The sequence below is a fragment of the Erythranthe guttata genome, chromosome 2, assembly GCF_056151865.1.
Source record: "Erythranthe guttata isolate IM_541 chromosome 2, IM_541, whole genome shotgun sequence".
NCBI classification, from domain to species: domain Eukaryota; kingdom Viridiplantae; phylum Streptophyta; class Magnoliopsida; order Lamiales; family Phrymaceae; genus Erythranthe; species Erythranthe guttata.
The window spans coordinates 6872170-6933289 of NC_142534.1; the positions used below are offsets into that span (position 1 = coordinate 6872170).

At 33.9% G+C, this 61120-nt stretch overlaps 4 protein-coding genes and 1 long non-coding RNA gene across 5 annotated transcripts; 3 read left to right on the forward strand and 2 right to left on the reverse strand.

The window, feature by feature from the left end:
• Window positions 1–12563: 12563 nt before the first annotated feature.
• LOC148772220 (uncharacterized) lies at window positions 12564–13178 on the reverse strand. Its single transcript, XM_088814940.1, has one exon. It carries the CDS (start codon window positions 13176–13178, stop codon window positions 12564–12566), a length of 615 nt encoding a protein of 204 aa, XP_088671066.1.
• Window positions 13179–26186: 13008 nt separating this feature from the next.
• Window positions 26187–27470, forward strand: LOC148772221 (putative F-box protein At3g52320). The gene has a single exon (XM_088814909.1). The coding sequence runs from the start codon at window positions 26190–26192 to the stop codon at window positions 27408–27410; it is 1221 nt and encodes a 406-aa protein (XP_088671035.1). The 5' UTR covers window positions 26187–26189; the 3' UTR covers window positions 27411–27470.
• Window positions 27471–35604: 8134 nt separating this feature from the next.
• LOC148772222 (F-box protein At3g07870-like) lies at window positions 35605–36831 on the forward strand. Its single transcript, XM_088814941.1, has one exon. The coding sequence runs from the start codon at window positions 35605–35607 to the stop codon at window positions 36829–36831; it is 1227 nt and encodes a 408-aa protein (XP_088671067.1).
• Window positions 36832–45070: 8239 nt separating this feature from the next.
• Window positions 45071–46169, forward strand: LOC148772223 (uncharacterized). Its single transcript, XR_016030065.1, has 2 exons — window positions 45071–45410; window positions 45698–46169. It is a non-coding gene; the product is annotated as an uncharacterized LOC148772223 (long non-coding RNA).
• Window positions 46170–46651: 482 nt separating this feature from the next.
• On the reverse strand, window positions 46652–50359 carry LOC105960735 (homeobox protein knotted-1-like 1). Its single transcript, XM_088826507.1, has 5 exons — window positions 49823–50359; window positions 49496–49609; window positions 49138–49297; window positions 48265–48527; window positions 46652–46991 (listed from the first exon to the last, which is right to left on the reverse strand). Exons 1-5 carry the CDS (start codon window positions 50147–50149, stop codon window positions 46800–46802), a joined length of 1056 nt encoding a protein of 351 aa, XP_088682633.1. The 5' UTR covers window positions 50150–50359; the 3' UTR covers window positions 46652–46799.
• Window positions 50360–61120: the final 10761 nt, after the last annotated feature.

Below are 61120 nucleotides of genomic sequence, written 5' to 3' on the forward strand. Positions count from 1 at the left end.
TCAAGTATAACGAAATCAACAGGGAAGATAAATTTGTTCACTTTTACTAGCACATTCTCTAAAATACCTTTTGGGTAAACAAAAGATCTATCGGCTAATTGAAGAGTTATAGCCGTAGGTTCAATTTCCCCTAACCCAAGATTTTGATAAGTCGAATAAGGCATAAGGTTAATGCTAGCACCTAAATCAATGAGTGACCTAAAATTTTTACCTCCAATAGTGCAAGGGATAGTGAACTTACCTGGATCGCCGAGTTTTTGTGGAAGGGGCCGTACAAGAATTTCACTGCATTGCTCCGTGAGTTGGATGATCTCGTTCCCTTGCAATTTATTCCTCTTTGTTACGAGCTCCTTGAGGAATTTCACCCACTTTGGCATCTTTTGAATGGCTTCGATAAACGGAATATTGATGTGGATTTCCTTCAGCTTGTCCAAGAATCCTTGGTGTTCGGCATCGAGCTTCTTCTTTTTAAGCTTTTGAGGATATGGGACTTGAGGGACTCGTGAGATCACTGTGGGAGATGGCGGTTCCTTGCGAGTTGCTTCTTTTTCCTCAATCACATTCGGCTCTTCGATTACCGTGTTTTGCTTCTCCTTTCGTGGGGCCTCCTCCAATTGTCTCCCGTTCCTTAAACTCACGGCGTTGCACTGCTCGACGTTGTTCTTCCGAGGATCTTCCGTGTTTGATGGCAGTGCTCCCGATGGCCTCGCTGTTAGTTGGGTTGCAAGTTGACCCATCTGTGTTTCTAAATTGCGGATGGAGGCTTGGGTGGTTGTCATGAACTGCGCCAAGATATTTGCGAGATCTCCACCTTGAGGTTGGGCTTGAGGCGGATTTTGGAATCCGGGAGCTGGTCGTAAATAATTAGGCGGTTGACCTTGAGGTGGTGCTTGCCTTGGTCCTTGCTGATTTCCTCCCCACCCAAAGTTAGGGTGATCCTTCCATCCGGGGTTGTACGTGTTGGAGTACGGGTTCCTCTGTTGTCGGTTGGTGTCATGCACATAATTCAGAGACTCCGTTTCTTCTACCCGCTGGTCGGGAACTTGGACTGCATGGACTTGCTGAGTCTGCAAAGCCGCTACTTGCTTCGATAGCTTCTCCAATTGGGCCGTGATTGCAGTGACTCCGTCTAACTCCAAAATTCCTCCCGTCTTGACTGCTCCGCTGTTCGACCGGTCCGATGCCCGCATGTATTTGTTTCGAGCGATTCGTTCCAAGAGCTCGTATGCTTCGTCGTATGTCAAACTCATGAACATACCTCCAGCTGCAGAGTCGAGCACGGTTCTCGAGTTGTCTTGCAATCCATCGTAAAATATTAGCAGTTGGCGCCACTCTTGAAGTCCGTGATTTGGGCACCTCCTCACTAACTGTTTGAACCGCTCCCACGTCTCGAATAATGCTTCACCGGGTTCTTGTATGAAGTTTTGAATTTCTCGCCGGATTCTCTCAGTTTTTGTTGGGGAGTTGTATGTGTTCATAAAGAGTTGTGCTAGCTGGGCCCAAGACGAGATGGAGTGCGGTGCGCGAGTTTGTAACCATTCTCGGGCTGCTCCTTGTAAGGAGTGCTTGAACAGGCGGAGTTGCAGTGCTTCGGGTGCTACTCCGTTCATCTTGTGCGAGTCACATGTTTCGAGGAAGTTGACCAAGTGGAGGTGTGGGTCTTCATGAGCCAATCCGCTGAATAAACCGTTGTTTTGGAGCATCGTGAGGAGTCCCGCTCGAATTTCGAAATTATTGGCTTCAATGGGGGGCTGCTGGATGCTTGATTGAAATCCATTGAGCGTTGGAACGGTGTACTCATGCAGTGCTCGTTGACGAGGTGGTGGATTAATTAGCTGGCGTTGCTCTTGCTCATTGATGATTTCCCCCACCGCATTCGGTAGATGCCCTTGGTCACCTCTCCCACGATTTATCTCTTCTTCCGTCGTTGCCGGAGTGTTTTGGGATAACCTTTGATTTCTCCTGGCTTGCCTAAACGTTCGCTCAATTTCGGGATCAAGAGGTAGCAAGTTCGTGTCGTATCCTCTTCGCATAAAAAGTACCTAAAAATAAAATAATAAAATAATTAAATAAAATAAAATAAAAAATATGGCTGAAGTAAGAAAAATTGCCCAAATTTAATATTAGGATAAATAAATAATTTAGCCATATTCCCCGGCAACGGCGCCAAAAACTTGTTGGGTGCTAAATACCCACACGCAAGTGCACGTATCGCAAACAAGTAGTAAAGTAGACTCGTGAGAGTCGGATGTCGATCCCACAGGGAATACGCAAATTATTTAATCCTAAGTACCAAATCTTAACAATTACGATTTTTATCCAGCCTACGCAGGGTTGTCAAATTAATTAACTAAATAAATTAAACTAATTAAGAAAGCAAGTAATCACGAGAAAATATCAATATAAAACGGATCTAGGATTTTATCTTCCCCTATGCGATAATTCTTCACCCAATTAATCTCCTATTATGCAAGTTACGATTCCCGATTATTAACCCAAGACACGAAATTATTCATAACCAGTTGTCGCTGCGTTATAAGCCTATTATTTATAAAAGATTCACTATATGTCTATGCAAACCTAGTACAAATAAAGCATTAAATAACAAGTCTCGACACGGGCTACCTAAGGTATTATCTGTATGTCTACGATAATACATGCAATCAACACACGCATTCGGTGAATAACTACTCGAAGGCTCTTCTATCCCTGTTCTAATTATTAAAACGATCTGTCAATCAATTCTAACAATAACAAATAGCAACATAAGTTAGCTACGCTCATGCACTAAATACGATCAAGATAGAAGAAATAATCGAAGAATTAAACTTGCATAAAAGTAGAAAAATAGGTTCGAGTTACCACATAGGGTTCCAATAAAATCCTAGAATAAAAACTTAGCTACTCATGTTCGTTACGAAAAGCATAATAAAAATACGAAAATTCATAAAAATCAGAAAAGAAAAGGAAAAAGGAAAACTAGGATGAAGAGTCGTCAAGTCTTCGTCTTCGTTCTCTTGCTCCTTGATTGCGTGTAGAAAAGATAAAAAACTAAAAACTAATAATAACGATAAAAGGTAAAAGATCAAAGATCCCTCTAATTGTGTGATTGTGGCCTTTAAATAGGGTGCAAAAATATAATAGGGCGGGTTTCCTTGTGTAATTAAACTTCCTTCACTGCGCCCCTACGCCCATCCGGACGGCCGTGTGAGATTTTGAACTAAAATCCGCACGGCCGTGCGGTCTTTTAATTCTTCAGAAATCTGATTTTTTCACTTTTGGCCCACTTTTTCTCTGAATTTGCAGTTTTCACCCCAAAAGTTGCCAATTCTTCAATTTGCACCTTAAATACAATTAATAACCATATTAAGCACCAATTATCGTAAAAACACATCAAAAGCTCCAATTAAAAGGTACAATTAAGTGTATAAATATACACTTAACAGTGTTCATATTTTGAATTTAATTATTTGACTCTTTTGTATTATGTAATATTGCATATGTTGTAATTTCATTGGTTTGGTATCCCTCGACACAATAAGTCATAGAAAAGTTTGAGTCGAGGCAAAAAAAAATATTAGTTGCGAAAAAAATATTTAGAAGATGAAGTTGTGGAATTGTAGTTGAAGAATGAGTTGATAAGTCATAATAAGGTTGGTACTTAAGAGGACCTCGGTTTAGATTTTCGCCTCGGGCTTCCAAATGCCTAGGACCGGCCCTGCCTAAGGTCACAAACAACTAAGATAAGCTCGAGCTCAATTCGTCAGAAAGTTAGAGCTCGAGCTCAATTCATCAAAAAGCTAGAGCTCGAGTTCAAGCTTTTATCGAGCCGGCTGATACGCATTTTCCTCACGTATAAATTACCGCAAGTATACAGTATCGCATTTTGCAGAACAGTGGTTTCGGATATCGATCCACATGGACCTTGTAGATTCACATGCTGAGCAGTGTAATTATATTATCGTTATATTATCTAGCCGATCGTAAATATTAGGAATGGTGGGAAACCCTAATATAAAAGCATGCAAGATCGTAAACATGCAAATATAGAATATCCGTAACTAAAGTAACGACAACTCAACGCAGGGTGACTTCGATTTAAAGGGGACTTCTAGGGCCAAATCCACCTATGTATAATCAACAACGATCTACAAATCCGTTATCTAATGTCACATTCCTATTCGTTAACCCAGGCGCTAATGTACTCTAACCCCCGTCTCCAGTGTAGTTAGAGTCTACCCACAGGTCCGACGTCTCCGTTCAGAACCTGCTATTAAGAGAGCATTTAGGTCAAGTCCTTAACGGCTACCCGAAGTGCATCACATCTCCGTTTCCACACCCCGAGCTATGTTTTCCTAACTTCAAACAAGAAATCCTCTATCGAGTTCATTTCTATTTAATATCAATCCGAGAGCTGATCAAACAATCAGAAGCATTTAATACAGGAAAATATAAACGAAATCAAAACACGACAAATAGATAACAGAAATGGCGATCGAAATCAATATATACAAGGCTTCATTACCCTAGAAGAAAATGTTCTTAGTTCATAACAAACATAGAGTCAAAAGAATGTACAAAGGAAATGAAGAACAAAACGTAAAGAAATTGCGTAAGAAAAACCCAAGTCGAAACCCCCATTGATGATTCCCGCGAAGAACTGTCGAAAACCGTAAAAAGTCGAATAAGAATGAAGAATGAAAGGACATTTCAATTTATAGTGAAATGCAAAGCTTCCTCAACAAGCTTTGCAAAACAAAATATCTTTCTCAAAAGGCGTTCCCAGATCGCGATCCGGGTTGTTTGGATCGCGATCTGGCAGCCTCGGGGAACTGCCCACCGCCATGCCAGATCGGGATCCAGGAATGTGTATCGTGATCTGGATCTTGACCCATTTCAGCTCTGTCAGACCCCCTAGATCGCGATCCGACGTTCTGGATCGTGATCTGGATCTTCAATCATTTCAGCTCTGTAAGCATCCCCATATCGCGATACGGAATGCTGGATCGCGATCTGGGTCTTGATCCATTTTTGTTCTGTGACAACCCCCAGATCGCGATCCAAAGTTGTCAGATCGCGATCTGGGTCTTCTTGGCCCCAAAATTGGCTTTAAAATTCGGTTTCGCTTTCAAATGGCTTCGACTCGGCAAAAATACCTAATAAAACCCTTAAATAGAAATAAAACAAGAAACGCAATAATATATACAAATGAAGCCGAAACTCAGACGAACGAAGACCAAAACTCGAAGATTTGATAAGTAAAAATCGTGCAAAACGAACACTTATCACACCCTCAAACTTAGATCTTTACTCATCCCGAGTAAATCAAAACGAAACTACAACAAAAATGAAATAAAAACAACAAAATAAACTAGGCCACTAACGTAGGGAAACACGATTGCATTTAGCGTATGCAACAAGCCGTTGAACCCCTGGGTACCCCCAAAGGTCGAGTCGAATCTCGTGAGGGTTTTCAGACAACACACCCACAAAGTTGTCTGATTGGTCAAAGCATTGCAATTAATTCCAAAGATTAAACGAGCTAGATAACTTAAAATCTTAGAATGGCATACGGCTTAAGGTATTCGACTTTTTTACCGACGCAATTAGTTGTTTCTACACCAAAATGAAAGATAGACTCAAGAATCCGTAATTAAACAATAAACACAATTATCGAGGGTTTTGAGTAGACATGTGGGTGAAAAGTAAGTTTTGATTCAGAAATTCAAAAACTCGAGTTGGGCATAAGTATGTCTATTTATTCAAAATAAGAAATGACAACAACAATATTTTTGGTGATTTTCATCACATTTTTTTCATTTTTTCATTTTTTTTGAAACGGGCATAATCGTGACTCGTGCAAGGCCCGACACCACTGTGTTATCTCCCTGACCCATTTATCGAACTTTAGTCCAAGAAACCCCCATGGTCGACAGCTCGGGAGACTTAGGCGACGAGGTGCACCCAACGGGTTAAGCTCGAGTCAGAAAGGCGGGGAAATCAGAGCGTGAATCACAACAATACCACAAATTATTATTTTTGTCTCTTTTTTTTTTTTTTTAACATCGAACATAAAATAAAAACGTAAAGACCATTGATAGAACTTTTAGCTAACAACTGGAAATCGTGAACACATAATTCAATTCTAACTCGCCCCCCAAACCTCAGACTATTATACCCCTCAGAAAAGTGCGCTCAAGCTTAATCGGAAAGGATTTGAAAGGCTATCCACACAAGTTGCAAAAACGCAGTCGGAAGGTACATCTTAGCCGGTTATCCATAATTTTAATTTTAAAATCAACTAGCCCATCTACTAATTCATTAATTGCTTTGCTTCAATAGAACCCGGAAATGCAAATTACACTCGATCCTAAATGAAATGCATGTGACAAACATAACACAATTACGGAAATCGAAATACATAAATGAAACTAAATTATATGATATGCATGCAAAAGACCAAATCAAAATAATATATATAAAAAAAAAAAAAAAAACAAAGTCTAGCAAAGATACATCGTAAACGAAATATCAATCCAACGACTTATCCCAAAACAAACGAACTAAAAACTAAAACAAAAACAAAGAGGTTCAACAAACACCACCCTCAAACTCAAACTCTAGCATAGTCCATATTCTCAAAAGCAGAATAAAAAATAAAAGGGATAGAAAACACAACGTCCCTAGAAGTCATGGTCTTCCTCGATAGCCCGGTCATCGTCCTCTCGAAGTCCACGCTTGTGCTCCCCCCAGACGGGCCTCACCAGTGTGGTGGCTGCCGCTCGTGCAACTTCTTCTACAGCTGCGGTGGAGGTCGATGCTCCGTCAAAACGAGGCCGTGGTGGGAATGGTCGTGGCTCGACGACGTCGTCCGTCCTACACTGGAGTGCTGCTGCCACTCGTTCGGTTTGTGGCCCTCGAACTGATAATTAGGCGACCTGCTTTGATAGGGTCGCTAATTGTGCTGAAACTGCGGCTAAAGGATCGAGTTGGTGGACTCCGACCACCTTTTGTATACCACTTCGTTCAGACGGCCAATGGTAAGCATTCTCACACATTCGCTCGACAATGTCTCGAGCGTCTGTGGGAGTTGTTAAGTATATATTTTTATACTTTATCATACCATTTTATTTGAGCTTTTGGTGTGATTTAACGATAATTGGTGCTTAAAAAGTTGATTTATTGTATTTTAGGTATAAATTGAAGAATTGGAAAAGTTTGGGGTCAAAACTGCAATTTTGGAGAAAATATGGGCCAAAAGTGAAATAATCAAAAATGGGACGGCCGTGCCAAATTTACACCTAAAAATGGGACGGCCGTGCCAAATGCAGAAATTGGGCAGAAGGTTTCGGCGATTCTCGCGCGGCCGTGTGAGAATTGCACTGATTTTCGCGCGGCCGTGCCAACACACGCTGGAGACAATTTTGGACTTTTAATCACACAAGGAAACCTAAAATCATCTACCAAGTTGGGACATCTATTTAAGCCCAAACCAAACACGAATTAGAGGACTTTTTTGGAACACAATCTTGGAGGAAGAGGAGCGCGAAGAACGAAGATCGACGAAGACTCAAGCATAGTTTTTCTTATTTATTTTTTTATTCTATTTTGTTTATCATAAGAATTACGAGTAGCTAAGTTTTTAATCTAGGATTTTATTTGAACCCTATGTGGGGATGGTAAACCCGTTTTCTTGAGATTATGCAATTATGATTTTATGATTATTTCTTCTACTTGTTATGATTGTTAGTGCATGAACTTGATCAATTTATGTGCTTTATCTGTGATTATTGGGATTGACTCGACATAGCTATTTTGATAATTAGACGGTAAGTATAAGAACCTTCGAGTAGTTTTCACCGGATGAGTGTGTCAATTGCATGTGGTGTCGTAGACATACAGATATCACCTTAGGTAGCCATTTACGAGACTTGTTAGTTAATGCTTTATTCATAATTTGTTTGCATAGACATATAGTGAACCGTTTATGAATAATAGACTCATAATACACGCGACAGCGGGTTATGAGTAAATTAGTGTCTCGGGTTAATAATCATGAATCATATATTTCATAATTGAGGGGTTTTGGGTGAGCAATTCTTGCATAGGGGGAAGATAAAATCCTAGGTCCGTTATATTTATATTTTCTCGTGTTTATTTGCTTTCATAATTAGTTTAATTGTTTAATTGATTTAATTTGACAACTTTGCGTAGGCTGGATAAAAATCATAATTGTTAGAATTTGGTACTTAGGATTAGATAATTTGAGTATTCCCTGTGGGATCGACATCCGACTCTCACGAGTCCACTTTTACTACTTGTTTGCAATACGTGCACTTGCGTGTTAGGTATTTAGCCCCAACAAGTTTTTGGCGCCGTTGCCGGGGAGTACGGCTAAATTATCTATTTATTCTAATATCAAATTTGAGCAATTTTTCTTACTTCAGCCATTTAATTTTAATTTTTATTTTTATTTTTAATTTTTAATTTTTGTTGTTTTTGTTTCATGTCTGGTTACAATGTTCGGGCACCTCAAACGGGATATGAATGGCTTCCATCTGACGAATACCTCCAAAACACCTATGATATGCCTCCGTTTTGTTCAGCATGTGGCGGAAATCATTATTCCGATCAATGTTGGGGATCACCAACAGCGACGAATTTCGACGAAATTACCAACGGAGGTCATTGGAACACTTACGCCAACAAGACATACGAGCAAAGCTTTCAAGACCAAGATTTGAATGAGTTTCAACATAGAGAGCCACAATTTGATGATTTTCAAAATTATTATCCAATGCAACAGCAACAGACCACTGATGAACAAGTTGATTTGGTATCCCTCATTGTCGAATTCATGAGGTCCACTCAAGCATCATTTCAAAACATGGAGATACAACTGGAAGAGATGACGCTCAAATTAAAATCTGAATCTCTTGAAAATATTCCAGACGAAATCGGCAATGGTTATATCAAAGAAAATTCGGGTGAAGCCTGCGGTGAGAAAAATCTTCTATGTCCGGAAAATAGTGTCGATGTGAGAGAAATAGAAATTACGAAGACACTTGAGCATGATGAATCTGAGAAGGCAATCGAGCTAAACCACGAAGATGCCTCAGAACAAGAGAAGAAGGATATGGATGTAATGATTGAAGATATTCCAGTTGTGGACTTTGTCGTTGATCTAAATGTGGATTTGAAGGCATCAATAGTGGTTGATGAGAAGACTAATATTTTTGAGGTGGAGGTTATACGTGGACTGGAGATTTTTGTATACCGATTTGAGGGAGCGAGTGATGAAGATCCCATCTTGGCTTCGTACCGATTGATTACAACCAAAAAAGACTACAAGCTAAGGTGGACCGTGACATATTGCAGTGCTATCCATGCCTTGGTTGCAATTGAAGTGATAGAGCTCATGGATAGATGCGCAATCTACAAGGCTTTGGATTGGACATAACAATTTCAAGAAGCAAAGTCTGGCTGAAGACTTAAAATTTAGCGCTTCTCGGGAGGCAACCCGAGCTTTACTGTTTTTCAAATTTTTCTTTAATTTTATGTTTTATTTTTATTTTCATAGGCATGCATTCTAATTAATTTACTTGATTTCTTATTTTTAAGGTCGGAATTGCGATCGGGACGGTCATCCGAGAGACATAGAGGGCATCTTCGCAAGAGGATCCGACTAAATCAGGTGTTTTCTATCCTTAAACTTTGTGCTAATTTCGTTGAGGGCAACGAAAATTTTAAGTTTGGGGGTGAAAAAACATGTTTTTTTGTGCTTATTTGTTTTAGTTTGCATGCATTAGGTTTTATTTATTTTTATTGCTTTTATCGTTTTTTTTCGATAAAAAAAAATAAATAAAAAAAAATAATTGCTTGAGTCGAATGCTTCGATGAATCATGATGATGAAAGATGGTTGATGTTTAATGATGAAATTGCTTGCTTTATCTTGATTGTGATTGAATTTTGGTGAGCTTTTGATTCAAAGTGTCGTAGGAAGGAGTCATTGTTAGGAATCACGAATTATGCCTTGCTTTGGTTGAAAGTTTTGTGTTTTAAAACGTGGAATTAATTTATGCTATATCATATGCTATTCGGTTTTAGAACTTGCCTTAGGAATTTACAAAAGTGAAATATTAAATTGTTGAGCAATTTGGGAAGTGATTTGGGCCATCTTTGAACCGTTTGAGCCTTTCAAGCCTACCTTTAAATTTTTATCATTCGAACCTTGATTGAGCCTTGGAGAAACGGTGATCTTTCTTTTAGCCAATGTGTATAAGGTAGAATAAATGGAGATTCTTGAAAAAATTACCCTTTGGAGTTCGGTTGGAAAATTTTATAAGGTCCTTCTTCTTCCTCTACCAAAAAAAAAAAAAAAAAAAAAAAAGAAAAAAAAAAAAAAAAAAGAGAAAGAGAAAAAAAAAATAAAGAAGAGAAGAAAAAAGAGAAAGAAGAAGAAGAAACTAGAAGGGAGATGAAAGGACTAGTTGTTGAATTTTTGTTTGAAAGCTCGATCCATTGTCTTAAGAGCAAAAGTGGAGACTTTTGAACTCTTAAAAATCGAGTTTATTAAAAGTCCTTGGAGGTGAATTCATTGTTTCAAACGCTTATCTTTCAAAATTTGGCGTAATCACCTCAATTCAAGAAGCATAGCCACCTATACCCATATCTCCTACCTCGAACCAAAAAGCCCAACATTTGAAAGCCAAAAAGTCCCAATGATCCCAATAGCTCAATTATTTGATACTAGCCGAGTAAAGAAATTTGGTGAGTCTTTGGAGTTGAATATTATTATGTAAGTATAAATTTTCTCCAATTTTAATGTACAAATATGGGATACTTGAAGCGATAGCATGGTTTGTGGTTTTTAGCAATGGTGAGTGAATACGTATCTTTGAATTACGAGCTTGTAAATTTTTGAGAATTGTCATGATAATTGCAAGTTCTGAAAAAATGAAAGTTGACCATTAATCTATGTAATGAGAGGCATTTGTTGAGAGTGTTGCTGTGAAAGTTTAGTTTTTGCTTGAGGACAAACAAAAGATCAAGTTTGGGGGTGTGTTAAGTATATATTTTTATACTTTATCATACCTTTTTATTTGAGCTTTTGGTGTGATTTAACGATAATTGGTGCTTAAAAAGTTGATTTATTGTATTTTAGGTATAAATTGAAGAATTGGAAAAGTTTGGGGTCAAAACTGCAATTTTGGAGAAAATATGGGCCAAAAGTGAAATAATCAAAAATCTGAAGAAATTGGCACGGCACGGCCGTCCCAAATTTACACCTAAAAATGGGACGGCCGTGCCAAATGCAGAAATTGGGCAGAAGGTTTCGGCGATTCTCGCGCGGCCGTGTGAGAATTGCACTGATTTTCGCGCGGCCGTGCCAACACACGCTGGAGACAATTTTGGACTTTTAATCACACAAGGAAACCTAAAATCATCTACCAAGTTGGGACATCTATTTAAGCCCAAACCAAACACGAATTAGAGGACTTTTTTGGAACACAATCTTGGAGGAAGAGGAGCGCGAAGAACGAAGATCGACGAAGACTCAAGCATAGTTTTTCTTATTTATTTTTTTTATTCTATTTTGTTTATCATAAGAATTACGAGTAGCTAAGTTTTTAATCTAGGATTTTATTTGAACCCTATGTGGGGATGGTAAACCCGTTTTCTTGAGATTATGCAATTATGATTTTATGATTATTTCTTCTACTTGTTATGATTGTTAGTGCATGAACTTGATCAATTTATGTGCTTTATCTGTGATTATTGGGATTGACTCGACATAGCTATTTTGATAATTAGACGGTAAGTATAAGAACCTTCGAGTAGTTTTCACCGGATGAGTGTGTCAATTGCATGTGGTGTCGTAGACATACAGATATCACCTTAGGTAGCCATTTACGAGACTTGTTAGTTAATGCTTTATTCATAATTTGTTTGCATAGACATATAGTGAACCGTTTATGAATAATAGACTCATAATACACGCGACAGGGTTATGAGTAAATTAGTGTCTCGGGTTAATAATCATGAATCATATATTTCATAATTGAGGGGTTTTGGGTGAGCAATTCTTGCATAGGGGGAAGATAAAATCCTAGGTCCGTTATATTTATATTTTCTCGTGTTTATTTGCTTTCATAATTAGTTTAATTGTTTAATTGATTTAATTTGACAACTTTGCGTAGGCTGGATAAAAATCATAATTGTTAGAATTTGGTACTTAGGATTAGATAATTTGAGTATTCCCTGTGGGATCGACATCCGACTCTCACGAGTCCACTTTTACTACTTGTTTGCGATACGTGCACTTGCGTGTTAGGTATTTAGCCCGGTCATCGTCCTCTCGAAGTCCACGCTTGTGCTCCCCCCAGACGGGCCTCACCAGTGTGGTGGCTGCCGCTCGTGCAACTTCTTCTACAGCTGCGGTGGAGGTCGATGCTCCGTCAAAACGAGGCCGTGGTGGGAATGGTCGTGGCTCGACGACGTCGTCCGTCCTACACTGGAGTGCTGCTGCCACTCGTTCGGTTTGTGGCCCTCGAACTGATAATTAGGCGACCTGCTTTGATAGGGTCGCTAATTGTGCTGAAACTGCGGCTAAAGGATCGAGTTGGTGGAATCCGACCACCTTTTGTATACCACTTCGTTCAGACGGCCAATGGTAAGCATTCTCACACATTCGCTCGACAATGTCTCGAGCGTCTGTGGGAGTCTTGTTTTGCAATGATCCACCTGAGGCAGCATCGACTAGAGATCGGGCAGGTTGATCGAGCCCATTGTAGAACAACTCCATTTGATCCCACGGGTTGAATCCGTGTTGAGGGCATTGTCGTAATAAGTCCTTGAATCTCTCCCAAGCCTCGTGCATCGGCTCTTGGCTCATCTGTCTGAAGTTTCCTACATCTCTTCGTAGTTGTGCGGTCTTTGAGGGTGGAAAGAATCGTACCAGAAAGGCTTGTGATAATTCTTCCCAACAGGTGAGTGATCCTGGATTAAGACTCAGAAGCCAACTCTTTGCTTTGTCTCTGACAGAAAATGAGAATAGCTTCAATCGAATGGCATCATCAGAAACACCGTTAACTTTGATCGTGTCACAAATCTTCAAGAAATTGGCAAGATGGAGATTCGGATCCACAGTGGCTGCTCCGGAGAATTGGTTCGCCATGACCATGTTGATTAGTCACGTCTTTAGCTCGAAGTTGTTTGCGGCTATCGTCGGTTTCCTGATTCCTGAATTGTTCTCATTCACAGCTGGAGTTCGGTATTCTCGCATTGTTCGCTCGGGTGGCAGGTTCGGTCTTGGCTGCTTGTGATCTCGTCCTGGCTCTCGATCGTAATCAAAGGCCAAGTGCTCTGGATTTCCTTGATCGTCGGCCATTGGTTCACTTTGTTGGTTGCGCGCGGCCCTTCGTCTACGAAATGTCCTTTCAATCTCGGGATCGTACGGTATGATTTCCAAATTTCGACGCCTGGGCATAAACAAAGTGATCGGTCAAAATCAAGGTGAAAATCGGAAATAAAGCAGGTAAATAGCTAAAGTAATAGTTAGATAATTGGTAACACTATCAACAAAGATAAAATCAAATTGGTCCCCGGCAACGGCGCCAAAAACTTGATACGCGTTTTCCTCACGTATAAATTACCGCAAGTATACAGTATCGCATTTTGCAGAACAGTGGTTCTGGATATCGATCCACATGGACCTTGTAGATTCACATGCTGAGTAGTGTAATTATATTATCGTTATATTATCTAGCCGATCGTAAATATAAGGAATGGTGGGAAACCCTAATTTAAAAGCATGCAAGATCGTAAACATGCAAATATAGAATATACGTAAATAAAGTAACGACAACTCAACGCGGGGGGACTTCGATTTAAAGGGGACTTCTAGGGCCAAATCCACCTATGCATAATCAACAACGATCTACAAATCCGTTATCTAATGCCACATTCCTATTCGTTAACCCAAACGCTAATGTACTCTAATCCCCGTCTCCAGTGTAGTTAGAGTCTACCCACAGGTCCGACGTCTCCGTTCAGAACCTGCTATTAAGAGAGCATTTAGGTCAAGTCCTTAAGGGCTACCCGAAGTGCATCACGTCTCCGTTTCCACACCCCGAGCTATGTTTTCCTAACTTCAAACAAGAAATCCTCTCTCGAGTTCATTCCTATTTAATATCAATCCGAGAGCTAATCAAACAATCAGAAGCATTTAATACAGGAAAACATAAACGAAATCAAAACACGACAAATAGAAAACAAAAATGCCAATCGAAATCAATATATACAAGGCTTCATTACCCTAGAAGAAAATGTTCTTAGTTCATAACAAACATAGAGTCAAAAGAATGTACAAAGGAATTGAAGAACAAAACGTAAAGAAATTGCGTAAGAAAACCCAAGTCGAAACCCCCGTTGATGATTCCCGCGAAGAACTGTCGAATACCGTAAAAAGTCCAAGAAGAATGAAGAATGAAAGGATCTTTCAATTTATAGTGAAATGCAAAGCTTCCTCAATAAGCTTTGCAAAACAAAATATCTTTCTCAAAAGGCGTTCCCATATCGCGATCCGGGTTGTTTGGATCGCGATCTGGCAGCCTCAGGGAACTGCCCACCGCCATGCCAGATCGCGATCCAAGAATGTGTATCGCGATCTGGATCTTGACCCATTTCAGCTCTGTCAGACCCCCCAGATCGCAATCCGACGTTCTGGATCGCGATCTGGATCTTCAATCATTTCAGCTCTGTAAGCATCCCCAGATCGCGATACGGAATGCTGGATCGCGATCTGGGTCTTGATCCATTTTCGTTCTGTGACAACCCCCAGATCGCGATCCAAAGATGTCAGATCGCGATCTGGGTCTTCTTGGCCCCAAAATTGGCTTGAAAATTCGGTTTCGCTTTCAAATGGCTTCGACTCGGCAAAAATACCTAATAAAACCCTGAAATAGAAATAAAACAAGAAACGCAATAATATATACAAATAAAGCCGAAACTCGGACGAACGAAGACCAAAACTCGGAGATTTGATAAGTAAAACTCGTGCAAAACGAACACTTATCACCGGCTCATCCAGCGCAAGAACCGAATCAACTCATTTACACCCTGATCATGGTCGAGAACGCGACAAAACTAGGGGAAGTAGGCTAGTTCGATTTTTCACCATGCCCAAGCAATTAGAGCGTGTAGTTCGCCATGATTATTTAATTCCCACCTTTCGTGACGAACTAGGGGGGGTAGGCTGGTTCGATTTTTTCACCACGCCCAAGCACATAGAGCGATTAGTTCACCGCAACTAGTTACTTATCACCTCTCGTGACGAACTAGGGGGGGGTAAGTTGGTTCGTTTTTTGACCACGCCCAAGCGATTAGATCGTCGCACTAGTTACTTCGCACCTCTCACGACGAACTAGAGGGAGTGGGCTGGTTCGATTATTTCATCACGCCCAAACAATTAGAACGATTAGTTCGCCATGACTAATTACTTCGCACCTCTCGTGTCAAACTAGGGGGAATAGGGATGGCTAGGATAGATAGAATTAAGGTAGAAACACCTGCATTTTTTTCTCTTTTTTCTCTCTTAAGAAAACTACGTCTCGCCTTCACGAAGACGTAGTAAGGGGAGTAGGTGATCTTAGCTAAATTTGAAAGCGCCCGTATATCTCATAAGCTCAATTATTGGAACATTTTTTGAAGTATATGATGGAAATTTTGAGTGTCAGACTCAATTTTGGTTGATTATTTAAGTGGATTAAATTTAGTTTCTCAGAATTAATTTTAATGAATGAGAAATTAATAAAATTACTTAATATTATATATATGGAAAATAAAGAAGTGAAATGCCACATTGAAAAATATGGAGGTGTGTAAGCACATATTAAATTGAATAGGTGTGTAATTAATGAGAAAAGGTGTGATACCTTTTCATGAAATTATTTTCCTAAGAGTTGTGACTTGTGGTCATAACCTTTGAAAATCTATAAATAGATTCCCAAATCCACCATTTGATTTATTAATTATCCACATAGAATTCAATAAATTAATTGAATTCACTTCTCGTCATAGCATATCATTGCATATTGTTGCATTTATCAAGTTCATTTCTTCGTGTCTTATAAAGTCTTGACGGCCGTTCTGTTCACCGTGTTCCAATAATTGTAGTGCTACTTTGTTGGAACTGAAACAGTCGTTGTATCTTCGAAGATAATTGCCATAAATCGAAAGCACTGTACGGGGCAAATTTGTCTTAAGGAGAAAGAACCGAATTCTTGCCTCGATTACATTTTTCTTGTCAAACTTCTATCCAAAAATTTTTGTTCCCATTTCAAAATACACACACCCAAATAAAAATCTTAAGAAAAATTTTTAGTTGTATTTTGAAGATGGAGAAGAAGATATTCTGCCCAAAATCCAAGAAGTTACAAAATCAAATTGGAGGAAAATGTCATTTTCGGAAAGAACACAACGTGTCTATGTTCCAGACCATTTTCGGAGGTGATACAGTCAGAATCTGTAGAAGTACCATTTCACAAAAGTTGCAGAAAAATCCAGTTGGATTTCCAGAACATGTTAACTCATCCCAATCAGAGGTCATATGGATGAGTTATGATGAAAACACGAAAGGCTACCAGAACTGCCAACGCACCTTTTCATGAATAATGCAACAGTTCGTGAAGCGATGCAACCCTAGCGTACCAACACGTCTCTAACACTTTATGGTGAACGAAATTTTGGTGAAAGAAGACAGAATCGAGGAATAATGATGGAATCATACCCTATGATGAGGTATTATATTATTCTTGATTGATGAATATTATTTAATATTTTCATGGTTCCATTGTAGGTACAATTTTATACAGCACATACTTCGACTTGGAGGCTTAATTTGATCATGATCCAATCTGAATATAGAAAAGCGTAAAAGATGAAAGTTGTAGGAAATTTCGTTGGCTATTCGGATCATATTGAATCAACAAAATTGGACATCAGATGCTAAAGATATGATTAAGTTTATCCGTGCTGCCAAAACTACCAATGCATTCCTATGCGAGAATTTCAAATTTGTATCAGAAGTTTGAAATGACAAATTTATAATTATTTCGGGTACGCCTTTTTATTTATAAAATTCTAACTCATGCAATTAAGTGATAATATTATATGATAGATAATATGGTATTATATGAGATCGAAACATGGTTATAGAGTTATGGCGTAATAATATTGTACTATATGTTATAATTGGCATGATAACTTTATTAATGACAGCATGATAAACCTTGAATGCTCGAAGCATGTAAAATTACTAAGAGCGCTATTAAATGTTTGATTCCTAGGGATAAATGGATTACTCTTGATATATGCATGAGACTTTGTTGAAATTCGTATGCATAATTTATATTAAATTAGTGCATAATATTATGAGGTGTCAGTATTGTCACTCACTTGAGATAACATATAATAATATTTTTTATGATATGTTATATTAGTTATATGATGTCTATGTCATGACTACATAGAATTAGAAGCATATAACATATGTCTGTTGAAGCACAATTTTTATGAATTGGAAATTATGTTGTAGTACGTGATTAAATTATATGAATATTTATGCTATGAATATAAATATTTTTCAGCATAAATAATGATGTTTAATCGGATAATGGTTTATTGAATGCACGAATGGATTATTTATTCCATCTTAATTTTGAAATGCTTATGTACATATAAGTATTGTGTACGCATAAATTATATGATGCATGTGAATATTTTGAATTATGATTACGTGCATATATGCATATATGCTTATAAGCTAATGATTAGTTCCAAATGTTATGTTATATCATAAAATAATTCATGCTATTTGTGATATTATTGAAATCAAGTTGATGCACTTTTATCTTTAAAATGATAATTTCGTATGTGTGTGCAATTAGAGGCATATAATATTTGAAATTGATATACAGTCGAAACTCAAGAAGCTCAATTTCTAAAGGAACATTTGAGCAGTTGTTATCTAAAAAACATCGAAGATGATCGATCTATTGGATCGTTTTGACTTTTGGATATTGTATTCATAAGACATAAGTATACCTTATGATTGAATGAAATCGAATTTTATGATGTTGAACATCTGATCCATTTGTATACAATAATGGTTGTTTTCTTCAGGAAAATGTGAAACGATCTCTATATGAGAGATTATTTTGGACGGTTGCACTGTTGGATCAATATTTCTGTATTGTGAACGGTAGGAGTGTCTAAACTCTAGATTTGAATTGTGTACAAACTATCACAATTTGATAAGAACTTTCTTGATTTGAGTATCTTGAGAAGTTTCTTATAGTGTGTTCTATTAAGACAAAATAAACACAATGTGTATAAATTTAAATCACATTAGTGATTTAAAAGATTGTACAATTCATGAGAAAAGTATTTTTTATTTTTGTGGTATTTATACCAAAATTTTATCACGTATCTTTGTTAAGTAACAAAGATGAGGCCTTAGAAGCATTTAAATGAGAATGACCATGGTATATGAATAAAAATTGTTATTCAAAGTGATTGACGTGGATGATATGGAGTCTTTTTTGACAAGTTTTGTACTTATCAAATCGCTAGTCCTTATCAACCACAGTTGAAAGGATTGAGAAATGAAATACTTGAACTCTTAATGAGTAACAAAGCCATGTTGATAATTCTAGAGTAAGCTAGAATTTGTGGGGGAGATTATGGCTCACCACTTTCTCAATACTTTACCACATAAAGGTTTTGGACCATAGAAACGTGGGGTTGTTTTGACTAAGGTAAATGTACCAAAGTTGAACAAGTTCAAAGAGCCCAAGAATGTTGAAATGCATATTTATTGAATATGCGAATTACGATAGTGCACAAGACAGCCATTCTTGATGCAAATAAATTAAATATGTTTGGAAAATTGGATTTTGACCCAAGTTTGACAAACAATTTTAGTGGATTCCATTTGATAAGTTATGCAATAAAAATCTATATTATGACTAGATAAATTTAGTGTGTTTAATTTCTGAAACTCGACTTGGGGTGAATGGGAAATTAATGTATATGGAGGTGAAAAGTCACTATCCCACATTGACAATGAGCTACATTTAAAGCACTTCATTAAGTGTAAACGGTTAACTAAGGATATATCTCTCTATGAGATCAAGTGGTAATTTATAAAGTGATAAATAACCAAACGCTAAATAAAAGAGAGATAAGAAATCAACAGTTTGATTTTGATTTTCTAATTTATGAGTTAGAAAATGAACCTCGAGCAACTAATGAAGTGTTGTCCACTTGGGGGTTAATTGTCTTTGAGACAAAGGAAAAATTAGTGAAATTCGTATAGTATGAACTTAAATAAGTTCTAAAGCAATTGCATCATATTTGATAAGAATTTGTTATCAAATGATTTTAAACTTGACGAGTTTGAAAAGTACGTGTGCGATATATGCACATAAGAGTATTTATTTATATATTGAAGGATAATCTTGTAGTTCATTAAATAAAAAAATTAGTAGGATGGGTAAAAAAAATAAGTAATTGGATAAATTAGCACTAATATTTTGGTTTTGGAACTTTTTGCATACAAAAATAATTGTTGGGACTTTTTAGTGATATGAGCTTTTAAGTAGGACTTGTTTGTATTTTTTCTCTTACCTTTAGTAGAGTGCCCGTCCCTTCCCCTAAATTTCTTTTTCCCTTCTTTTTCTTTTTTCCCCAAAATGATCTTTTTCAGAATATTTTGCCTCTGTTGCGGCCGTTCCAGCCCGTTCCGGCCGCGACAGGACCGTTCTATGGCAACGTCTCGCTCGTCCCGCCGTTATCCTGTTGTTTCGGCATGTCGGTGAGCAAAAATCATTTTGGTTAGGGATTCCGGAACGGAGGGCACCGTTCCCGTTCCTTTCCGAACGTTCTGGCAAACCCTGATCAGTGATCACCACGGCCACCACCATCACCACCGCCTCCAACAACCACCACGCCGCTACCATCAGTAACAACCCCTTTTCCAGCAAACTTTGGAGGTGGTCCAAAAAGGCAACATCGCGCCGCTACCATTATGTAATATTTACTCGACTAACTAAACAACACTACAAGCTATTTCATAAATAAGTATAAATAAATATAATTATTAAGGCCCCGTTTGGTTGGCAAGATAAGATCAGTCAAGATAAGATTATGTAGTCTAATGAAACCGAATAATTTTATTGGAGCTCGCAAAATCCAACAAAAAAACACAATAGAACGCAAGATAAGGCAAGAAAATGCATGACTATATAATTTTGGCGGGTCGACCCGGGAATTTATTGGGGATACCAAACATCAAATTAATCCAACTATTTAGTTAATCTCAACTTATCTCGGCAACAAAACAAGGCCTACATGAAATAAAATCCGAACTTTTTGATTAGTATAATATTATGAATGATCAAATAAAAGTATTTGAATCCCTACACTCAAGAAAATTTCAATATATAAGTCGTATAATAATTAAATCAAAGCGGCGGATACATGTAAGGTCATTTTTTTTTATTAGTTCAAGACCTCCAACATAAAAATATTAATTTACCCTTAATGAAATTAAAAAAAAATACAGAATATTAAAAAATAAAAAAGAAAAAAAAAAATCGGCATTACAACGCCAATTTTTACTTACAAAGTCGACGTTGTATCGCCGATTTGGCTAACAAAAATCGGCATTATGACGCCGATTTTCGTTTACAAAATCGGTCTGGGTAAAGCGATTTGGCAAACCAATGAAAACAAACAAAAAAACCAATTTCGATCTCAATTTTTTTTTTTTTCCAAAATCGGCTAAAACATTGCAACCCAACAAGAAATAAGCATAGATTAATGTTCATCCACGCATATTTATGAAGAATCGATGCTCGGTTATGTTTTCGAATTTACAAACAACAGTTTAGTAAAAAGGACTCACTTGTTGAACTGGTGGTGGTGCGGTGGTGGCTCGCTAGTCGTCGCCGGCGTGGTGAAAGTCTCGCTGGTCTGGGTTGCGGCGGTCTGGTGGCGGCAGTCGTGCAGCAGTTCGCGAGTTTTTCTTTTTCTATTTTTCTTTTTTAATTTTTTGGTCTTGAACAAATTAAAAATAGGGTTTTGTTTGTATTTATGTATTATTTGTGGATGAGGGTATATTCGTCCTCTTTGGTCTTCATGTAATAAAATTAGATTAATTTACGGGATTGAACTAATAAACCCCTTAATGTGAGTTTGAACTAATAAAAAAATGGGTTTGCTTATATCTGCCGCCTTAAATCAATTATCAAGAATAGTGACTTTTGAAAGAAATTATGGAATTCCTCTTAAATGACCCTACTGATGTCATAAATAACATCGTTTTATATTTTTATTAACAGTCAATTTTTTTTTTTTAGATAAAAAGAGCTATTTCTATACTACATGAGGTGATGTTACACTTGGTGAATTTTTATCATTAATCCACTTATACTAATATGGATGTGTGTGTTTGTGTACTTATGAAAAGTATAGATCTACCTAGTGTAGCATAGTATATAGGGATAATTAGTAAAAACCTCCAATTCATTTACTTATATCAAGGTGGATATAGTCTCATTTTCATTATTAGTGAGAACCCCCTTAATTATTTAATTAAATTAATATTAATACAATTATTAAGTGTTATACTTATATTATCCTTAATTTTCCAAATCTTATATTTACAAACCCTAGCCATATTTGCTGCAACAAACCGCCGTTGTCAAATCCCCACAAACCGCCGTTCTCAAATCCCCATCACCTCTTCACTTCTTTTCTGCAACCGAAACTCACTCGGCTCGATGGCGGCGGCGGTGAAGATGACGAAGGCGGCGCTACATCTCAACAATGACAAGGAAGACCTTTTTCTCTTCTTTCTCGAATTGGGAATCCGACAGATGTGGGGCAAGGAGAGGACGAAGCCGGCTCCAGATCTCGACAACGACAAGGCGCCGCCGCCGAATTTAGGACGAACAGCGGCCTTCCGGTCCCCCCCCCCCCCCCTCCTTTCTGAGGGGTGAGCAGATGTACAGGTATTTTTTTTTTTTTTTTTATGTTCTTTCGATTTTTGGAGGAATTTTGGAAGCATTCCTGAAATCCTCCTCGGAAGACCGCATCCACCACCGTTGTAATGGAATAGATTGACCTTGAGGAGGAGGTATTGTTTGGGAGGTTGGTTTGTTGAAATTGTGTTCGTGTTACTAAAAAAGATATAGTTATTTTCTTTACGATTGTAGTTGGTTTCAATAATAGTTGTTTTTGTTGAAATTTTGGTGTGTTTTTTTGCTTTTGCTTTTGTGGATTTCAATAATTTCTAGTTGATTCAATAAAGTTGTTTTCGTATAGCAATATAGTTGTTTTTGCACAACAATATTATTGTTTTCATTACTTTTTAGTTGGTTTGAATAAATAGTTGTTATGGAGATGTTTTAATTAAATAATTAGTTAATCTTACAATGGAAATAATATAATATATAATTAATGTAATAAATTGTGAAACTTATGTATCATTGTTTTTTAATACCAATTGTTTTAATAATAGTCGTTTTAATAATAGTCGTTTTATTGGCATATAGTAGCTTTAACTGAAAACTAAAATAATATAGAAAAGGAATATTTAAAGAAAAATATTAAAAAAAAAAAAAAAACATGTTAAAACCGAAATGTTAAAACATGTGCTTTGCCAGTTAGATTTTGAGGGGTAAATTCGTCCCTTCACTTGCATCTTTAATATTAAACAAATAAATATTAAAAAAAAAAAAAAGAAAAAAAAAAGAAAAGAAAAAAGAATAAATAAATAAAGGAAAAAGAAGCTGTCATCCTTCCCTGCAAACCACTTCCGAATCCTCCAAGAAACGAGTCAGCCCGGATTCGAGGTTGTAGAGCAAAATCGACGAACAACACAGCAAAATTGGCTAACAATTGAGCAAAATCAATGAACAATTGAGCAAAATCGACGAACAATTGAGCAAAATCGATGAACAATTGAGCAAAATCGACGAACAATTGAGCGAACAAATGAAATTGAGAGAAGAAAAAGGCGTACTCTTGAGCTCATCGAGCCAGCGAGGAACACTGTCGAAAGTTGACCTTCGGGTGATGTCGTAGACGACGAGTGCGCCGAACGCGCCGCGGTAGTAGGCGGAAGTTTATCCTTGAACAACCTCCGGTTTATGGCGGCGAAGATTTGCTCCGCCTCCATCGCCGCCGTCCTCACAATCCCTGGCTGCAGTCATCTCAGACTCTACATGATGGCGGCGGATTTTGACTATTGAAATTTTAGTTGGGATGGGATCTTGGCTGGGCCTTGGGATAATGGGATGGGTTGGGTTCTGGGAGGGGTGGGTTACAGCTCTTTTTTTTTTTCTTTTTTAAAGCTTTTTTATTTATTAATTTATTTAAATGATTAATTTATATTTAAAATATAGGATGTATGTGAATGGACAAATTTACCCTTGCAAATGTCACGTGCAATGCACATGTTTCAGCATTCCGGTCAAAATTGCCGAAAAAATTAGTTTAGGGAGCACCGTGCAACGAATTAATGAGTTCAAGTAAAAATGTATATTTTTTTTGTTTGGGGGATAAAGTGCAAAACTGCCATTAATTTAGAGGGCAAATTGTTTTTTACTCTAGATGTCGTGGTGTTGATGCAAGGGGTATGTATGTGTGGGTGCATATGTTGGGTGATTTTTAAGGTAAAAAAAAAAAGAATAAAATAAGATTGCGTATGGATGGAGGAATTTGATTTGCGGAAGGGATCTGAAATGGGGGCAACTATATTTCAAATCCCAACTTTTGCTTACTTGAATACTACCAAGTTGAAAACCACAATTGAGTACATATTTATAAGTTTTTTTTCTTACTTTAATACCAAAATAAAAAGAAAAGTACAAAAACACCATTTCATACAAAATATCAATTATATCATTTTTTTTTTTTGAAATTACCTATTTGAAAACAAAAAAAAAAAAGCAAAAGAAAAACATTTCATTCCACCGCTCCAACCCTCCCTCGCCGCCGGACGTCACCGCCGCTCCAACTCTCGCCGCCGCCGGACGCCACCGCCAAACGTCGCCGAACGACGCCGCCGCTGAATCCATTGTTATCAAGCCGCCGCCATCTTCGAATACAAGTAATATTTGTTTTCGATTTTTTTTTCTTTAATATTTATTTAGGATTTGATTGTTTGATATGGTTAATTAGGATTTGGTTGTTTTTGGTAGGAATGATCGTTAATTAGTAATGGGTGCATCTGATTTCAGTCGATTTGAGCATTGATTTCAGATTCGTGGGTCGGTTCTTCATACACAATATTCGACCTGTATATGTCGATTTTTCGAATTTTTCGACAGATTGGTGTCGAAAATTCATCCAAAATCGACATATAGTTGTCGATTGTTTTGAAATCTTTGAATTGAATGTTCAACCAATTTTCGACAGTGTGCTGTCGAATTATCAACCAATTTTCGACAGTTTGCTGTCAAATCATTCTGTGTAATTTTTTTTTTTTTTTTTAATTTATTTATTAACTTTTTTTTCTTTCCTATTTTTATTTGCTTGTGTTTATATTATGTATATTTATTTTTATTTTTGTGTTATTTTGCAGTGGAAGAACCACGTGAACCTCGTATACCTCCGATTGTCTCGAACCGTAAGAAGAGGAAGGAATTATCCGATAAGGGCAACGGCAATGCAATCACGACCAAGAAAAAGACCACGACCAAGAAGAAGTCTGGAGAGGGTTCTTCCTCAACGAATCCGGTGCCGGCTCTTCCCTCGACTGTAGACGTTGGTGATTCGAGCAACGAACCGGTCAGAGATCCCGATTTAGTTGATGGATTGTGTGTGATGGATGTTGTTTGATGGATTCTATTTGATTTACTTGTTTTTTAATTTAGTTTTATATGGAGTTTGATTGTTTTAAATGAAATTATTTTTGATAATTTGAAATTTTAATTTTTTTTGTCTAAAAACACTTAGAATATGTTTTTTATGTCCTACGTCCTCTATCCCCGTCACTCGAACCCGCAATCATTAACACCATTCCAATTCTTTTACATACTTCATGAACCCATGCCAATAAAGCTTCTTTTGTTGGGAATTTTTCTGACGTGGTAAATGAATGGGTGCAATCAATCTACACAAAAGTGGAGAAAATATAAGATAAGTAAATTTGCAACAGGCACAAAATCGACATTTAAGTGTCGAAAACCTCAATTTTCGACACATAAGTGTCGAAAATATGGGCAAATTCGACACTTAAGTGTCGAAAATAGAGGTCATTTTCGACACTTAAGTGTCGAAAATATGGGTCATTTTCGACACTTAGGTGTCGAAAAATGTAGTAAAATTCGACACTTAAGTGTCGAAAATGAATAAAATATCAATTGCCATCAATTTTCGACACATACATGTCGAAAAATAAGCACATTTTCGACCTGTATATGTCGAAAATTGATGACGAGTTTAAAAAAAAAAAAATCAAAATCGATGTTTTAGCTCAAAAAATACATGAATACATACCTTAATAGGTTCTCCTTGGTCGTAAACTACCATTCTATTGTCATTTGACGCCATTTTGCAAGTTGTGTAAGGTTTTGATTTCTTTAGTTTTGAGGTTTTTTAGCAGGGTTTTTGGGTGAGGGAGAAAAGAAGGTGGAGGATGTGAGGGGTTTGTGAGTGATGAGGGAAATGGGTTTTGTAGGATTTTTGATTATTTGGTATTTAAGAAAGAAAAATAGTATTTGTAATATTTTTTTGGTTTTAATTTTCATTAAGGGTATTAAAGTAATTTACAATTAATTATTTATTTTTTACTTTTTTGGTATTCAAGTAAGCAAAAGTTGGGATTTGAACTAGTGATCCCATTTGAAATAGCTCCAATTTAGAGTTATTTGAAGTCCACTTCAATTGCTCAAATAACAATTAAAAATAAGGGATGTGGATTTGAATCCCTAAACCCAAACAAGTTCAAGAGATATTGTTATAATGGATTTGAATTCACTCCTCCATCGAAATGTCCGAAAGAAGATTAAAAGGTTGCCTGAAACGGCGTCGTCGTTTCTAACAGTTCATTCGTCTAAATTTTAAATTTGCTTAGTCCTCATTCACCGATCTAGGGTTTGTTCTCTCAATCTATCAGATGAGGAAATCTCGAAGAAACCCCAAATTGAAGCTACAAATTTTAAAAAATCTGCCGTCGGAGGTCCTGATCGATATAATATCACGACTTCCGACTCGGAGCATCGGAATCTGCAAATGTGTTTGCAAGCCATGGCGAGATCTGCTCCGAACTCGTGAGTTTGCCGATTTCCATCTCTCTAAATCCGTCCCGGGACTGTTTATTGGCCACACCTCGGACCCTGAAGATTTCAAAATTATGGAATTTTTGGATGAACTCGGTCTCGAAAGGCACGATCTTCACTTCAATACAATCACCAAGTTCGACTCCTCCCTGGGATTGCCTGTGCGTAATGAGCTAAAGGGTTCAGCTAATGGCCTGCTTTTGTTCTGTAGAACACTCCCTCAAACCGATGTTCTCTACGTATGCAATCCAATTTCTCGTGAGTATATCGAGCTTCCGAATGACGGGATCGTCTGTTGTTCTTCCTATTCTGGAACTAGCAATTGTGGTTTCGGAGTGAGCAAAGTGAGTGATCAGTATAAGATTGTCAGGATTTTACATGAGATTAAGAAAGGGGGTGATCCCGGTACGCATAGATTGCTTAATATTACGAGGTCTGTCTGTTTCGTTTATGTTCTCGGAACAGGTTTATGGAGAAGCATTGCCCCTCCGACCCCGTTCGTATACCAGAGTTGTTCGACTGGGGTATCTCTTAATGGAACTATTCATTGGTTGGTACAAAATGTAGACGGCTCGCATTGGATTTCTTGCTTTGATATCGAGACGGAATTGTTTAGCACATTTCGTCCTCCTCCTCTTCCGATAAGCAAGAGGTTTCAAAATATACTTCTTTTGAGTCTAGTAGCTTTGGGTGGTTACCTATGTGTATGCGATAACACGGTTGAGGAAATTGATATGTGGTTGATGAAGGAATATGGGGATGATAAATCATGGACAAAAGAATTTGTTGTTAGAAAAAGCCGCGAGTATGTTTGCGATTGTGAGGGGTGTACCGAAGTTGTTTATCCTATCAGAGTTTTCAAAGATGGTGACATTTTGATGGCGTGGTGTGGCATACACATGTTCTACTACTCCAATAAGACTAAAACGACCGCACGAATCGATATGTTTGGAATGGAAGATGAAGATAATGTCGATTTCGATATGAAGGCAATGCTCCATACCTCAAGCTTTCTCTCACTTACAAGTTTTCCGAAGGAGAGTGTAACCACATTCTGATGTTGTGTATTTTTGGAATTTTCAATATGTAGACACTCTTTATGTCTATGTAACTTACCATTCGACATTTTGCAAGTATGTCGGCAACGGCTCTTTTTCGTGCTTTTCTCGAAAACTGCTTGATTTGATTTTTTTTCCCCATGAATTAAAGTCTTTAGTCATAGGTCTGCTCATTATGGTAGCATGTTAACTATATTTGAACTAGTACTATTAAGCACTAGATCATTTTCACCCATGTTTGAGAACAAACAAATTGAAGGGTCAAAGGATATTGCACAAACCAAAGTTCCTTTACTTTTTATTGATATACAGTGATGGATTTATAAAAGAGATATGTTTTAACCATGCCTTCGAACAAAATCAATCAAGCTATTTCTAATCAGGATAAAGCTGGTGTAAAATATTACAACATAATGAATTAATTGATTATATATATGTTATACAGTGTACCATTTTGATTTGTTTAAAAAATAAAATTTATGCAATATTATTTGTTCCTATATTTTAAAGATTCAACATTGTGACGCCTGATTCTGGCTTTTAAGATGATTTTTTGTCGTCAATTTTATCGGGGTCTTTTAAAGGGTCAATCTTTTCCTAAAACAACTCACAATATATATATATATATATATATATATATATATATATATATATATATATATATATATATATATATATATATATATATATATATATATATATATATATATATATATATATGTTGACAACGGCCGCTTGTCGTTGTGTGGCCGGTGTGCGTGGATTATGACGAAGTTGTTATTGTTCTCCAAACACCCCTATACGGAGTCCTGGTGGCAAGAGTGGCAAAGACCCAATTGTTAACAAGTTTTAAATTACAATTGGGTCCTTCATGTGGAAATAAAGAAATTATAATTGAGCCTCAAACTCAGAAAGGCAAAATTACATTTCAGCCCCAAATACCAAAAAAGGGACTTCCCATTTAAGTCCTCAAAAGTGATGGCAATTCCACATACACCCCAAAATGGGGAAAAGAGTTTTGAAGCCAACAAGTGAAGTAAAATTCAAGTACTTCAAGTCTCGTCTCACAAATATTCAACATGTTCTTCGTCGAGACTAGAAGTGGGGGCATTTATTGACATCGATTTTTTGTTAAATTATGAGATTAAATTACAAATTAATAGCCCACATGAATTGGTTATTAATTTGGATCTCGAATCAAAGTCCATAATAAATTTGGACTTTGAATCAAAATCCATAATAAATTTGGATTTTTACAAATATGTTAAATGATTTAACCAAAACATAAGTAATAATTTCTTGTTTTTTGTGTTAATTATTTGGGCCCAAGTCTAGCCCGAATATATTAAGCTGCAAGTGTTCAAGTCTACTGGCCCAAGTTTCAAGTCAAGAAACCCTAAATCGAGCCTATAAAAGGAGGTATCAAACATACACATAAAGGGAAACAAGCATCAAGCAAGGCGTACATCAAACACTCAAAAGTTCTCAAGTCTCGAGCTCTTGCCACGACGAAGAACAACAACCGCTTAGGTTCTACATCTTCATCAAGGCACCATATCCACAAGACCTAGAAATCTCCAAATCGATTTCTAGATATTCATATCTACTTCCCTAAATCAATGGTGAAATCAAGCTCTCAATTCAAGAACAAGCTTCAGCCCTTGGATTAAATCTAGGAGAAGAATCAGAGGAATCAACAAAGATTGTAACCCATTTCGTTTTGATTAAAATATATTTATTTGTTCCTATTTTTTCTTGTCTTGTAATTTATTTTGCAGACATTTAAATTTGAAGTTTACATCGTTGTTTTTAATTATTTATTTATTTATTTTAATTACGTCTACAAAATATTTGTATAGTGTACATAATTTATATATACATTATATATACTAATGGCAAGGCGGCAAGGTACATGCCAACATCAAAAAGCAACATATGAATACGTTCAGAGCTATACTGAAGGAAGGAAAAACATACATGTTATGAAATTTTCTTCGTTAGTTCACACAGTGGGAACACTTGAATCAGTGCAGTTCTATACAAAATTACAAGCATTGGGTCAACCCATCATTCGGTGCAGAAGAAATTCCTAACATAGCTTTGACTTGATGGAGTTTAAACAAATTCATAACATCAACAAAGATGATTGGTTAATAGGTAAAATTGTAATTTTGAGTCTCTTATTTATTTTCACTCGGTTACAGTAAAATCAATTAATTGATTGTTTCTTAGATTTGATTGGGCATATGGTCGAGACAAACACAACAAAGGAGTTAGCCAACAATGGAAGAACCCATAAATTACTTGATGTACTTCTTCAAAACTTGGAGTAAGAGTGATTGTGGTTTTTAATTCATTATAATTGCAACAATTTTATCTAAAGGGATAATTTGACAAAAGCCCCTCATTACACAAGTGTCATTACAATGAGTCCAATTTTATTTTGAATTTTTAAGATAAATCCAAAATAATTTTTATTAATTAAAAAATCTAATCATCACCATTATACCCCTAATTAAGAAATAACGTATCTTTAATTTTGATATTAAAATATTTATACAATATATTTTCCATTAAGGGGTCCTAATAATTAGGGAATTAGTTACCCATCCTACTCCTCGGTGTTCTCTCTCTCTTAGTCTCTCTCTTAGGTGGTTATCTGCACTTTACTTCTGAATTTTCAGATTCCCAATTAAATTGATTTTTGAGATTTGTTGTGCTTGCGTAGGATCCTATAAAGTCTATACATTTAAGTAATTCAAATCCTGTTTGCCACGCATATGATCCTGACGCAAAAGATGGGCATGATCTGCTTATTGGTTTGAACTCGGGAGATGGTATGTTTTTGCTCTTAAAATTAGATTTTGTATTGGAAGAAATGTTGTGATTCACTGTTTTTATTTTATAGATTCTGGTAAAAACCATATGTATGTTTTCTTCCAATATAAAAATCGTCGAAAAATTGAAGAAGTTCGGCTATAAAGACGATATCGATGACGAGAGTGAGGGGTACAAAGGGAGTGATCGAAAAGGGGTCGATTGAGGACATATTCCATGTTGAGGAATGAATATTCCCGAATACACGAGGCGGGTTTTTGGAGAAATCCCTGTTCGGAGACGAAAATGTGAACTTCCCATGGGAGAGTAAAAAAACAACCAATGAAGAGAGAGGGGTAGTGTTGACAGTCGAAAAAACCGTAGTTTGGCTGAGTCGACTCTTAACCCGTAGCGTCTCTCTATTTTCTCCTCTCTCCCTCTTTTCTCCACAACCCACTCCCACATCCACATCCACACTCTCGCAGCCCCATCGGACGACCACATCCACACCCTCGCGGATTTTTATAGTGGTTTTCAATATTTTTACATAAACCACTATAAAAATATGTATAAATAATTCTAGTGGTTTTCAATAATTTTTGTACAAATTTTTATATAACTGTATATACATAGTGGTTTTTATGTTGACATAGTTGTTATACAGAGTGGTTTTCAATTTTACATAATTGTTATACATAGTGGTTTTCATGTTATATAATTATATACATAGTGGTTTTCATGTTATATAATTGTTATATATATAGTGGTTTTCTTGGTTATATAGTTGTTTATGCAGAGTGGTTTTTATTTTTATATAGAGTGGTTTTTATTTAAAAAAACTGGAAATAAAAAATAAATAAATAAACCATTTTTAAAAAAAAAAATCGAAATTAAGAAAAAAAGAAAAACCATGAAAAAACGAAAATAAAAATAAAACCATTCTTAAAAATTAAAATAAAAAACATGAAAAATATAGATAAGAAAAAAAAAATAATTTAAAATAAACAACCGAAAAAAAATAATAATAATATAATTACAAAATTTTATTTTAAATAGAAATAAAGAAAACCATTAAACAAAATAAAAAAGAAAAGGAAAAAAAAAATAATTAACGTAATAAGAGGAATAATTTTAGGAGAAGATTTGAGTGTAGATTATAAGTGTAATTTTGTTTTAAATTAAATAGTTATACTAATTAATAATTAGTGGGGGCATATATGGTTTTTAAGGCTCATTGGATTTATCTCAAATATCATTTATAAATAATGGATTTATCAAGAATTAAAATCCCAATGAAGGGTGTTTGGCATATTGCCCCTTATCTAAAAGCAAATTTTCTAACCAACTTCAACATTTGTCTTTTAATTATATATTGAATGTTTTTTTTCTTTGTTTTTACGTGGGTAGTGGAACATAATTAATTGTGCTTTGTGGAACTCGTATGCTGATAAATTGGATGGGTTCTTCGTCAATCACGACCCACAAAGTCCGGTTATCATTATATTGCAACTTTGCGAAATAAAGAGTTTTAAAGGTAAATATCGTTATTTGGTCCAAGTAGGTTTCGTCTTTACGTCGATATCGTTATTTGGTCCAAGTAGGTTTCGTCTTTACGTCTTACTTATTTTCGTAATAAACATGTCAATATAATACATATTAAATTATATCACAGGTAAAACGAATATTTTTTCTCACTATCACGGATCAAATTTGCTCATAAACCCAAACTTGAAGAATGCTCTTAACTATAGGGACATGTATTCTATGTGTCCTTTCTTTTTCACCAAGTATATATAAAAACTATTTTCAACAAAAATATAAAGGAAAATAAATAAAAGCCAATGTCAATCTCTCTAAATATGGGTCTACATCTTGAAAAGCATGTTTTCTCTCACGGACAACTGCACGTTTATTTGAGGGTTACCAGTCAAAAATGTTTGAAGATACTTATAGTTGACAAAGAAGGAAATACTTCAAAAAATACGACAAATGTTATTTATAAAGAAGTATTTCAAAATTTAAGGTAATTTTTTATTTACAGTTTTTCACATTAGTTCTTATGTAAGCCTTATATTCAACTATGCATAATGTGTTCTTATTGTTTTGCAGAGTGTGAAGATGCAATATTCATTAAAATGAATGCATTTCCATAAAGTTCGAATTGTCACACAACATCAAAGGTTATTGTTTTCCATATATTTGTTTCGTATTTTTTCTTTCAATAATTTTTTTGGTGTTATTTAAACTCATATATGATGCTATTAGGAATTGTTAATCTGTAATAATGTCTTGGGTACTGGTGAAGTGCACGCATTTTCTGAGCGGTAAAGTGCGATTTTTAAGTGTTTTTTTATATGAAAACGTTTAAGTGTAAAGTAGCAAATGTGCATTCTATTTGTGACAATTTGTGGTTTATTATTCTGATTTAATAATTGTGTTGTTGTTGTGTCATTTCATTGAAATATGTAACCCCGTGCAACGCACGGGTTCGGTTACTAGTACTAATTAAATGCTTAATATATATCCTAACCCTAAACACACGACCTTATATATATTATAAATATACTAATCTAATTAATTAATAATAAACTATTAACTAAACTAATAATTAAATAATATATCGTATCACAAGCGTTATATCACCATACGGGTAGTTTCGTGTGAAAATTTTATCAAATGAGGTGAAGCTAATGTTTTTTGAGCGTGGATGTAGCATCAAATACATTTTCCCACAACGAATGCATACCTTAAAGGCCAAAAAACAATTACCCATATCCTCCTTTAAATAAATGGGTTGATCACAAAAAAGGCTCATGACAAGGACACTTAATTAAAAGAAAGACATCCAATTTTTTTATGTTTCAAATAAATCCAGTTCATTTAAACTTATTTGCAAATAAGGAAAATCCTTTTATATATACCAAAATTACCCTCAATTCATTGAAACCCAATTCAACTCAAATTTCATGATTTACACCCCAATTTAGCCCAATTTCATCAATTAATCAATTTTAACCATAATTTCAATTTTGACCCCAATTTTGACCTGCCACCACCGGAGACTGCCGGTCTCCGGCGTTGACTTATTTTTTCTTTTTGAAAAACTTTTTTTTCCCTGAAATTTTTTTCCAGGCGGTCAACTGCCGTTGACCACCGGGTCTCCGGCGTTGACCTTTTTTTTCTTTCTTTTATAATTTTATTTTTTCTTAAAAAAATATTTTAATTAATACTATTGTCTTGGTTGCTAAATTACTGTCTCCGGCAGTTATTTAACTGTCAGAGACAGTAATTTAATTGTCAATTGACTTTTTTTTTCTTCAAAAATATTTTAATTAATATTACTGTATTCGTTGCTAAATTACTCTCTCCAGCAGTTATTTAACTGTCAGAGACAATAATTTAACTGTTAATTGAGTTTTTTATTCTTAAAAAAAAATTAATTAATATTACTGTATTCGTTGCTAAATTACTGTCTCCAGCAGTTATTTAACTGTCGGAGACAGTAATTTAACTGTTAATTGACTTCTTCTTTTTTTAATTTTTTTCTTTAAAAAAAATATTTTAATTAATATTACTGCCTTGGATGCTAAATTACTGTCTCCAACAGTAATTTAATTGTCTTAGACAATAATATTAATAATATTATTGTTCGGGAAAATAATATTCATAATACTGTAATATTACTGTTTAAGACAGTAATTTAGTAGCCAAGACTAATATTAATTAAAATATTTTTTCGAAGAAAAAAATTCAAAAAAAATAATAAATAAAAAAGTCAACGCCGGAGTCTGGCGTCGTTGACCGGCCGGAAAAAAATTTCAGGGAAAAAAAAAGTTTAAAAAAAAAAAAAATTCAACGCCGGAATCTGGTCGAAAAAAAAATTTCAGAAAAAAAAAATTTTCTGAAAAAAAAAAAATTGGGGGTTAATGTGATATATTTGTTTAAATCCGGGGTCAATGTGTAATATTAAGGAAGTTAGAGCATAATGGATGGAATTGATAAGAATTATATTATGGAGGTTATTTTAGACTAAAGACATTAGAATGAGTTTAATTGAGAGACTGTTTTTTTTGTGGACCAAAATGCATTTAAGCCCCATGTGATGGGTCTTTTTGCCATTCGCCCTAATGAATATTTTCTAGACTAGATATGTTTTTAAATGGTGCACGATGTTGCCCTTCATCAATTTCAAATATTCATATTTAACGAGCTATTATTTCTCAGTACGCGTAAACGAATTTGAAATACGGTCAAATGGCAAATAAGGTTAAAATGGCAAATACGGCGAGATTCCGACATTGATTTTTTTTTTTTGAATTCTAAAAATAAGGTTTTAAAGAAAAAGGTCAACGCCAAAATCGGGCCGGAATTTTTTTTTCCGAATCTAAAAAAAATAAAAATTATGAAAATGGGTGTTAATATTATATTTGATCAAATCAGTGGTCAATGTGCAATATTGATAAAGTTAGAGTGTAATGGATAAAATTGATGAAAAGTATATTATAGAGCATATTTTAGACAAAAAACTTGGGATGAGTTTATTTGCAAAAAAAAAAAAAAAATTGTGTATTTAATTGCCGTGTTATGACTTTATTTATCGTTTGTCCTATATGCAAAATATGTGCTATTTTCACCCTCAAAATATCTTATTTCACCACCAAATTAAATATATTTCCAATTTACACCTTTCTTCTTCTTTCACCTATATTTTTTACAATTTTTTTATAAACCATGCATCTACCACTAAACTAATTAAAATATTTATAAAAAAAAAATCCCACATTTTTCACTGGAAATCTCGCACTCTCCAACTTAAGTGAATAATACTTTCGTCAAAGAAAAACATTTTCGAAGGTAAAAAAGAGCAGGAATTCACGTTTTTTGAGAAATAAATTAAGATTACTTGTATGGAAGGCCCTGGACTTCTTCCAGAATCGGTCATTTTGGCTTAATATAATTTCGTTTCCTTCAAAAAAAATTTACATAATTTGCTTGTCATCATATATTGAAGTTTAAATATCTTTAATAAATATTTCATTGTAAAAATTAATAAAAAATTAAAAACAATTAAAAAAATTAAATAAAATTAAAAATTTAATAAAATAAAATAAAATAGAAATAACGTAGAGCACATGAGGATTAAGTAAATATAAGGAAGGGTGCTGAATTATAAATTTGAGAGGTATTTATGACATTTTATAATATTTGGTGGTGGTATGCAAACAACCAATGAAATATAGAGTATTTTGAAATTGGAAGCCCTAACTAATTCAATATGCCAATACAACGCCGCCGTTCTTACTCATCCATGGCGTCCATTATGATTCCCTCGACATAGGGTTTATCCTTCACCAAATATTAATACTTCGAATCAAACATGAAAGCCACAGAGCAAAATATCATGAAAGCCACAAAGCAAAAAATCCCCAAAATAGAGGTAGAACTCTTAAAAAATCTGCCGTCAGAGATTGTAATCGAAATTCTATCAAGGCTTTCAATTCGAACAATCGGAATCTGCAAACGTGTTCGTAAGTCATGGCGAGATCTGCTCCAGACTCGCGAGTTCGTCGATTGCCATCTTTCGAAATCCATGCAGGGTCTCGTCGTCTGTCACGGATTCATGACTTACGACGTTATGGCATTTGAAGAAGAACTCGATCTCGAAAACCGCGACCGAAGCTACAACCCGCTAACCAAATTGGACTGCAGTGAAGTGCTCATCAGCATATTCGACGTAAAAGGTTCCGTTAACGGCTTGCTTTTTCTGCACCCTTTAAGCTCCGTCGCCACTGATTATTACGTATGCAATCCAATAACTCGTGAGTATATCGAGTTTCCGTTCGAGCAACGGCTGCTCGACGCGTATTATAATGAAGTGGTCAATTATGGATTCGGGGTGAGCAAAGTGACCAGCCAGTATAAGGTTGTTAGGATTGTTCGTATTAGGAAGTCTATTTGTCACGTTTACACTCTCGGAACGAGAAAATGGAGAAGAATAATCGACCCCGGCCCGCAATTGGGAAAGAACAAGCTTTCGAATGGGGCGTTTATCAACGGAAGACTTCACTGGTTTGTAGAAGATCCCGCGCTCTCTCGTTTGATTTCTTGCTTTGACCTCGAGACAGAAACTTTTAGTACCTTCTCTTATCCGCCTCTTTCGACGCGGGGGAGACGTTTTCAGGTGCTAGTAGCTTTGGGGGATTACTTATGCATATGCGACAATGGCGACGAAGATGAAATTGCGTTCTGGTTGATGAAGGAATATGGGGATGAGAAATCATGGACTAAGGAATTTGTTATTCGAAAAAGCCCCGAGCTTATTAGTCGTTATGGTCAATCTTGTGGGATTGTTTATCCGGTCAAAGTTTTCGAAGATGGCCACGTTTTGATGACGTGGGAGGACTTAGACTTAAACATGTTCTTGAAAATGTTCTACTACTCCAACAAGACTAAAACTACTAGGATAGTCGATGCGTATGATGTGTTCGGAATAACAAGTTCCGGTATTCCCATGCAGGCGATGACTCATACGCCTAGCTTTCTTTCGCTCAAAAGTTTCCCGAAAGAGTATGTAAACAAATTCTTCTCTTCTAGATCCCCTTAAAAAACACAAGTATTCGTATCCTTATTCAAATATTAATGATCAAAACTTTCGCGGACGAAATTATGAAAGCAAATGTTGATGCGTAATTTCTATTTTATTTTCCGTTTTGTCTGTTTGTATCCACTCATTCTTATTTTTCATTGCACGGAGATAATTGCTTTGCATCTACTTTACATTCAATAGTGCTTATAAGGTGACTTAAGTTGTAAGTATTAGGAAATGATATTGTTTAACATGAAATTCGACGTTCTTCTGCTTATCATAATTTAGATTGTCATTAGAACAATAATATTAGAAACTCATTTGTTTAAGACTGTTGCTGCTAAGTCTGTAAGAAGTGATTTAGAAAAAATAATCTTGACATTCTCTTACGAAGATAGCTTATCTTCGTCATAGCGTATATGTTTGCGGTAAATATTCGTAGTTTACCGAGTATCGTCTAATTTTTATGGAAGTAAAAAACTGAATTTGGTTTCCGAAAACTAAGAAAATTGGAAGTTTATTTCAATTCCAGTAATTGTGGAATTCTTGGAAATTTTAGAATTTAAAAAAAAATAATGCAACAGTTCTACATTTTCTTCAGAACAATTTAAAAAAAAAATCATTTTTTTTAGGAAAATATTATTTAACTGCTCCAAAAATATTATTGATTAGGTCATTTAGTGTTGGGCAAAGTTCACTTTGCCCCGTGAATTATGGGTTATGTCGCATACACACCCCTCAATTATAAAACGTACCAAATACTCTCTATATTTCTTGGTCAAACTTACAAAAATGTAAAGACATTAGTTTTGTAATAGTTTCTTGTACAATTGCAATCCTACCCCCAACTTTAGTCTTTAGGAAATATATGTAAACTTTAGTACTTAGAAAATATTTCAACCAACATACAAAGTCACTATCTCCTTCATTTCTTCCAACATAACTAACTCATCTTGCAAACAGATGACTATTTAAGCAATTGTTTAGCTTATTTTAATATTTTATTAACTCGAACATATATTTTTTAGGCTATAATGGCTGATCATTTTCTATAATTAGAAAATCAAAATCCACTATGGAGGTCTGGTTATGAAATTTGAATATGTTTGCGATTTGACTTACATTGAGTGAGTTTTTACCATATTTTGATATCCTATTTTGAGATATTTAATTTAATTAAATGTTGGAAATGGGCCCAAATGAGTTTTATACTCTGGGCCCAATTCTCAAACCATCTTGCAGCCCATCCTCCATGGAGTAAGCCCATCACTTAAAAGCCCAGTCCAATGTGAGAGCCTCTTTAATCTAGGCCATTGATTTGGTGGATTAATCTTGACCGTTGATAGAAGGTATAAAAAGGGGCTGCAATTGTTTTCTTTTCTCCAGCAGATTTTTTTCCTAACCCTAGCCGCTGCTATCTCTTTCTCTCTTTTCTGTTCCGATTTCCTCGTCGAAAATCAAGACCAAATCTCCGGTTTTTTTCTCCGGATTTCTTGTAAGTCATGACTATATAGTCTGCTTCTTTTTTGTGAGAGGAAGTACGTGAAAAAACTTGCTGATATCTGTCCAGATAATTCGTGTGGTTACTCTCAAACCTTTATTGGGTCAGATCTGTTTTTCCTTCGTGAGTTGGGTGGTTCGTTGGGTTAAAGGGAATTTGTGCTGGAGAACGTGGCTAAGTAAACGAGGGCTTTATTCCGGTGGATGTTCGGAGGCAGCCAAGTGGGTCTTGGACGTGGACTATCGGGAATTCGAGGACTGAGCCGGAACGAGTCTCCATCTTCACTGATTTGTTTATCAAATCAGTCTGGTTAGATTTATTCTTAGTTATAATATTCTGTAAATTTTTATTTCTGATATCTTCTCTTAATTCATTAGAAAAATCTGTATTCCCTAAGCCCCATTCCCATAGGTATTTATTTGTTATTGAATAATTATTATTTGGTCTGTAATTATTCTAGAGTTCAACGGGTACCCAACATTAAAGAAGTTAGGTATCAGTACTAATATGATTTGATTACAATTATTATATGAAATTGAGTTCATGATAACAACTAGAGTTGGACATCATAGTGAAGTTAAGAAGAAAAAAATAAGCAAAAACTGAACTAATTTCAAATGAAAAAATGAGAAAAATAAGGCACATATAAGCTTTGAAACACTTACACAATAGGGGTAAAAAGGTCTCAAAAAAAGACAACAAAATAGTTAATGTTACGTCACCATATTCAAATGGAATACATACATGAGGGGGTAATTGGTACGATTAATTGAGGGGTGTGTTTGCGACACACACTATAATTCAGGGATGCAAAGTGAACTTCACCCTCTAATGTTTTATACATAAAGTTATATTTATTTTTAACATAGATATATGCTTAAAATACATTGTATAAATTATTGGATTAATATGCTAGGGGTCCCTTGAATCCGACCTAATAAGACGTGTCTCATTTGCACTTTTTAATAAACTCATGTTTGTAAAACAAATTTGAACCAAAGCCCAATTTTTTTATCTCTAACTTGCCCTTGTACTTCAATTCATCACCTACATATTCATTTTTATTTTACGTTGCTTCATTTCTAGATCTACTAGTTTCTTCATTATTCGTAACAGTTCTTTACTTGTGGTTTTTGCAGTTTTAACTTTTAAGTAAACCCATATTTTAAAAATAAATCTGAACCACATCCCTTATTTTGTTATCCCTAATTGCCCTAATACTCAAATTCGTAACCTATGTATTCACGTTTCTCCATATCACTGTTTCAATCATTCATTTTTTGGTAATACCCAAAATGAAGTTTAGAAAAAAAAAATTAGTCCCTCATATTTTCAAAAAAGCATTCTTCCAATCATCCAAATCAACCAAAACCTCACACCTAAAAATGGGTTTCTTCTAGCATCTCCACCACGTACGCCTAATTTTCGCTCGATTTATCCATGGATCATTATAATTCGAAAAACTCGGTAAACAAAAATCGAGAATTTTTTCGTAAATCTCTTCCCAAAAACCATCTCATTTGTATCATCAACCCCAACCGAATTATCCCCATATAAAAAATCGGATAATTGGGAAAATTTCAAGTAAACCATCTCATTTTGATCCATCGATCTTGAATTTGTCACTCAGTGGAGAAAATCCATTTGAGAGCAAGCTAAGAATCACTCAGTCACGAGGGGGTGCTATGGCGGCAATCTGCTCAATGCCCGAACTTCTTAGCCTAATTCAAAATGGTGAAAATACATATCAGCCTCAGCTCGAATTAAAAGTCGCTGCCCGCTAATGATGTGAAAGAGCTTCACATGTGTGTTTGGAACTCGAGCGCGAGATGTTTGCTATTTTTTGCCAAATATTTTTTTAAGGGGGGACTTTCTCAGGAATTAGACATTATCATGGATGGTAAATGAAAAAACCCATGTGTCTTGTCAACCTTGGAATAATGAAATTGGGCCAAACATTAGCATCAAAAGTGATATGATTCTAACAAGCTCCAAAATGAAGATTTGGAATAAGCGAAAGCATACGAGTTTAAAGAATTTATTCGAGTTATCCTTAAAGAAGAAAGGCTTGAATCAGGTGCTTGGGATGTCCACGGTGTGGAATTGAAAGGAAAGAAAGAGGAGAATTCGTACAACAAGCCGAATTCCAACATCCCAAAAATCCCGTATGTCTCTGGCAGTTTTAGCGTTCAGGTCATAACTCTCTCGTCCGACGTAATTAAGGTGATTCAAACTTTTGTAAAAATCCAACTGAAATATTTACAACTTTCATATTTTGAGTGGAGAGATAATTGGAGTGGAACTGTGTATAAACCGAGTTTGAAGTTGTTTCACGTACACACCCAAATGTATATGCGAGTTTAGAAGGGTGATCGAGAAGTCAACTTGAAGTTTAAGTTATTTAATTTGGTTATGAACACTTTTATATTAATTATTTTATTTTAGTATTTTCAGAGTCTGGTTATAGTTAGCTTAATTATACATTTCTTTATTTTAGTCATTTTTCGGTGGAAAATAGTCTTCTTAGGCTTTATAAATATGTTGTCAATGTGGCTATTATTATGCACGAATTTTGATAAATTTTTATGAGAGTTTTATTCTCCTTCGTTGTTGTTCTATATGATCAATTTTGAGATTTTACAAATGGATTCTTGTAATTATTATTTTCGACATAATAATAATTTTTGGTTATTTATGACCGCGGGTCAGTTCCACGATAGAACTTCTGGAATGGAAAGTAAAATCGGGCCAAACATTAGATGACTTAACCGGTAACCCCGTCACTAACCTACATAATTGATATAAATATCAATCATTTTCTTATTAAAATCCTCGTACTTTCATTTCACGCAAAACTCATATAATTAGTTTATATTTCTTTTTACCCTTTTCCGACCCCTATTATGTTTTTTTTTTCTTATTTATTTACTTATGTAATTTTAATTTTTTTTTCCTTTTATTTTTTTATTTTTCGGCGCCAACAACATTATGTTGTCGTAGTTCCAATAAGTTTTAGGGGTCATTGCAAATAAGCTCATCAATGGGTACTTATTCATAAGGAGATCCAAACAAAAAACTCATTTACCAGTAAGTCCACACATGGTCCAGATTTTTGTAAAGGACTAAAATAACCTCTCATACTTTAATATGGTCCAATTTCATCCTTAACTTAATTTAACCTCAATTTGACCCCCAAATTTCACGAATTATTCAATTTTGACCCAAAACACTTTTTTTTTTTTTTTAAAAAAATTTCAAAAACTTTTTTTTTCCCGCCGGATTCCGGCGTTGACTTTTCATTTTTTTTCCTTCCGGTTTCCGGCGTTGACTTTTTCGAATTTTTTTTCCTTCTTTTCTTTCTTTCTGTAATTTTTTTTCGTTTAAACAGCAATATTGTTGTGATTGACAATAATATTAACTATATTACTGTTAAACACAGTAACATTAACTAAACTACAGTTTAACACAGTAATATTGCTATATTAATCTCTAGCACAGTAATATTAACACAACAAAACTCATTATTATTGTGCAATAGAGTAATATTACTATGTTGACCGTTCAACAAATGTAAATATAATAAAAAAAACAAAAGAATTAATATTACTGTGAGTGACAGTAATATTACTATAACAACAGTAATATTTCCGTCAACCACAGTAATATTACAATAATAGACAGTAATATTATTTCGTTACTCCGTGAATAACTCAAACAAACAAAAAATCCAAACAAAATAATAATATTGATGTGGTTGACAGCAATATTACTATAACAACAGTAATATTACTGTCAACCACAATAATATTATTGTGTTTACAGTAATATTACAATAATAGATAGTAATATTATTACGTTACTCCGTGAATAACTCAAACAAAACAAAAAACCCAAAAAAATAATAATATTGATGTTGTTGACAGTAATATTATTGTGTTTACAGTTATTTTACTCTCAACGACAGTAATATAATTACGTTGCCTTGTCAACAAATCAAACAAAAAAAAAACAAAAACAAAAAAATATATTATATTAATTTATTGTCAACGGCAGCACAATTGCATAAATGTATTGTCAATCGCAGTACAATTACGTTAATTAACTATCATTACAGTATAATTTTATGTTAATTTACTGTCAGTGACAGCACAATTACGGTCAACGTTTAGCGGACGTAAAAAAAACAAAAAAAAAACTTAAATAACACTAAAAAAAATCAACGCCGGAAACCGGCGAAAAAATCCGGAAGAAAAGAAAAGAAAAAAGAAGAAAAAAAAGTCAACGTCGGAAACCGACGAAAAAATCCGAAAGAAAGAAAAAAAAAATTGAAAAGTCAACGCCGGAATCAGGCGGCAATTTTTTTTTTTGTTTTAAAAAAACAATTGGGTCAAAATTGAATAATTTGTTAAATTTGGGGTCAAATTGAGATTAAATTAAGTTAAGTATAAAATTGGAGCATATTAATGTATGCTCCAAAAAAAAGTAAAAAATGAATTTTTGTGGTCAAAATTGGATTTTTGTGGACAAAATTGATTCAATTGGGGTTACAATTAATAATTAGGTATAAGGGGTTGAGGGTAATATTGTCATATACATGAATGTTTCCTTTATTTATAATAAATATTAAAGGGATGGGCTTATTAGTGAAATAGATATAACCACTAAACTTAAAATAATAAACATGTTTGGTTGGGGACTTATGCACAAAATCCACTTAGTTTTATTATTCTATTCTTTTTTTCTTCTTTTTTTTTCTGATTTAGTGACTTGAGTTAGCGACTTTAATTTTTTTGCTGATTGTTGTTTACCCTGGCAGTGGGTTAGATGAGTTCTGATTAGTCAACTTGATTACGCTGATTTGACGGATGTTAATTGATTGAAAGTCGGAAGTCAAAGCTCACAACCCCACCGATAAAGAAAAAGATAAACCAGAAGTCGGATGTAAAATTAAAAAAATGAAAAAAATATATAAATAGAAATAATAATAAAAATAAAAATAAAAAATAAAAATAAACAAATAAATAATAAATAAAATAATAAAAAGGAGAGAGAAAAAAAACACTCTAAAAGGGTTTTTGTGCATAAGTCTCTGATCAATCATCTTTATTTTTCTAGGTTTAGGGGTTATATATTTTTCGCCAATAAGCACATCATTTTAATATGTATTATAAATAAATGATCAATTAATGTATATGACACAATTAACATCAATCATTTATACACAATTCTTAATTGTATCCCCAATTTAATCAATTTTGACCACAAAAATCCAATTTTAACTTTTTATTTTTAAAACTTTTTTTTTCAGAAATTATTTTTTTGCCGCCGGTTTCCAACGTTGACTTTTCGATATTTTTTTTAATTTTTTTTTCTGGTCTATTTTTTCCGTCACTGGTTTCCGCTTGACTTTTTCGGTTTTTTTACTCACGTCGCCGCTAAACGTTGACCGTAATTGTGCTATCATTAACAGTAATTATACTGTCACCGATAGTAAATTAACGTAATTGTACTGTCTTTGACAGTACATTAACGTCATTGTACTGTCATTGACAGTACATTTATGTAATTATACTGTTGTTGACAGTACAATTAGAGTCAACGAGAATATTATTATTTTTTTCGCTATTTTTTTTCACTTTGTTTGATTTGTTGACAAGTCAACGTAATTATATTACTGTCGTTAAAAGTAAAATAACTGTAAACACAATAATATTACTATCAACCACATCAATATATTATTTTTTTTTGGATTTTTTATTTTGTTTGAGTTATTGACGAAGTAACGTAATAATATTACTGTCTACTATTATAATATTACTGTAAACACAATGCTATTACTGTGGTTGACGGTAATATTACTGTTGTTACAGTAATATTACTATCAATCACAGTAATATTAATTATCTTGGCTTTTTATTATGTTTACCTTTGTTGAACGGTCAACATATTAATATTACTCTATTACACAATAATAACGACTTTTGTTGTGTTAATATTACTATGCTAGAGATTAATATAGCAATATTATTGTATTAAACTGTATTATAGTTAATTTTAATGTGTTTAACAGTAATATAGTTAATTGTTGTTTAAACGTGGGGGGTTAAAAAGATGTTAAAGAAAAAAATTCGAAAAAGTCAACGCAGGAGACCGCCGGCGACGGACAAAACTGTCCATAAAATTGTATTTTGGATCAGAATTGAATAATTTGTGAAATTTGGGGTCAAATTGAGGTTAGATTAAATTAAATGAAGAAATTGGAGCATATTAAGATGTGATTGGCTATTTTAGTGTTTTACAAACCTCTGGACCATGTGTGGACTTTTTTGTAAAAGAGTTTTTTGTCTAGACCCTTTTATGAATAACTACTCACTGATGGACTTATTTATAAACTGTCACGGAAATCTAAAATGGGTCATTTTTATAGAATTATTGTCTATATTCATTTACCAATTAGGATTTACATCTATATAAGTCTATAGTAAGGGAATAGCCAATTTCCCAATTTCCCCTAGAAATAATAGTGTTAGTTGTTAATATTTTGTGGTAAAATACAGTATATTTATTATAGGGATTATTTCACAAACATCCCTCATATGCATTGTCCAATTAAGAGAGGTCCAATTCTTTTCCCTTTTTAAGATAAATTCAAAATATCTTTTATTAATCATAAATAATTTAATTCACTTTTATACCCTTCACCTAACCCTATATATTCCACGTTCTCAATCTTTTTTTTTCTACAGATTTCTCTTCTCTCTCTTATTTCAACAGTAGCGGCCATTCCATCTCTTCTCTCATTAATTATCGATCTCATTAAACTCTCCTAACCCGTAGCCGTCTCTCTCTTTCTCTTCTCTCCACAACCCACTCTCACATCCACACCCACACCCTCGCAGCCCCCACTAGACGACCACACCCACACCCTCGCAGCCCCCACCGGACGACCACCCCCTTTCATCGGAAACCACACCCTCACCGACCTCCTCATCCTCGGGTATGAGGATCTGTGCGTCCCTCCGTCGTTCTCAATATTTAGTGGCGTGATTCGCCGAAGGAGGTATGTGGATCGTCGACTTTTTTTTTCGCCGCAAAGGTAAGCTGATTCCAGAATATTTTTTTTGTTATGCGTTTATAATAATTGGAGAAGTAGGGAGAAAATATGAATAGAAATAAAAATTAATTATATTAATATCTCCTTCAGTAATTGATTGTTCTAAATTGAAGAGACACCAATTCTAATTCTTTATCATAGTTGTCAATATTAATCTCTTCTTAGCAGTAGCACTTTTTAGAATCGGACTTTCAATTATATTTCTTGAATTAAATATTATATGTTTGTTAGTGTTCTCTTGTTGTATAGTATAGTGGACTTCGTTGCAGGTCAAGTACGCCGCGCGGTCTCAAATTCTCCGGTTCTCGATCTGCCCCTTTGTCGGGAGAGTGAAATCATTAATACTGTTTCTGCACGAAGCTCTTGGCCAATCACAATCATGTCCGTGGGATTACGAAGTTTTCCCAAAGGGTTGCGTTGGATCGATTGAGCAATACGAGGTTTGAAGTCTGCGTTAGCCTCAGAGAAGAAACTAATGACTGGAAAGGTGGAGTGGTTTTCAATAATTATTTACAGAAGTTTTATAGTGGTTTTCAATAATTATGTATAGTTTTTTAATAGTGATTTGCAATATTTTACATAAACCACTATAAAAATGTACAAAAATTATAGGGGTTTTCAATAATTTTTGTACAGATTTTATATAACTGTATATACAGAGTGGTTTTTATGTTGACATAGTTGTTATACATAGTGGTTTTCAAGTTTACATAGTTGTTATACATAGTGATTTTCATGTTATATAGTTGTTATACAGAGTGGTTTTCATGTTTTTATAGCTGTTTATAAAGAGTGGTTTTCATGTTTATATAGAGTGGTTTTTATTTAAAAAAAGGAGAAAGAAAATAAAAAATAAAAAATAAAAAAAAAATCGAAATTAAGAAAAAAGAAAAACCATGAAAAAACGAAAATAAAAATAAAACCATTTTTTTAAATTAAAATAAAAAACATGAAAAATATAAATAAGAAAAAAAATAATAATAAATAAATAACGGAAAATAAAAAAAATAAAAAATAAAAAAAATAATTACAAAATTTTCTTTTAAAACTAAATAAAGAAAATCATTAAACAAAATAAAAAACAAAAGGAAAAGAAAACTAAATTGACGTAATGAGGGGAATAATTGTTAGAGAAGATTTGAGTGTAGATTATGGGTATAATTTTTTTAAAATTAAATAATTATACTAATTAATAATTAGTGAGGGTAAATGCGATTATCATGTAGTTAAAATTCTTCACTCCATTTGGATCATAAAAAACACATGCGAATTATACACTGAATTCAAGTAGCTACCTATAATATGTAATAATATTGAAATAGCACCATAAAAGTAATTAATCAATTAATGATTAATTAAGTTTTTGATCGATCAGGTGCCGAGACCTCCATTATTATTATTATTAGCGTCGAAAAGCGTGGATCCGTCGCTAACGCCTTCCATAAGAGCAAATCTCATATCCTCAGATGGTCTCCAGTGCCTTTTCCTCTGGTTAATGAACCAATTGTTTATCTGCTTCTGGTCCAATCCTGTCATTTCTGACAACCTGTTTTTCTCCTCTTCCTGCACACCATACACATTATTTATTTATTGCAATCTAATCCTATTAATTCATTAAATAATTAACTACACAACAACCCACATATTATATCAAATTGCCCACAAGCCCCTCCACCGCATTTTCTTGTTTGGTTTGACACATAGTATGCGGGAAAAAGAAAAAAAGAAAAAAAGAAAAAGAGGGAAGTGTCTATAAAAGTAACAATACAAAAGGGTTCACTCTAAATATATATATTCATACACTATCTTTGGTTATATATATATATATATATATATATATATATATATATATATATATATATATATATATATATATATATATATATATATATATATATATATATTATACTAATGGAGACTGGAAAACGATATAAGATACTCCCTCCGTTATCTTTAAGCTGTCGTTTTTTAGCTTTGCACAAAAATTAAAGAAAGATTTAAGGTAAACGTATGTTTTTAGACTAAAATGACATTGCCTTGTAATTCATAAGACAGAGAAATGAGTTACGAAAAGAGTGTTGGAAAGAGTTAATAAGAGTATAAATTGGAAATTGAGTAATTAATGCAATATTAGAAACTCAAAGTGACGAATAATAGCGAACAATAAAATTTCTCATGTAATAAATATTATAGAACAGAAAGAGTATTAAAAAACCATAAATAAATAGACATGTTAAAATTTTAGCTTTTGAGGCTTTTGCTTTGCTCAATGAAAATGTTAAAAGTAAAAAGATGGAATAATTAAGTAAACTAGATTTCCTATTTGGTTCATAGATAAGGTAAAATAACATTGTGTGACTAAAACAAGATAAAACAAGAAAAATAAATTAATATGTATTCTTCAATTAAAATTCCTCTTCACCCTAGAAAACACACAATTTGGACCACTTCACCTGACAAAACCTCAACAAACACGTCTGCCTGGAAAAGAAAATGATTTACTTTCGAATTTTCATTTCCCCCATTTCTAAAATCCATATATATGAACCAATGAGAGCCTAATTAAAGAAAGTTTTTAGATCGAGTGAGAAGCTCGTTGAAAACGAGTCTGTTTATGGAGAGTTAGATGAATATATATACACCTGGTTATTTATACTGGCTTAAATAAGCTTCAACTAAGCATATACGTACACATGGGTGTGATGTGATTATTTAAAGATGTACGGTTAGCACTCACCTGGTGTAAGTAAATAACCAGATTGTCGCATCTAATTTCCCGTTTAAGAATTGTCCTACAATCATAATGAAAATTCCAAAAAAAAAAGAATTTACGTACCGTAGGATAGGGCCATCTGTAATGTGTGTTCCACCAGTCGAGCAGGGCGGTTAGAGCATCCTTTGGTAGTTTACCTTTCTTTCGTTTCTTCAAAAACTCCTTCTTCAAAGTGCTTAGATAGCCGCTGTATTTCCTCATTAGCATCTCTTTTAGCTCCTTATTATTATTATTATTATTATCAACTTCATTACTACTATTATTACCGTTGTATTCAGCCCCTTCCAAATTCATCATATTCTCCTCCGATACACCGCCAACTTCATCTGATCATTAACAACATATATATATATATTATATATCTACTTGTATATAATATATTCTTCATCAATTTATTTTTTTATAAGAATATTTTTAATCAACTAATTCAAACATATATATATATATATATTTATTTATACTTGGAAATTCAACAATTAAATATTGTCAGTAAATATATATAAGCAATCCATGACATTTATTTTTGTTTTGTCACTACTATTAATTATATATAGTCATGTCACTAAAACTAATATTTCGGTAAGTGTTTCATCATTCTTGTGATAGTTCATATTAGAGAGAGAGAGAGGTGCTGAAAGTTGCTAGCTGTTGAGCTTAAGGAAGAAGACATGTCATATAAAAGTCAACCCTTAATTTGCAAGAGTAGTTGTAATAACTGTAAATCATGTAAGAATACAGATAATCAAACAAGGGTAATGAAAATCCCATATATAATAAATTAATTATTAGTGAATTAAGACACAAACATATATAGATCCAACAGTTTGTTGGAATTATTTCTATTTATTTATTGTTTCTTTTTGAAAGTGCACAGTGAAATAAGAAAGTGAAAAATTTCAAAAAAAAAAAAAAAAAAAAAAAAAAAAATTGAATTACCAGAAGCAGCAGCAGAATGATAAGGATAGGTGGAGGAAGGTAGGGTTTGATTACAAAGAAGAGTGAGCTGAGATTCAATTATGCTCAAGAAATTTGTCGCCTCATCAAATGGCTTCGACAGTTCCTCCTTATATTTTTGTAGAACTTCACAGTACGATCTCTTCACACACCACACATACATACGTTGGTCACAAAAACAACATATATATTAATTATTATTTCAACTTGTACAACAGTAATAATGATAATAATAATTAATAATAATAAAACAAAATATATTGATTTCAACAACTGTTGAAACATTTACTGCATATATATAATAAATGCATTTCGTACTTTATTAAATTAATTTATTTACCATGAAGTCATCAAGTTGAGGATCTGCTCCAATTATCTGATGATGAGTAGTTGTGTGGTTGTTTTCTGTGTTGATTTCTTCAAGTAGTGAAGCCATTTCTTCAGCTGCTCCCACCTTCACACCACACCATACCCATTTTAGTAACTTCCCCCCACCCCCTTTAATTTTCACACACTAACACACACCCACACCCCACACACTAATCTTACATACATACATAAATATATATATCATCATGAGAACAAAAAAAAAAAAGTAAACAATGAGCTAGCAGTAGTTGATTATAATGAACAAAAGGGTTTTTTTAATTTTTTTTTTTAATTAGACCTTTCTGCAGTCGATGTAGGCGGAGAGTAATTCGGGATAAAGAGGGTGATTAGCGATCTGGGCCTTGATTAAATCCGACATCTCCGCCAAACCCGTCGTCGTCGTCGTCGTCGCAACTTCATGATGGGATTGATCTGCTGATGTTAGAACCATCATCTCCGGATTATTATTATTATTACTATGAGGATTAATGTAATAATGATCGCTAAAACCAGCAGCGATATTATTACTATTACTATTATTATTATTACTGTTGGTGCTGGTGTTGCTCCCATCTCCGAGAAAATTACTGCTGATAGAGGAATGGAACCTGTATAGCTCATCCATCTCAGCTTAATACAGTTTTTCTTTTTGCAGAAGCATATGTGAGCAGGAGGAAAGCAGCAATTGTTTTCTTGATGAAAACAAACACACACACACACCCGTGTGTGTACTTTGTCTATATTTTTTGAATGACCAAAACCCTCTGAGGTGTGTGTGAGGACAGCAAAATCTTGACCAGAAACAGTGATTCTTAGGTATTCGTTTTTTCACGATGAAAACAGTGATTTCTAGGACAAGGTATTTATTACCAAACGAGGGTCTACTACTATATGCGAAGTTATCTGTATGACTGTATTTAATGTTTAGGCCCTAGATAAAATAACTGCGTGGGTTAAAAAATTTCAAGAATTACACACAGTCAATTGTTTTCTCGATGTTTGGTTTTGTTTCCCTTTCATTTTTACTTTTTCTTTTGGAAAATGAATTTGTGTTGGAAAATGAATTTGTGTTTAAGTTTTTGAAAAATAATTTTCACAAAATTTTTAAAAGTTTATCTCTCCTTCTAGTTATAATTTGACTGCTACAATTTAAAAATAACTTTACTAAAAAACAAACAAATATCATTTGATTTTTCAAAATTTTCTTCCAAAATATGTTTTTTCAACACTTTTAAACATCATATATAAATGCTACAACGTATTTTGTTTCGTCTCAAATTATAGACAAACATTACTTTATTATCAATTATTCTCTCAAAAATATTTCCCTAAAATAACATCAAAATAACTCCCAGAACGATTCCAAATATTGCATTTAATTACCTACCTCTCCCACCATGTTGATTTCATAATTGATATTTTCCCACCTTAATAAAAAAACACAGCTACAACTTGGTTTGTTTGTCATCTACTCTACAATCTTTTACTTGACCTAAAATCAACCACTCATATACCTAAGTCGCATTGACTCTAGATTTTTCTTATGAGCCGGTCCAGCCAACTAGCTCTCTCAACTTTAATGATCACTTGGATAAGATGATATTTTTTTCAGGATGTGCATGGATGTTCCTTTGATTCCGCTACGGCACCGGTATTATCGGAGTACAAAGTACTACATCACTAGCATCTGGAATAACACACACACAACTCTTGGATGAAAATTTGTATCCAAACAACTTCCTTTTGCAACATCTGATGTTGTGATATACTCAGCTTCAGTGGTGGAATTTGTTGTCGTGCTTTGCTTGGAAATCTTTCAACACACAACACCCCTATTCAACATGAATACAAATCTCGACGTCGACTTTCAGTCATACATTCCGATTGAAAATTAAAGTAGTTGAACGTCTCTATCTTCAACTCGGAAGCCCCATAGACTACGAGCAAGTCCTTAGTCCTTAGTAAGTACTTAATGATGTCCTTCACAACCTTCCAATGAGCTTGGTCGGGGTTAGACTGATATCTGCTAGCGACGCTCACTGCATAAGCTATATCAAGCACTAGTAGAAAAATGGTTTTTTTTACTACGACCAGTAACCGTACCAAAAGGTAAAAAAATTCATAGTAAAAATGTTTTTGCTACGAATTTGCGCAGTAGCATGTACGGGCGTGACAAAAACTTTTTTACGGTAAATGGCCGTAGCAAATATATTTTCACTACGGTAAATCGTAGCATTTACTACGACTCCAAGATGGTCCCGTTGTAAAAGGTACATTTTGTTACGGCTTTTTACAGTAGTAAAAAACCATTTTTCTACAAGTGAAGTCTAGTACATAGCATGCCATGTGTAATGATTCTTATGGCGGAAGCATATTGTATCATCTTCTGCTACTCAATCTCATTCGATGTTTGAACACATAGATTTTGAAAAAGAGACTCATGTGATATTCGCAAGAACCGTACCCTTTCATGGATCCTTCCATGCTAAACTGTTTGAGAATGGTGTCTATATACATGTAATGGGATAATGCAAACAACCTCCTTGATCTATCTCTATATATACATATTCCCAATACGCAAGATGCTTCTCCAAAAATTTTCATTGAGAAACATGTGGATAACCATGTTTTGGTTGACTGCAGTATCCATACATCATTACCTATCACTAGGATGTCATCAACGAACAACACCTAGAAGAGTAATGGCACTCCGTTGAGTGTAGAATTTACACTCAATATGTTTAATTTACGTTGATCTTTTATTTAGATTTAATTGTACTCGTGCTTTAATTGATATACTTTGAGTTATATAGGTGAAAGTCGAGAATTAGGTGTCATTGAAGGCAAAAATGATCAAAGTAAACATAGAAAACAAATCTTTGTCAATCTTTAATTTCCACATATGGCGAATTTCTTCAATCTTCACTAACAGAAATCTGCGCCAAAATATGTAATGTCTTACACGTCCACCATATGGTGTCAAATTACAGAATGGATGAGGGGGTTTTTCGTAACACAATACATAGCTGAGAAGTGTGGTTGTAGTTACACACCCAAACAAGAGAGTTTTTTTCTTCTTAATTTGACCTTATCTCATAGATAGCCGCAATTTAGCCCTAAAAATATCATGAAAAGATTTACAAATTTTCATATTCTGAAAATTTTGAGATTTGGTTTAGATGAATGAAAAATATCTATTGAATTTATTTTATGTAAATAGTAAGATTAATCAAAGTAATCATAACCTTTTTCATACAAAAATTTGATTGCACCAAGATAAAAATGCAAACAACATTTATGTGTTATAACTTATAACATTCGAGATTCATTTTTTTGTCACTGTCAAACTACATTGTAGACGACAGTAAACAAATAAGTGCCATGAAGTATTTTGATAACCCTCATATACATAATTTGGACAAAAAGTCTCTCCCCCCAGGGATCTCATTGCTTGACACGACAAGTATTTGATGGATCAATGTAAATTATGGTGATTCAACGGTCCGTTAAGGTAGCGGATCCGGACCTGGTGCCCACAAGGAACTAACCCTCATTGGAGTTAAAATTCTCACACTGTGGCTGCCAGGATTCGATCTTATGACGTTGTACCAACTTACCACCTCCGGAACCAGTTGAGTTATACTCATGCTGGCTCTTATACATAATTTGATATTATTTAAGACGAATTGAAAAAATATCCATGACAAAGGCACTTAATTAAAAGAGAAACATCCTATTTTTCTTCCTTGTAAATATTTTCACCCATCCAAATTTAATTTCCAACTCAGGAATATTCTTTTATTTATACCAAAATTTCCCTTAACTTCTCCAATTCCCAATTCACACCAAATTTCATGACTTAAACCATAATGTAGTCTCAATTTCACCTATTAATCAGTTTTTGAGCCATAACCTTATTTCAATTGTCATCGTCGGTGAACGCCAGTTAGCCGCAGGTCTCCGGCGTTAACTATTTTTTCCTTGAATTTTTTTCTCGAAACATTTTTTCCAGCCATCACCGATCTCCGGCGTCAAATTATTTTTGCTTTTCTTTTTTTTATTAAACTTTTTTTTTCCCGGAATTTTTCTCCCGCCAGCATTGACCTTTTTTTATTATTTGAAAAAACTCTTTTTATTAATGTTACTGTCGTGGTCTGCAATATTATTGTCTCAAGTAGTATTATTCTTGTCAAAGACAGTAATATTGATGTTAAAACATAATATTAGTGTGTCGATTTTAATACTACTGTCATGACTGCAATATTACCGTATTAATTAATTTTAATGTATCAATTAATTTTATTGTCATTGCCTGCATTATTATTGTCTGAAACAGTAATATTACTCTCTCCGCAATATTATTGTTCAATACAGTAATATTGTTGTTAACACAATAATATTAATGTATTAGTTAACTTTATCATCATGACCTGCATTATTATTGTCTCGGACACCAACATGACTGTGCAAGACAGCAATATGATTGTCTCAGACAATAGCATTACTGTCTCAGACATCAATATTACTATCCAAGACAATAATAACAGTACTATCTGAGACAATATTAATGTCTCTGCAATATTACTGTCTCAGACACTAATTTTTCAATAAAATTATTGTGTTAGTTGTTACACAAAAAGTCATGTCATAGCAAAAAAATTGCGGCAAAAAAAAGAGGTTTCAAAATCAAGAAGTCAACGCTGGAGACTGACTGGTATTATATGCAATTCGCCCTTATTTAGTCAAGTTGCATTGAATACTAAATGAAAATATCTACAAATTTGTGTTAATTTTATATTACATTTGATTCAGATCGTGATAAAAAGGGAGTACTTTGAAAATTAACCTATTTAAATTATGACTATGAAAATTAATGTTCAAGTAGTTTGAAATTGCTATTTATATGAGTATGAAAAAATAATAAAGGGAGTACTTTACAGCTAATTACCCCTACAAATATTCCCCCAGAGATAGCGAAGCCAAACAGAGTTCCTAACGCGGGCGGGAAATATTATAGAGACAGCAGCAGACACAAATACACGCAGAACACACAGTTTTTCGGGAGAGTTCTGATATTTATAAAACGGGCCGGTGGACAGGTGGGGGCCCGCGGGCTGGGCACAGCGCATGTTCCGTCACTCATTTGAACAGTACTAAATACATTAGCTAGGACTAGAGAGAAGGTGTGTTGTAATCATTAAAACACCTGTATGTATGTATCTGATGAGTAGGTTCAAACAAAAGATTTTGATACAGATCATCAGAATAAACCTTATATAAATATTATTATGATGACAAGACATTCCCGCCAGTTTTCGAGAGGTGATTGGTTGGAAGTATACTTTTTTGAGTTGTACTGTCTGTCCTTACAAGAACTGGTCACTGCTGCCTACTGTTGTCTCGTCATAGGGAGAGAGTGAAACAACAACACTCCCACAAGCCATGGAAGTCTACTATCACTAGCCCTCTCTACCCTACCTTTTTTTTTGGTTTAGAGAGAGAGAGAGCACTATTTAATTTACGAGACAAAATCAATTATTATTATTATTATTATTATTATTATTATTATTATTATTATTATTATTATTATTATTATTATTATTATTATTATTATTATTCCTAAAGTATATGACTTGTCACTAGGATTTTTTTAGCGTCTGATCGCTCAAAACCTATCTGAGGTCCGATATCCGCTAAATGACCATTCATTTGAAATAGATTAGACCTGAACCGTTGAATGAAAAAGTGATTTTGAGTTTCCTAGAAAAATGATTAAAATCATAATTTGAGCAATTACGCATACATCCTTCCCACTTAAAATTATTTATTACATTAAAATAAAATAGACTAATATGGAGTAGTCTAATTTACCCCTCAATTAATTGAATGGAAAAATCGCTGCAAATAATTCATGACAGTTGGTTGCATATGAATTCATCTATGGCGAATATATCAATCAAATCCGCAACCCCAAAATTGACCTAATTTAAAAAAAAATCCTCTTTTTCTTTCCCTCTTATTTTTTCTGAAATCACACCCACAATCTCCTTTGAGGTTGGGTCCCAGGTTAATTGTTGAATTGTGAGCAGCGACTGACGGAGGTAGGAGCACTACCCTGGAGATGTAATTCATTGCAGGTTCACGGTGTAGGGGTGGGTGGCGGCGAATCTAAGGTTTAATTTTATTTGTAACTTAAAATAAGTTGTTAAGTTCCGTTTAGTTGTGAAATGTTAAATAATATATATATTGAAGTTTTCGCTATTCGTTCAATTCATCACTGTTAAATGTAATTTACAACATTTGAGAAGGTTCATCCATTACATCATTGATACACAATAAACCAATCAACAAATTTTCTAGAGCTTCAATAACAGAACCACCACGATGGTAAACAATGATGCAATTATAATCCATGAAATATGCAAAAGTTTTTCAACTCTATCTCTTCCATCATCCCTTGTAGACCTGGCTGTTGTTGGCAAAATTTCAGCTGTCTCTTCCATTTCATCTGGAAAATCTTGCGTATGCATTCCAAGTGGTACCTCAATCGCTCGTTGTGGATGACACCAGCGAAAGAAATTGCATTCTTGACAGGAATAGTACAATTTACCCTTTGTGTCTGGACTAAATTGAACCACCTTTATACCTAATTTTAATTTGTATCTACATAGAGGAGGCATTGCATACCTCAAATCCAAGTGTGACTTGGAAGCATGGTTCCTCCTCCTCGTCGTGTTATTAGATGAGTACGAGGACATTGCGTTTTGACTTGCAGGAATTTTTGTGTTCCCAATGAATTTGACAAAATTAGGGTAAAAGGGGAGAAATTAGAGCAAAGGGGAAGGGAGTGAGAGGGAGAGAAGTGCAAATCGTCATTTTATCAGAAATAATCTCCAACCGCATTATGGACAGCAACACGTGGATCTCCAAGAATCAGCAGCGGCATTATAGCAAATCATCCTTTTAAATTTTGAGTCATTATTTATTTTTAGATGCATAAAACAGAACAAGTGGTCAATAAAAAAAATTAAATAATTGGGTCAAACCCAATCCAGCTACAAAAATTGGGCCTGAAAAAGCCCATGAGTTAAAAAAATTACCAAAAGAATTTACATGTAGACAATTGCTCCCGACCATTACAAAATTTGGTGTACAAAGTCATCGTAGTATTATATAAATCATAAGCTTCCTCCGTATCACCGCGACAATCATCGACGTTGACTAGGAATTCCGTAACATAATCCATGCTCTGATGTTTATTTCGTTCCATAGTCAAAGCCAGAGATCTTCTTACTAATGCTGAATCCCCCTATAAAGAAACGAAATTCGGTTTACTAATGCTAAAATATATATTCTGAACAAATTAAATGTATGGTTAAAGTATGAGGTATATATTTTGTTTGCTCACATTACTGATTGGTGTATTGAATTTGATTCCATTCATCATTATCAAGCACACGTACAATCCACAATCATACATGTATGTATCAATTTATTAGAGTGACATTGAATATCACAAACGTGAAGGAGAAAAGTGAGATTTAACTTACCCATTTGGTTGGAGGGGTACCTAGTCGGCGTTTTCGTAGCTGAGGTTATTTAAATTAAATCTTCGCTTTCACTCCTTATAATCCCATTTGAGCAACACAAACTCCAGTCTTTTGAGCTGCATTATTTAATACGCAATTAATTATACTATATTTGTATTCATCGTAATAATACCGCAGACAATGTCTTGTAGTTAGTACTTATTACCAATCTGGTGACTATCTGTCTCCGAAGATCGCAGGTGGGTAGAGAATCACAAATCAACACCGTATTGGTGGTAAGATCTAATATCACACAAAACCAGTGTTGTAGGTTGTCATTAATTGGGATGTAGATCTCCTTTACAGTTGACATTGAACCAGCATAACCTTGAATTAGTTTAGGTTTAAAAAAGTGCCCAAGGATGTTATCAATTTCCAATGTGCAATCACCCGTCAACATTTGCTGTACCAAGTAATCATGTTATGATTAATAATAACATGTAATGATGTAGTTGAAATCAAAAGCAGACAATAACGCAGATTATGTAGTTGAAATCAAACGTACCGAAAATGTAGCAGGCATATACTAACGTGGTCGATCAATATCTTCATCAATCATGTCTAATGTTAGCATTGTCGCCACACCATCGATAACCTTCCCAATGATATTTACACTGTAAAATAGCGTATGGCGTAAATAATTAGATCGGTAAGCAAATGAAATATTACGACTTACACCTCCAGAAAGAAAATTTGGATGCTCCAAAGTGAGGAGGTCACTCCTTAACATGTCCCACCGTTTGAATACGAGGGCCGGATGATTCCTGTGCATAATAGTAGATCAATATTTTATGATGAATTGAACATTTTATTGTATTAAGTTAGGATAATCCATTAAATACATGGTAATAACAACTAAGCATACATCAACAGAGGATCTTTATCGAACAATCTCTGAAGAATCATTTGGCCTACTCCATAACCTTCTACTGATAACTGTGGTGGTCGATCACCAGTTTCAAAATCATTTGATTGATGATCATCACTGTAGTTGGTGCAATCAACAATACCAAAGCTATCTGCACTTGAATTACAAGTGCTGACGAAATTCAAAACCCATGGCAAAGTTGGGTCCTTCGCCGTTTGGCTGCGATCCTCAGTTCTAAAATCAGTTGTTTTATGAGGTTCATCGTAGTTGGTTAACTCAACTATGACCGAGCCATCAACACTTATATTTTCATTTATTTTGCCAGTGGTGTTGATCTTCAAAGCCTTTTCAGTTTGGGTGTCTGGTTTGGAAGTAGATGTCCCATTTGTGGGACCCGATGATGTGTTTCTCGATTTCGAAGAGGAACACCTATTAATCATTGTTGGTGGTGTGTGATAAACTGTATCTTGTTGTGGGTACAACAAAGATGGAATGGTTGCACGAATGGTTGCTTCTACCATTTGAGGGATCTTATCAAAACCTAACTTTATATCATTGGCAATGGCAGACATGGGTGAACTCTCCCTCGGTCGCGTAGCCTTGCTCGATACAAGTGATCTCATCTCCTTTATTACCGTCTTCAGTTCCCTAACATCATTTTCAAGCGACGAAACTCGCATAGTCAAATCCTAAATTGTTTGCGGGGTTTTGGTCTGTCCCGATTCTCTTTTAACGTCAATAAGAGAAACACGTTTCTGATTAACAGGCGATTTTACACCATAATGCAGCATTCGCGAAGTCTTGGGCTTCAATGTTGTGGTACGAACAGGCAATTTTTGAGATTTAGCAAAATGCCGTATATTTTTTGTTGGCCTCTATAGGAAATTTAAAGCAAATTAGCACATAAACATAAACATAATAATAATAATAATAATAATAATAATAATAATAATAATAATAATAATAATAATAATAATAATAATAATAATAATAATAATAATAATAATAATAATAATAATAATAATAATAATAATAATAATAATAATAATAATAATAATAATAATAATAATAATAATAATAATAATAATAATAATAATAATAATAATAATAATAATAATAATAATAATAATAATAATAATAATAATAATAATAATAATAATAATAATAATAATAATAATAATAATAATAATAATAATAATAATAATAATAATAATAATAATAATAATAATAATAATAATAATAATAATAATAATAATAATAATAATAATAATAATAATAATAATAATAATAATAATAATAATAATAATAATAATAATAATAATAATAATAATAATAATAATAATAATAATAATAATAATAATAATAATAATAATAATAATAGTAATAGTAATAATAATAATAATAATAATAATAATAATAGTAATAGTAATAATAATAATAATAATAATAATAATAGTAATAATAATAATAATAATAATAATAGTAATAATAATAATAATAATAATAATAATAATAATAATAATAATAATAATAATAATAATAATAATAATAATAATAATAATAATAATAATAATAATAATAATAATAATAATAATAATAATAATAATAATAATAATAATAATAATAATAATAATAATAGTAATAATTATAATAATAGTAATAATAATAGTAATAATAATAATAATAGTAATAATAATAGTAATAATAATAGTAATAATAATAGTAATAGTAATAATAATAATAATAATAATAATAGTAATAGTAATAATAATAATAGTAATAATAATAATAATAATAATAATAATAATAATAATAATAATAATAATAATAATAATAATAATAATAATAATAATATTAATAATAATAATAATAATAATAATAATAATAATAATAATATTAATAATAATAATAATAATAATAATAATAATAATAATAATAATAATAATAATAATAATAATAATAATAATAATAATAATAATAATAATAATAATAATAATAATAATAATAATAATAATAATAATAATAATAATAATAATAATAATAATAATAATAATAATAATAATAATAATAATAATAATAATAATAATAATAATAATAATAATAATAATAATAATAATAATAATAATAATAATAATAATAATAATAATAATAATAATAATAATAATAATAATAATAATAATAATAATCATAATAATAATGATAATGATAATAATAATCATAATAATAATAATGATCATAATAATAATAATCATAATGATCATAATAATAATAATCATAATAATAATAATAATAATCATCATAATAATAATAATAATAATAATCATCATAATAATAATAATAATAATAATAAAAATCATAATAATAATAATAATAATAATAATAATAATAATAATAATAATAATAATAATAATAATAATAATAATAATAATAATAATAATAATAATAATAATAATAATAATAATAATAATAATAATAATAATAATAATAATAATAACAATAATAATAAGAAGTGATGGTAGAACATCCCCGTAACCGGAGGTTTGAGAAAGATGTTATCCTCGAGTTCTACGCCAATCTTGAAATGGCGACTTTCGAGGTGGGATCTCCGGGTTTCGGGCGTGTGTATGTCCGGTTGAGGTGGTATGAGTTCACGCCGGGCAAGATAAACGGGTTATTGGGGAGGACAGATGAGGGTAAACACTCCGGTGCATCGTACGAGGACTTGGCCATAGAGCTCACCGGTGGGAGAGCAAGTGAATGGCCACATGGGGTTGGTATGCGGAGCTTGTACCTGACAAGGAAATACTATCTCCTACACCAAGTCGGCTGTTCAAACTGGTTTCCGAGCTTCGACAAGAAGTACGTGACTGAGGAGGAGGCGGAGTTCCAACGGAGCCTCTAACAATCGGCCACGATCTCTTGGAGAGCGATAGGGTTGACGATCTGCCTATACACCCAACCCTCCCGCCTAATTCGACAACGGCGTCCAATGATGCTTATCTGTTGCTGCTCGGTACATTCCGTGCACATATCTTGAGGCAGCAGGATTTAAGGCGCCATGAGATCGCCTATTTGCAGTCGTTGTTGGATGCTCTCCCCGAAGCCCCCGGACAACCATCTTCCCTCCCCAAGCCATCTT

What these genes read in the sequence shown, in the direction of transcription:
- LOC148772220 (XM_088814940.1), bottom strand. Translation starts at nt 13,178, where the DNA reads ATGGCGAACCAATTCTCCGGAGCAGCCACTGTGGATCCGAATCTCCAT.
- LOC148772221 (XM_088814909.1), top strand. Translation starts at nt 26,190, where the DNA reads ATGAGGAAATCTCGAAGAAACCCCAAATTGAAGCTACAAATTTTAAAA.
- LOC148772222 (XM_088814941.1), top strand. Translation starts at nt 35,605, where the DNA reads ATGAAAGCCACAGAGCAAAATATCATGAAAGCCACAAAGCAAAAAATC.
- LOC105960735 (XM_088826507.1), bottom strand. Translation starts at nt 50,149, where the DNA reads ATGGATGAGCTATACAGGTTCCATTCCTCTATCAGCAGTAATTTTCTC. An exon ending in TCATTCTGCTGCTGCTTCTG is followed by an intron (nt 48,528 to 49,137) that starts GTAATTCAATTT and finishes GTTAATGATCAG; the next exon opens with ATGAAGTTGGCGGTGTATCG. An exon ending in ACAGATGGCCCTATCCTACG is followed by an intron (nt 46,992 to 48,264) that starts GTACGTAAATTC and finishes TATGGTGTGCAG; the next exon opens with GAAGAGGAGAAAAACAGGTT.